We start from the raw sequence: 60,948 nt of genomic DNA, 5'->3' as shown, positions 1-60,948 counted from the left end.
CACTCGCTGTTTACAAGAACTTCCAACGGTTAACGTGAGTGATGTTAACAATATTGTGAGGCAGTTAGCTGTCACACCTAAGAGTAAGAAAGAGAAGGGCTTTAAATTATATATTTTGAGCTACATCGACAACTTTGAGGGTGAGTATTCTCTCATATCATGCAAAATCTGACTACCGAATCGGTTTCTAAAATCGTCGTCTCCGTTTCTGAGAAAAATGTATTTTAAGAAAGTTTTGGCCCTAGCACACTTCGCTATAGAACGCGGCGCGCTATGCGGAAGTAAAGACACTGGCTGAGATTCTACCGGAAATACGTCAGCAGCGTTCGTGCATATGCGTATTCTACGGGATTCTACCCAAGCCGTCAAACTGACGTCATCCGTGAAAGAACAGCATTCCAGAGCGGAAGCACATTTTTAGGTTTTGATTAAAGATAAAATGCTAAAACCAGGACAAAATTATAATTTTTTTCTGTGTATTAACCATGGTATTAACTTAATTATTTCTGTTTATTAACACGGATTAATTGTTCACCACAAGGCTAGTAATGTGAGCTAACAAAGTAAGGCCTAATCATTATTAGGATTATTATAAGGATTACAATGTGGCTTCTTGACCCCTTCAAATGTTTTATGGAATAAATCAAATGATCTCTAAGGCCATTTTAATAAAATTCAACAAATATACAAATTATTTTAAAAAAGCATATTTATATCTAAAACATAAATGATTTGTTAATTTAAATATTTAAATGTTAAAGCATGTTGTATTCTAATTTAAGGATTCTGTTCCTACTTAAACATCTGGCTTTTGCAAATGTGCCTTCCTAAGTAAAATCATCATGGCAATCAAAGTTTCTGTCAAAATACCATAATTACTTTAATGTTGGTTACCATGGTATTTTTTTTTTCAAACGTGTGTCATACTGACGTTACATGAATTCAACCGGAAGTGACGAGATTGTAGGAAGTGTTTAGGCAATGCGCGGGAGTTTATTGTTGCTATCTAGAGAGCTGGAGTTCTAATTAATTTGTACAGATTTTTTTTTTAATCGTACTAAAGCTAATAACAGCACAGGAATTTGCGTAGATGGCTCAGCTAAATGAAGTGGACTTACCGCCGAACCTGTCATGTCTCAAAGTACGTTCATATATTCAACTTTGCTTAACGTTAGCCCTGTTGTTAAAACAAGATTATCCGCTACGAATGTGTTATCTGCTGCTCACATGTGTATAAGATAACGTTACACACCGATGTGCTTATGTTCTTGTTTCATGCCAACTGCTTCCCTGAAATTTAACTAAATAAATAGCATTGCATGTGTTTGTACATCATTGAGAACATGTCACGAAGCTCAGTGTCATAGATGTCCAGTAGTCAGGAGGGATATGCAGGTTTGTTTGACATCAGATCTTGTATATTTTGTGTGTGTATCAGAGCATGGACAATCTCCTCCGATGTCCTATCTGCTTTGAGTTTCTCAACATCACCATGATGACCCAGTGTTCACACAACTGTACGTATTATATCACTTTTACAGTTCAGTTTATATCCATTTAATGTTTTAATTGACATAATATTTTCTCTAAGCAAGACACTAAATTATTGCTTCTTTTCTTTTTGGTATTCCAAACAGTTTGTTCTCTGTGCATACGGAAGTTTTTCTCCTTTAAATTGTTGTGTCCTGTTTGTAACTCGGTAAGTGTCAGCTCTATCTATCTATCTATCTATCTATCTATCTATCTATCTATCTATCTATCTATCTATCTATCTATCTATCTATCATGTAAAAAATAATATGAATGAGTATCTGTCTGTCTGTCTGTAATATTTTAATTAAGTTAATATTTTCAGTAAACAGTTTCCATTAATATTAGTTCAACTCTCCTTGCAGCCGTCAACAGAACAAGACCTGAGGAACAACAGATTATTAGACGACTTAGTTCAGAGCTTCCAATCAGCAAGGTAAAGTTTATTTATTTTTAAAATATAAGCATTTATTTCAGTAAGTGCTGCTTTTTTATTTAGAAGTCTGTGGGTATGTTCTGTTTTTTTTATTTTATTTCTTATTTTACACTGTTATGTGGGAAATCTGGAATTATGCCAAATGGATGTAAACTTGGTAAAATGTTAAAGGTCATATTGCAGGTTAGAGTAGTCTACCCAGTGTGTCAATGTATAGAAAAATAATAATGATGGAATAAAATTAATAAATAATAAATAGATAATAATGTTTAAAGGAACACTATGTAGCTTTTCAACCTTCATAATATATTTCCAAGACTCTTGTGATGGTACATCGACTTACAATAGGTTGAATGACACGTCTCCCATAGCCTGACGGGGTCTGTATCGCTTTTACTGGCACTACGTAACTTCGGGGTTCGGGTAGTAACCCAAGCACAAAAAGAACTACAAAATTCGACCGCTTTACGGCATACGTCACTTCCCCCACCACTTCCTCAAATTTGGACGTGAGCGTTTATATACTGCATGGACGTGAGAGGCCAACCAGCGTTTGTTTTCGGCTTTCGTGCGTATGTTTTTGTCATGGGGGCTGTTTACACCTGGCCACTAAATGCGTTTTCTCAGATTGGATAGCTATCTGATCGTGAAAAGAACAGGTGTAAATGTCCTCCGAAACGCATTCAAGACGGATTTGAATCCGATCGCTCAAACCACTTCAGGAGGAGGTCTGAGACGCATTCCAGACGAAACTGGACAAGTGTGCATTGTTCTTGAAACCACATATGTAAATTGTACTCCTCCCAAAACATTTTAAAAAATAAAAAAATAAAAAAACTTGAGCGTGTTATAGTCTATATGTTATTGCCAGATATGACGACGCTACTGGAACACGCATTACCGCAGCTGAGCATCGATTCATCAAGACAACGTGCAAACTATCGCAAATCAAAGTGAAAGTAAGTCGCAGACGCTTATCACACAACCATCATCATTAAAAGTAAAGAAACGAAATGATCTTAGCAGGGCTGTTACTGCTCTCTCTTATTGCTGTCTTTGATTTTGGAAATTTTAGCTGATGATCAATAAAATGAAGCTCATATCTGTTGCTTTCGGTGACGTGCACTCCATTAAATCTGCATATAGCGCGAGAATTGAAGATCGGATTTAAATCCGTTTCGCAAAAACACATTTATGTGACCAGGTGTAAATGGAATCGTTTTGATAAATCAGAAATCCGATCTGAGAAAACGCATTTAGTGGCCAGTAAATAAATCTCTTATTTGTAAACTTGTTTGCATTCTATGTTGTATGTTGTTGCGCTTGCTTGTAGTAGGCTATGTCATTTTTTTTTACGATGCTGTTCATTCATCCATTGCTGATAATTAGACCAGTCCAATAATTTCCACATATGTCTAGCTAGCTTTCGATTATCAGAGCTGTTAACAGACTTGCTAACAAACACTCGTTTCTCTTACGTGTTTTTTGCGTTATGTTTTATTGCCTAGCTTGCCTCACGAACTAGTTTGCCAGCTGAACTCCGGTGTTGTGAGGTGTCCTGAGGGATATCAGACGACGCTGTTGACGTTGATTCTTGCGATTATCATGAGAACAGTTTTCAATATCTCACATAAATATCCATACATAAATAAGTCTAACGTAGAGGTTGGGGGGGTGGAGGGGTATTTACGACAGTGCAAGTATTCCACAGCGACTCTAGGGGTCGCTGTTTGACAAACACAATTTCTCCACAGTGTGCTTTTAAATATAAATATATACTTATAAAACGCTATTAATGCTTCTGGAGTAGTTTTTGTGAGAATTTTACTTCCGCATCTGAAAACTGCCAAACCGGAAGTGACGTAACGGGAGGGAGTGCGGTTAAAGTAAATAATAGGAAAGCAATGGATCGCAATGACGTTCGGACGATGAGGAAATTGTAAATGTTTACTCGTGTGACGAACCTCAGCCATATAATTATTAGCCTGCTATGCGGCCAAGAGAGCAGGGACAGGCCAGGATTAGACAGAACAACAGTCAGAGGAGACAAATTGAGTTGTGGTGTGAGGAGACAAATTGAGTTGTGGTGTGAGGAGACAAATTGAGTTGTGGTGTGAGGAGAACAGGGCAGATGTCTTGGTGAGAGACCTGTGTTAGCTTATGGAGGCCCTATATCCACGTTAGCCGACGATATGTATAACACTCTGCTCAGATCACAATATTGTACAGATTATCATCATGTATCAGGCAATAGCAAAGCTGGTATTGGACCTAGTTACCTGTATGTGTTGTGTCAGCCATTAGGAGACAGTTTCCAGAGGAAGAGGGACTTTATAAAGGTTTTGAATGGCCCCATTTTGGTGACAATGAATAAAAAAATAATCACAACTGTCGTACTGTATAAAAACTTTATATGTAGAAACAGCCAACACAAACATTAAAGTGGTTTTGTACAGATTGAAAATGAATTATAGAACTATTTACAGACTAATAACAAACACATAAATGCATTACATTACAAGTTTATGTAGGATATGTTCATGAATTAAAGTAAGACAAGGCACATTTTGTAAAACAGAAGTACAATAAGTGATCTCTGACGGATCAGTGACCGATCATGTTGAATTCATTCTTGAATTCAGATATTATGAATTCAAGAAGGCTTGATCACTCTGTGAATGATTTGCAATTTAATTTCTGCAGAACTCTAGATCTGCTGCTGCAAAAAAATGTGTTGGCCTGAATATCAGTCTGATTGAAAGTCATTTGGGGGTTAATTAATGGGTTGAGAGAAAATTGAACAGGAAAAATTAATTGCTTTATATTCAACAGAAAATACTTTGATATTGGTCCATTTTTTATATATTGACAGAGTGTGAGGTCATATTCAGTCTTCATTTGCTCAAGGATTTAATCTCAGAAGGTAAAGTTTGAATCTGGTGCATATATAGAGACTTCTCTTATTGGAATATGTTGGTAGACATGACTATGAATAGAATCAAATGAGTGACTTATTAAAAAGAAATAAACTATTATTAATTATAAATACCTTTTAAAACTACATCAATTCCACATAAAACTACATAATCTGATGAATACCATTCTCTTTTTTTTTTGTCTTTGTAACATTGATTAAGATTCAGCTACAAAGTCCCAGACCTGCTGATTGACTGCCAAAATATGTTTGGTCACAGGAGTTTCTGTGAATTGGCACTACAAATGTTGTTCCTATGAATGACAGCCTGTATAAACTTATGCTTCTGTTCTGCCATCATGTGCATGAAACTACTATCCCTGACAGTGTAACTCTAAATCCATTAATGAAAGGATACTTTAAAGTTTAAGAACTTGCCTGAAGGTATCAGAAAATCAGCTAATTTATTAGAATTATGAGATTTACTTAAGAATTAATGTTAGTCCTTTATTGAATGCAGTGTCTTCCATCTCGTGACAAACTTGAAAAAGTAATTCATTTGACCTAATGTCCTAGTCTGCCATGGGATTCGGGATTTCCTTTAACAATCAAGTGGGTTTTTATTTTCAATATTCAGGTCTATATCTTTGGCATACTTCACCTGCTGCAGGACTCAAGGAAGCCATGTTTCGCTCCAAAGAGTCTTAAGTTCTCAGACTGTAGACATACAGACATACAAAGTCTTCAACTTACCTGAGGAAATTGAAAATAAATTGACAAGAAATGTGTGTGAGTGTATGCATGTATATATGCGATGTTGTTGGGTATTGCGATAACGATATTTCTTGCGATATTACAGATATGTAATGATCATACTAAAATAAACAGGTAGGCTAATAGATATTCTTCTGATCTTCTGATCTCAGTTTTTTCATAAAGAGTTAACGTTACACATGCAACACTTTGATTAATGGTTGTCTGTGAGACTCTGTTATTGTTACTTGGCATTTCGTTAGCAGTTTTGGTAGATTTGGGCTTACACTTTTTGAAGTCTTCATATAGCTCCCTCCCTGAGACTGCGTTCCAGATGACTGTGGAGATTAGTTTCCTCTCGATGTGGCCAACATTTTTCGGCACGACTTAGTGACACCGTCACTTATGTTCACATATCGCGTTTTTTGCGCGCAAAATGGAAGCACATTTTTCCAGGCCCGCCTATGCCGCGAAGAGATGAGAACATCTGAACTTTTTCGAATTCCGCAAGCTCACGCAGGTCATGGTTGCATAGCAACGACAGACGCAAGCGCTTGTGGAAAGGAGATAGCGGCACGGCCGCGCTTTCCATGCGTTTTTAGCAGGGGGGCAGTGTTTCGGAAAACATTGAAGCTTCCCCGGGCGCCGCCATTGATTAGCTGACCCCCACCTGCTGTTAGCATTCCATTGACTCCCATTCATTTTGGCGTCACTTTGACAGCGAATAACTTTACATCTGAGGCGTTTAAAGACTCCATTTGTCCATTATTTATTTCTAAAGAAACACGAAAATGTATAAAAGGCTCCATTACCTTGTATCTTACGTTATGGCCGTGTAGATGCAGTTTTTGTAAAATTAGGCTAACGATTGCGTCATAACCACGCGACTCTCTGGAAATTACCGTATAGACAGGAGCAGAAGCTCGTGGGCAATCGGGGGGACGTGGAGGCAAAATGACAAAATGATTAATCAGAATACTTAGCAAAAGTTGCTCCTGCTCCTAGCTCATGGACACCTCCTACTCACACAACCTGTCTCTGCAAGTTTCGGAAGGGAATGATTCAGATTTCTCTTGGCACAGCTACTAGAAGACAGACGGGTTGCTCACGTCACATCTACGTCGTCAAGCTCAGTTTGAGTCTGCGCAGTACGCTGAGCCATCAGGAAGTGAGAGCTTCTAATTGACTTCACTTTTCTCCGTTGAAACCTATGGGGTCGCTGTGTCCAGTTTATATACGGTCTATGGTTTTTAGACGCGATATGTGAACAGCCCCTTTCACAGTACCTGCATTTATGACACGTCTTCTCTATTGAAGCCAAAATATGGCCATATTTCAGACGAACAGTTCTCTTTAGGCACAGGCTCTTCGCTGTTGTCATTTTCCTCACTTGTCTCTACTCCCGTCATTAGTTTTTATTTTCCACTCTCTGCTCTGAGCCACTAGGTTCCCCTTTGGGCCCGATCTAGCCAATAGCATAATAGCACCTACTGGGGAGGCGGGTATGAAGATAGTAAGGCCACATTTGATTGGTCGAATTTGGATAAACAACCCATGCATGCATGCATCACACAAATGCTTGGCACATAAAATAAATGTAGTTTATCGCACCTCTCTGCGATACGGATATCGCATATACTATTATCGCGATAACGATAATTTTTCGATATATTGTGCAGCCCTATATACTGTGTATTGTAAACCTACTATCCTATAGTAAGACTTTTCCCACATGTACCTCAAATTAAGTGTAAAAGTGCAAGGTAGTGAATAGCCAGAGTGCACAGTATTTTTTTTTTTTTTTTTTGTGCGATATTAGTTTTTAAATCAGTCTCTCTAGGTGCCATCAATCTCCTCCGTGTTGTTTGCCCATGAATGTGCCTAATATAGTTGGATGGTGGAGTTTCAGATGGCCATCAGGATGAAGAGGAAGATGCCTTATGGGACAGTGTTTTAATTTCCTGTTTTCTCAGAGTGATGATGTCAAAGGCATGTGTCATCTTTTAGGACAGGGCATTGGGGACAGTTGTTAAGGCCTTTGGTTTAGACATAGCATTGTTTTTTTTGTGCCTTTCTTTGGGTAGTGTATCTTAGCTAGAATATCTTTTTGTGATTTATTACATTCATATATGTGTACATAGTATTGAATTTTAAAAGATCACAATCTCGATTCAAGCATCCACGGGATCTTATTCCTAAAGGAGAATGATTTGTCTGTCTATTAAACCTTTGACAAGTACGATCACAGCGGATCATTCATATCTGCGCAGATCCAGAGGGAGCAGCTGTCATGTATAGGTATGAAACAGCGTCACAAAGCGGTGGTCTTTTCAACCACACAGTTTCATTATTTAGTTTACAGTAATTCAAATTGTCACAAAAGTACTCTGATAAAAACACAGTACTATCAAAATGAAATGAAAAAACGGCTAAACAGAGGAGAGTCTACTAGCAAAGAGAGAGCACGACAGACTGAGCTTGTAATAAAACGAAAATCAACATTGGCTTGGCTTTTCTGATATGGCTAGAACTTAGGGATTTATGATGATGTAAAGGCGAGCGAAGTGAGTTAGGTATTTTATTGGACAGATAAATTGCCATATGTCGCTCTCTAACAAAGTTCATTGTAAAGCATTATATATTGTGAAGGCTCATTTCATAGCGCTTTGTAGCACTGTGTTGGAATTTATTTTCCTAGGAAGTACCGTGTTTATTAATGAAGAAAAGTCTTCAGCTAGTCAGCTTAAGATCTTCCCATTTAAAATCGCTATATCTCTTAAGCCTAGTAGTGAATGTTTTATGAGCAGTGGGTTAACCAGATATTCTCATAACCGCACAGTCACGCAGAGCCGAAGCACAACCAAACCAATTATCTTCCACAAAATGCATGCAGTTTTGTTTAACCAATAGAGGACCAACATTTTCATAGACTGCAGAAATTAGCATTTTGTCAGAACCTCTTGTAAATTACATGTTATTGAGTGTAGTTGTCTATTCAGAATCATGGGTGAATTGTGATCTCTATTTTAGAGATCTGTGATCTTCTAGTTTTTCCAGAATCGTGCAACTTTAGTTCATAATTTTTTTTTTTTAAAGAATTTGTGGAATAATCATGTTTTAGGTAGGCTGAGTGCCCATTAGCAAAGATGGCAGATTTTCGATCTCCTGCTGTCCTGTGCCAGGCATTGAGTTGAGTGGGAAGGCCAGTTTTCTCCCTATATTATAGACCTTCTTTGTCACAATGAGTGCAATTAGCCTTGTGTTTCCAGGTCTGAATATCGACCCGTCTGAGCTACTGCTGTTGCAAGCTCATTGTCCTTGACTCTTCCTTCTCTTGTTGTCAGAAGATCAAGGAGCTTCCAAAAGAGATCCAAGTTTTGAATGAATGAATTTTCACTTCTATACAAACTGGAAAAGCCTGTTTTTTCTGCCTTTTGTAGGCTTTTTGTTCTTAAATCCAGGATGTTATACTCTTCAGTCATGGCTATACTTATAAACCTGTTCAAAACTGCTGTTCCACTTTGTCCTGTTTTCTTAGCTGTAATGTGCTGGTGATTATGCAATGTATGTGGTTCACTACAGCAATACATTTTCTCTGTGGGTTCAGTTTGCCTTACTAGATTCACATCAGCGCTTTGGGGACTGAAAGTAGACAGGATTTTCTGAGGGGGTCCATGAGGGTTTTTTATGGTCCTGGCTGGGTGGGTAGTTATGCCTTTAGGTACAAGACTGCAATTGATTTTGAAAAGCATTACTGAAGAAAGGCCAAACAATTAGGACAGTTTGTTGTTTATAAGTTAAAGGGATCAAATCATAATTTTTTTTTTCAGTCCCTTTATTAGGTTAGTCAAGGTTATTTCTCCAAACAACCATTTTCCACCATCATGTTTTATTGTCTTTTTTTGCTGCTGTGTCTTTAAGACTTCTACAAAAACAGCCTGTTTACATGTAAAACGAGTAACGGTGTGTACCCAGTGGCATAATTACACATGATGATATTTCAGAAGCACATACACACATACTCTCAGATACTTTGAACACATTTTCCCAATTTTGCCTATAATCAGTGCATAAAATGTGCATCCTGAATCCTGTTATTTAGGCTGTTCGGCTCTTGTTTTGCAATCTTTCTTGACATTTTCATTTACTCTCAACTGACTGCAAAAAACCTACAAAAGCACATTTGTTAATTCGTTCAGGGGCCAGAGGTATTATTTTGGGATATACAGTAGATCCACATAGTGAGTTTTTAATAACCTCAGTCACGGTTCCATCCTGTAAATGGACCTTTCAGAACATGTATTAAATCTCATTTTTAGCTTAACAGGAAGATGGGGATTGAGGCTTTATATCTCCTTTTTTCCTTAGGGTAATGGGTGAAGATCGGATTTTATTTCCATTTTTAGCTTTAGTCTGTTTGTGGGTTTGATGAGATGTTAGGTCTTTTCTAATAGCATTGACATATAAGGAGGAAAACTGATGTCACTCTTCAGATGTTAATGTATACCAAAAATGGTCAGAACCACTTTAATACCAATTGGGACACCTTGTTTCTTTTTCTTAAACGTTTAATTTTGTGTGCATATATGTGGACTAACGGTCAAACAAAGAGAAATAAAAGGTTTCAATATGGAAAGTGGCGTTTGCACACCTCATTGACTCCACTTTATGGCTCTGTAATGGCCTCACAGCCACTCACTGTGTTTGTTGGCTTTCCACATTTCCACTGGAATTGCGAAACCGACAGGTGCTTGCCTGCATGCATTCACTCTCTCTCACACTTTCTTTTATGTACTCTTTTTCTCTTTCTCGCTCCTTCTGCCCTTCTGTCGTCCCCTCAAATTATTTTTCACTATTTCGTCTCTCACTCTCCCTCAGTGGGGAAGGGGATATATTCGAAGGCTTACACATTGTACAGTACAGAGAAGCACAGTATTGCTGTCAAAAACACTTTTACTGACAAATTGTCACCTTAGTGTCTCAGATGAAGGATGCTCAAACAGCTTTTTTTGTGTCCTTGGCCCAGTTTATCGTCTTAGAATGTGTTTTTATATTTTATTTTTATTTTTTATATTAGATATTGGATGTGCCTTGCATATACCTCATGACCCAAAGTACGTGGAAGATCCTTTTATCTCTGTAATTCTGGGATAGAGCACTTAGGCGTAAAATGTGGTTTATAATTGCTTTGAATACAAATACCGCTCAAAAGTTTGGGGTCAGTAAAGTGTGCATTAAATTCATCAAAAGTAACAGTAAAGACTTTTATTTTGTTTCCATTTCAAATACAAATGCTTTTCTTTTGAACTTTGTTCATCAAAGAGTCATGAAAAAATGTATCACAATTTGCACAAAACTATTAAGCAGCACAATCGTTTTCAGCGTCTGTAATTAGAAATGTTTCTTGAGCGCCAAATCATCATTAGAATTTCTGAAGGATCATGTGACACTGAGGACTGGAGTAATGATGCTGAAAATTCAGCTTTGCCATCACAGGAATAATTTACATTTTAAAATATATTAAAATAGAAAACTGTTATTTTAAATTGTAATATTTCACAATATTACTCTTTTGTACTATATTATTGATCAAATAAATAACCTTAGTGAGCATAAGAGACTTTTCAAAAACGTTTAAAAAGCTAGTGTATATGGCACAATTCCAGTTTATAGAATGCTAACTATTTTTGAATGGTCAAAGTATATATAATTTAAAGTGTCAATTTAATAAACTTATGTTAACATGACTAAATGTAATTTAAATATAGTAATGTTTCATATATGATTAAAACCCTGAGTTAACCAGAAACTCCAACACCATTGTCAGCATTCACACTTTTATGAACATGTTGTTTGTAACTCTCCATCTCCAGGCAAAAGTTGTGTCACTCAAATTTGGAATCACCCCCTATTTCACCTCAAACCCCAGCTATGATGATCAAAGGCAAAGCAGCAAGACAGAAGGGCATCAAAAAGGAAGCAAGCACCCTCAGTCATTTTTTCCAAAAGAAGACCACCATGACCCCAGTCAAATCAGAACCAGTGGAGGTGTGCTTACTACAGCCAGGCACCATCAAACTAGAAAGTGTGGAGGAAACAGCAATCGTAAAAGAGGAGAAGATGGATACATCAGCTTTTCCTTCCACATCACAAAGCACTAAGCCGGTGGCTAAAGGTAACTAATGCCACTTATGCCATTTTATTGCATTTATATTGTATGTTTGGTATAAACATGCGTATTAGTTAAATGTTAAAAATAAAGGACACTTGTAATTGTTTTTCTTGATTTGCTACTATATATTTAGTTCTTGAATGTGTAAATTGTGGTAATGTCATTTTGTGATTCTCTTGTGTGAAACTTTATGTGCTGCTGTCTTGACCAGGTCTCTCTGGAAGAAGAGATAGGAATATCTCAATGTGATTCTCCTGGTTAAATAAAGGAAGAAATAATAATTGGATTTAAAAAATATGTTTTTATTCAGTCTAATACACTGTAATTTTTGTCTATTGTCTAAGAAAAAAACGTTTAATCACATCTGATCTTTTTATATTTAAATGGCAATGGCTTTGTGTTTGTGCTTTGCCTAATTTTGCTTTTTCTAATAAGCAATAATCTTCAATAATTTGTTGCAGTGGAATGTCCTGTCTGTGAGGTGTGTGTGCCCGAACAGCACATTAATAAACATCTGGATATGTGTCTGAGCCGAGACGATAAGAAAGAGGGATTGAGAAGGTAAGGAGAATATTTGCCCTGTAATGCAATAGCACTATGTGAAGTTTGATGGAGAAAATGGTCTTATCTTTCTTTGACTGCAGGACACATTTTGTGATTTTCTAGAGAATCACTAGATGCTGCTAATTGACCTGCTGTTATTCAAATTCAGAATTGTCAGTTTTTGTTCAGTAGGTCAACAAAAAACAAATTAATTATGAATAACTGACATTTCAGACATAATAGAAAAAGATATTGTTCATTTTTGCCAACGAAAAAGAATCCAATCCAGGATGAAATGAGGACAAGGAGAGTGATGCAAATGGCAAAACATTTCAAATATCTTTAAACACCATTTATCCAATAAGTGGAGCAGAACTTATTTCTGTATTACATAATGTAATTCTCTTTTCTTCAAGTAAATTGTGCTTTTGTTGTACAAATTGTTTGTCTAGTTGTCCATCAAGCTCAATTTTCTTAAACCTGTTTATTTTTCTACCTAATCAGATACCCTATACAATTTTTCTCTTATGCATGTGTCTGAGTTAGTTGGATAAAGTTTAACAAATGAACTGATTGCTGAAAAAACTGTTCTTGAGTAGATGGTTAAATTTAAGATAACCTCGTTCTGTGGGGGGGAAATTATGGCCACTTAAAAAGTAGCTGAAGAGTACTTGTGGTTAAAGAATGGATTCAGTCCTTATAAAATAACATTCCCTATAGATTATAGCTTGTCTCCATCCCTCCCCCTCTACTTACCCACCCCTTTTCACCTGAGGGACATTCTGAAGGGCCGACATTTGGTGTGCATGTGTGATTGACAGAAAGAGTGATTTCATTTACTGGACACCTTGAGGGTAACGTGATGAATGAGGGTGTGTGTCAGCACTTCTGTGGCCTTAAGCCCATCCTGACATACTAATGCTACAGGGATGAATGAAATTTGCACCTTTTCATGCTTAACTGTCTGTATTTTTGTGTAATAGTGTTGGATCTGATACTTATATCTAATACTTAATATTAGGTTTAAGTAATAATTCAAACCTTAGTGATTTCCTTTCTTCTGTGGAACACAAAAGAAGATATTTTGAAGAACATTGGGGTCCAAACTACACTGGACCCCACTGACTTTCATCCCCCCAATATATTTTGTTTTCCACCAAAGAAAATCAGTCGTAAAGGTTTGGAATGAGAAAATGATTTTCATTTTTTGGTGGACTGTCCCAGAGTGTTTCAATTTTCAATTTTATAATTGAAAATGAAGAAATGTTACTGTGTTAGTCATATTCAAATTTATGCTACCTTGTAAATTAGCCTATCAGGTAAGGACGTATACTAAAAGCAATTTGATAAAAAGAAAAATGAAAGAAAGAAAAAGATAGAAAATAGCCTGAAAGAAAATGTTTCTATGTATTTCATGGACATTCTACTTGCCACTTCCTTTCATTGTAGATCTGACACATTTCCTCTGTCAGGGAAAGATAAAATAATGTATGACCCCTATAAAGATTAGAAAGACAAGTTAACAAGTAAATAGCAATACAGCCAACTACCATAGCCATGCCATGCTGACAAACTGAGCAACCAGACAATGACTTTTCAGAGAATTGACCAAAGGACCAGCAAAACAATGACAGAGTTGTAGAGCTATTTGGCTGACATCAGAGAAACTGTCCTGATAGCAACAGCCTCTTCACCACTTGAGATTCAGCTCTGGGACAGTGCCTAGGAGAAAGACATTTCTGAGAAAGACTGGCATTAAATCATGTAAAAGCCATGGGACATATCCTGAAATTTTTTGGTAGTAAATTTTGTGCTCTGACAAGAATTAAGTTCTTTGGCTTGAAAGCAAAGCACTATGTTTGGTGAAAAATACAACCCAGTACCAGTTAACACCTAATCTGCCTTGGTGGCAGTGTCATGTTTATGGGATTTCTTTTTCAGATGGTGGAACTGGAATGTTTGTTGGCATCAAGGCCCAAATGGATTAAGCCCAATGCATGCAAATCCTTGTTTCAGTCAGCCAGAAATTTGAGTTAGTTACTTTCTCACATGACAGTTGAACAAACTACACTTTAAAACTATAAAGTTATTGGTTTATAGTTATTCTAGACGCATACTTGAATCCAATTGAAAATTTATGCTATGACCTGAACAGTCCCTCTCCATCTAATTTGAATTGTTTTACATGTTGTAAAATCGATAAAAACAGCTGTAACACACACTTGAGGTTCATTTTATATTAATGTGACAAGTTTTTTGCTTTTCTCGAAAACTGTTAATAATAAATGCAATTTCACTTTGAATGGTTTCTAAAGAAATGGTTTCTTTTATCTTTTTAGGGGCCAAGCCCCAAAAGGGCTGTAGCCCCTATTGTATCTGTTAGTTTTCTTCACTATTCTTCTTCTTCTTCCCGAATGGAAGTCTATGGCTGCCCTATCAACGGAACATAGTAAAATGATGAAATCTGGCACACTTGTAGTGATAATCATGAATAGTAATCTGACCAATTTTGGAGTTTCTAAGACCAACTCTATAGCTCTTTTGAACCCTTTGTTCTAGAAAAATTACATTTAGTTCACCCGATTCTTCTCTTCATGCTGATCCCATTCAACATTTTACATTAAGACTCCATCCATTACAGTAGTGGCCATTTTGAAAAGCACAGTATTCAGTTTTTTTCGATGCTCCTTCTCCAAATTTTGCCCAAAATCTGACCAGATGATCTTTGAACTGAGCTGCACAGAAATGTCTGAACAGATGTTTCTATTATTAATAATCTTTGTTCAAAAGTTATGATGTCGTGAACTTAACAAGTCTACCCAAAATTGGTTCAGAGGCTGTATCTCGGTCAAACTTTAAACAATCAATATGAAAATGTTGTCCAAAATCGGCTCAGATGATCTTTCGACTGAGCTGCACAGAAATTGTTATATTCGCTACCGTCTCCGAATGTGACCTTGCCTGTGTTTGTTGTCTTATTCCAGTTAGCTTAGCATGCTAACCAGTTGCCATTCTTTCTATTTTGGCTCTTCAGCTATCAGGTCAACCATAAGTTACATTAGCATTAAATTAGCTTAGCATGCTAATCTGGTTAAAATATTAAGTAATGCTTTGATGTGCCCATTCTCACACTGGAAGCTCTCCTCAGCAGCCTGGTGAATCAGCGTCAGAGTGGTGTAACTTACTAAGCCACATGCCGCAAACCTTTCAGGTCGTGGGTTCTAATCCCATGTGGCACATGCCCAGACTGCAAGAAGTACTGTGGCCAGAATTGGTGTTAAAGTTGCTTTTGTTCCAGACATTTTCTGAGACATATCTTATTAAATATAACATATTTATATACAATATCTTCGTTTTGAGTCGATTCTCACTTGAAGTATGGAACTTTGGCATATCTGTGAACACGCATCTTCCTAGTGGCACAATGAGATGAGTGACAGGCACCTGAGGGTTTGAGTCCCATGTAGAACAACTTTATAAAATTGTGTGTAATTTGTCATTTAGATTCCTTTATTATCCAGGCAAGCGTTGTACTAATCTTTCTTCCTATTGGATTAGAAATAAATGTGTTTTTGTTCATTTTAAGTTTATTCTCACCTTGGAAGCTGTTCCTCAAAGAACTATAGAATTTTTTTTTTACTTTTACTCATGGATCCTTTGAAACGGGCTTGGCCCCGTGATGGCTGCTTGCTGCTATTTTTTCTAATTGTCTATGTAAATTTGTTTTGACAACTGTTTTTCTTTTTTTGTATAATTTTCATTCTATTTGACAAAAAAAAAAAAACTCTAAAAATGACTCTGGGACTTGTGTATGCTTTTATGTTTCAGTGGCAGGAGGCGTAAGGGGATGCCTAAGCTGTTGTACACTTTGATTGCTGTTCCAAAGCTCAAGAAGATGCTTAAAGAATGCCACCTGTCCACTCAAGGCAGCAGAGATCAGCTCGTTCGACGCCACCAGGAATTCACCCACATCTATAATGCACAGTGTGATGCACTCAACCCCAAATCAGGTATAAAATCAGAGATCAATAACCAAATGAGTGAATGGATGGTGAGGCATTGAAAAACATAGTCGGGATTCCATGTAACTGTTGTAATTTACATGTAATTCCATCAAACATGACAATGAATGACAACTATATGCTGTGGCCAAGCCTGTATTGCTGGTAAAAGAGAGTTTAGCTGGTACAGTTTCACTCTGTCCAGCGATTGTAGGCGGTAGAATATAATTTAAATGCTGGAGTTAGTCACCCTGTGGGGGACCCTGGGAGAAAGATGACAGGGCTGGTGGAAAAATACAGTAGTTTCATCCCTCAAGTTTTCTTTGAGTTACTGCTTCGCTTCTCACTGACCCTTTCAGAGCGGAATTTATCTCTTTTCATTGAGCTGTCAAAGGTTTCATTGGAAAGCTTCTATTTTTATTTTATTCACCTGATGTTACCATGGTTTCTGTTTAAAAGCTGGTCTTGTTTGAGTGCTTTTTTTTTACCTGGAGTTCTGTTTTGTCATATACAATAGCGGATTGAATTGATAAATTACACTACTCAAATTGCTTTGGATACCACCAGTTTGTGTGAAACCAGATGGTTATGTTATCAAGAATGATTTGTAAATGAGAATCCTCCTGTGTGCTTTAATAAATGCAAGAAAACCTAGAAGTAGATGCTGTATATGTATTAAAGGGAATCTTTTTTTTTTGTATTTGGATAGATTTATATGTTAGTCATTAAGTCTTCTTCAGAAAATGTGGTTGTAGTTTATAGTTAATGTTTGCTTTTTCATTTGACCACAGCTGAAGAAATTGCCAGAGAAGTTGAAAACAACGAGAGGTTAAAGAATCAATTGGACCGTAAACGAAAACCTGTATGTACTACTATGAATTGTAATTTTTGTTATATACATGTATATATACACACTGTCAAATCGAATATATAGCGTTTAGATTTTTTTTCTTCTCACAATGTTTTGTGTCTGACAGGTAATCGTCACTACGAAGAATCAGACAGCTGAAGAAATTGAGGAATTACACTCAATATACCGTAAGTCCTGACACTGAAACTGACACTAAATAACGAATGATACGGTTGCTCTTGTCAGTTTAGAGGATGCGCTGTCCTTGCACTGTTAAAAAATTACGTTTGAGTGATGTCACAACAGGGTCAGATTCATTCTCCTGCTTGTCCTCTGCATTATAAAATAAAAATGTCTGTTTGATATATGAACAGAATAACATGGACTACTTTCCCCTATCTCAAGGTTGACTGAGAATATGCACTTTGTATTTTTGCGGCTAATTATCAGCTAAGGATTTTTGCATATGTTTTTTGCTGTGGTTCCAGCACAATATTTTTTACAGTGTTTGAGCCATTCTTGATATTACATAATGTGTAAAGTGTACACTAAGTCTTTGTGATGAGGAGGCAGGCTGTCTGTGTAGTTGAGTTCTGCCATCAAGTTATTTTGGTCATAAAAAAATTCTTATTCTTGTTTTAATGCAAAAAATGCACAATTGCACATTTGAATCACTCATAGCACTTACATCAGCAATGGTTAGATTTTCATTTTTATTCTTTAACTGACCCAGAAAGTCAGGACTGAAAGAAATCAAAATCATTTGCAATATAAGAATATTGTTTAATTATGGTAAAGAAGTTTTAGTGTCTATGCTACAGTGAGTTTCTGGGGAGAAAATGGCTGTCAGATTGATGGAACAGCTACGATCATAATCAAATATTTATTTTCAGATTTGCTGCTTCAATGTAATGCCATGTATCATCGGTGTGCTCTGCAAGGGCATTTGCAATTTCCGTTTCCACCTCGTATATCAGATCTTGTTGTTCAAGTGCAGTTTTGGACTCTATGCAGAACTGTGCAGATTTATAAACTGAAATCAGATTTAGCTACATCTTGAATGGAGTTGCACACTTTCATTTTAAGTTTCTCTCCTGATAATTTCGATATGAATAATCTCACTTCAGTTACACTCAGTAGTTCTCAGCCAAAATGTTTTCCAGAAACCTTTGCCTTTTGTGACTTCACTAAGCAGCTTGAGTGTGTGTATGAGGGAGAGAGAGGGGAAGGTAGAAAGATCCCTTGAGGAGTTGGAGAAGGTGGTGATCAATACGACAATACCAACAGGGTCCCAAGATCGATCTTACCTCATTAAATGTTCCAATCTGCTTTAGAGACCTAGCTTAGAATGCTTACACCCAAAAAATCAGACAATGGGCTCCAAGCTTTAAAGATACTGTCCACTGTTTAATGAACTTTTGCTGAGAGGGCTTACTTTTATCCCGTCCATCATTTTGTGAATGAGTTTTATTTTAAGTCTAATCTTTTCATTCAATTGGTTTATCTGCTTCACAAAACTGATCTGAAAGATTCATTCACAATTAGGCTAAAAACTCGTTCCAGTTGTAGAAGTTAACAGCCTAATAATGGAGATGATTATCATTGAAAAACAATGTCTGTTCCTCACACAAAGCTATCGTATATGACTCCAGAAGACTTTAAACATAGTGCACAAGTCTTATTTGGACTGTTTTATGGCATTTTGGATGATTTTTTATTATTTTTATAATTTTTTTAGCTTGAAATCCTCCGTTTGTATGGGGACTAATGACAAAAGTGCCCAGTAAAAATCTTTTTTTGGGTTCCATGGAAGAAAGTACGACATACAGGTTTGCAACGAGTTAAGGGTCTGTCATTTTATTTTTATTTTTTTGGGAACTGTTCCTTTAATTGTTTCTGTTTATGGATGTTTATTCTCACATATGTCTTCACATTTCCTAATGTTGTGCCCTCTGTTAACTTCAACTCTTAAGGTTTAGTCTAGTGCTCAAACCCAACCCATGTTTCTATTTGACATGCACAGTTTACAGCTGTTAGTCCTAGTGGCGTCTCTGCCATAATGAAAAGCCACTTACCCTAGCAACCTTATCCCAGAGGTCAACATTAGAAACAAAGCCATTTAAGGTGGATTGGTGTAATTTCGCCAAGTGTGAAAACATTGTAATCGTGTAAAATTGACCTAGCAGGAAAAGACTAAAGCCACTGTGCGATTAGAGAAGCCAGACTGTGATGTCTGAGACAGGTTGTTGAAATATTGATGCGCAGCACAGATGGGTTCTATAAATAGAGCCATGCTGAGATAAACTCTTGATTAATCATCAAAAGGGCTTGATGATTCACCAGCCTCATGGAGTGTCCGATGACCGAGGAAATGATGCGGGGTGAATAAGACACACACCCAGAAATCTAGCTTTTCTATACAGTTTGATCTTAAATAATGAAACAAAAGTTCACCTTTAAGCAACAGCGTGAATATCTATGAAACATACATTTGCTTTTTGTTTCATTAATTCTTTCAATCATTAGTTTTTTTGTTTCATTCAATCATTAGTTTTTTGTTTCATTTATTCATTTTTTGTTTCATAGATGTTTGAAAAGTTTGATCATTTGCAGGATGAAAATTCAGTATCTGAAAAATTGAATGTGTAAACACTATGGGAATAGGGAAACCTATTTTAAATTTTGGAGAATAAATAATGTCTTTTCCCCTAGGATGTGTGTTTACGAGGACCCATATTCTTTTTTTCTCTTGAAACATACATATAGCATTATACCTTTTATTTACCCATATTCAATCCAACCATCTCCAGCATGTCTGTCAGAAAGGATCTGTTTTCTTGTACATGTGTTTAGAATTTTGGCACACGTGTTTGCATGGAGAGGTTTATTTTGTTGAATGATTTTGATGCAGATTCTCAGTTTAGTCTGTACAGTATAATATTGTTTATAGATGTGAGTTCTGCTAGTCATTACATTTGTAATCCTTTTAATTTATCTTTATGTGTTTGTTATAATATAGATACACAAAGATACTAAACTCAAGAGCTTGTCGGGTGACTGGCCACTATCAGATTTGATTCTGCTTTTTTCCATATAGTAAATAACTTAAGTCTTCCATGAAGAAGCCTCAGATTTCTTTTCTAAGTGTTCCGAGTATGATGCAATGTGACTTGAGTATGAAAAGGAATATTTAGACATTGCATGTCTTTAAACACCGTAACACTAAACCCACTTCTTAGTAATGGTTTCAAGATGTTCACAACATGTTCATACTTTAATGTAGACTATGACCAAATAGGAAAACTTGTTGAATTCAAGATCTGCTGTCAAGTGTTGTTTTTTTTTGCATCGAATGAGATCTGAAATAGCAGAAGAAAGCTATCCGTTACCATTCCCATTCCTCTGTTTTTCAGGTTGAAAGCATTGTAGAATTATGAAAGTAGACTTTGATAGCTATCCATAGGTCACTTCAGGTTTTTTTGTTTTGTTTTGTTTTTATTCTAGAAGCTCCATAGCCTTTATTGACTCTAGCAAAAATGAATAAATTCAAGAACTGTCTGTTTGATATGACTGTTTTCACTGTGTAAAGTGGTGTTGGCTCTGGAAGAAGGGTCTGATTTCCTTGTTTACTGAGTGTCTTCAGTGTAAGAAAGAATTGTGCAAGAAGAGACAATCAGATGCAGCTGGTTGGTGGCATGGCTTGGGTTAAAACTTTTTTTTTTTTTATTAAGGTCTGCATCCTGTGCAGCATGTTAGATGTTAGATACTTTTATTGATTCTGTGAAGGAAATTGCAGTGCAACAGCGAAATAGCAGTTAATCAACACAGTATGGTACAGCATACTACAAAGTTGTGCATGTGCACCTTATAGCCTATATAAAAAATACAGGATGCACAAATGCTCAAAACAATTTAAAACATGCAAGACAACAAAATTAGATTTGGGAATTGAGATTTTCTTGTTCCGTTTATCAATCTACTTAATGATTCCGGATCTGAAATTATAATTATAAAAAAAAAAAGTAAACAAATTTTTGAAGAATTAATAAATGGAGCTGTTTAGGCATGATATCAGTTTGTTGTTCCTAAAGTGTATCACCATGGGTTCTCTGGGGATTTTCAGAAGAAGAAAAAAATTCTATAATGGTTTTCGGTTTGAAAAGTTAATTTTTCTTAATTTCCTCACTGTAGTGTTTTGTTACTGAAGCTTTGCCAACATAAAAAGGTAGTAATTGCTCCAACAGTTGACTACAGTCAACAAATCATTCATGAGATAAAGTTCCCTATTTAGAAATTCTGTGATTACCCAGCAGTAGTTTGTGAAAAATTGCACTAAATAGGGTTTCTAATGGAACTGCCAAAATGGACTTTCAGCTTTTGCAGTAATTATTAGAACGGATGTCAGGCTACCTTGCCACAAAGCCCATGACTAATGCACACCATGTTCAATTGAGATTAGAGGCCATGCGTTCTAGTGTTTTCAGGGAAGTAACATCAGTGTGATTGAGGTAAAATTACTCAAGTAATAGATATCACTAAGTAGTTTTGCTAATTTTTCAGTTTTAATGTCTAAAAATTGAGCCTCGAGTCTAACAGGCCCCTGCTGGTCAAATTTGTTGTATGTAAAAATACATCCTTTCACATGCATTTTTGCTTAAAGGCGAAGACCCAACTTTATATATGTTTTTTTGCAAGACCCCCCTTTCCACTAAACATTTTATTGGACTGTCCCGCTTTTAATGCATGTAGAAGGCATTTTTATGAAGTAAACTCACTTAAGGACTTAGATTTTACCAGAAAAAGTTGTAGAACTTTTATGATATGTTAATGATAAAAATCTTGTATAATATGAATTTCTGTATTTTTTTCTGTTTGCTTGGTTTTTATTTTTATTGTATATATGTATCTCTTGTTTTTTTGTAATTCAGTTTTTGCCAAGATAGCCACAGATGCTGACCAGGCATTAAATAAAACTATACTGATACTTATCATTTGCATGTGTTTTTAAGCTTTGGCAGTTTAAATATTCAAGCGAAAGAGAACTCAGTTTTGTACTCGCGCTGTTTGAGAAGTTTTGTGCGCACACATCTGGGACGCGTGCCCAGCAAGTTGAATCTCAGACAGCCCACGAGTACTGAACGGAGTTCCCTTTTGCGTGTTGCATTTTGAATGGACAAATTCACACAAAATTGTAAAAATGACCATTTTGGCGAGTATCCTCGTAAACACAGTTGGTTATGTCTAAAGTGATCATAAACAGTCTAACACGCATTTGTAACACTATATTCGATCCGTGCATTCGCTCTTAAAGTGACAGCAGCCTAATATTCTTGCTGTTGTCTGTTTTTAATGTCAATCAAAAGACAAAGGACAAAGAAAAAAATCACTCACTGCCCTTGACTGAATAACTTTTGTAACTTTAAGGATTAATCTATATTTAATTTATACAGTAAAGACTATGCGGTGTTATTTTACATTTAATTACATACTGATTATTGATCATTTAATTTCTGTTGCCTATGTAACGGAGGCCAGCTAGTAGTTGCTGTGCGAGTAAACCTCACTCCTCTGATCTCAATAGACGCTCTAGCGACAGATGCTAGAGGCTGCAGTCTTTAGCCTCCTTGTTAGAGCGCCTGACTCTCATGCCGGAGACCCGGGTTCGAGACCCGCACGGAGCGGGGTGTGAAGGACCCGGTGAGAGGGGTTACACCTACCTGAAACCTACTATTAGACCTACCTGAAAAGCTCTGTTCATTTAAAGGAGGGTTGAAAAAGAGGTGAAAACTCCCAACTTTAGAAAAAATCCTTAGCGTTGAGCCGTGCAAATGGCAACCTTATACGTGTGTGTGTGTGTGTGCTGAGGATAGAATGCAAATATGATCAATTTAACCCTTAGACCTATTCAGTTATATCACATATACCAGGAATAGAAACAGGATTTATATGCTGTATTAAAATCAGACACAGATGCATGTCAGGGTCTGCTGTTGTTTGAAAGCAATTTGCTTCTGTGATAGTGAGCTGTGCTGGATATCTCTAGATCTTTTATCTTGCAGGTGTTCAGTCGTCATTATTTCAGCCGATCTCCTCTTGGGCCTTTTGGCCTATGTGATTTTAAAACCAGGCCACATGACATTTCATCTGCTTATGTTGGTTTTCACCACTACATTCATCATGGTCTGCCTTGTTATGCCAGCGCTTTCAAAGTTACTGTGTTTTTTTTCCATGGCAACATTATGTAATAATTTATTATTATTTAAAGGAATATTCCAGGTTAAATGTTAAATAAACAAGTCAGCATAAAATATTCACATTATTTACTTTAATACACGTTCCTGATCTTATTCACCAGTGCACATTATTGCAAAAAATGTAATAAAAAAATCTATTATGCTTTGCCTCCTGAAGTATTCATTAGGATATAGAATGCTTCTTTTTCAAGATTCAGAATTTGATACAAAATTTACTAATTCCTTAATTTCTTATACTTATTGATAAAGTACAGTTGAAATTAGTACTTAACACTGTACTTCTGCCTTTTAATTCTTTTTCTTAGGGAAGCAGCACAATAGCGATTTTTCCCGTTTGATTGCCCAGGTCAGAGGTCGTCTGGAGTCCAAGAGAACACAGATCAAACAAGAAGAGGGGAAGTCAAAAGAAGAGACCGACTCCAAAGGTCCCATCTCAGTTTCTTTTCAGATTGTGTTTAAAGATGTAACTTAAGCCTCTTTTTTTTTTGAGAATATGCTTATTTGCTTATCTTGAATGATTGATGATATAATGATCAGCAAATTAATTAGAAAATATGACATTTTGGCTACTTAAAACCCGGCTAAGGATATCGCATATAATCGCAATTTGAATACTCGATTGATATTTAATTGGTATTTAATTTATAATTAAATTAATGTTGACACTGTGTTGGAAAGGGTTGCTGCTACTATAGTGACCCAGGGAAATGTAACCTACTTTCAGAATCCAACTAAACAAAGAATACACCAATCTTTCTATTTATTTATTGGCCAAAATGATTCAGATGTCAATATCTTTGTTAGAGAAAGTATGTGAACCTCTAGTACTATCAGGTAATTTAAATAAGTAATTGGAGTAGGCTGTTTAAATGACACCAATATCAGATGTATTTATGAAGCTGTGAGTACGCCATAAAGGAAGAATAGTGTACATGGCAGGATAAAGAGGAGGAAGACAATATTGACCATCTAAAGCAGGGTTTCTCAAACTCGGTCCTGGAGGGCCACTGTCCTGCACAGTTTAGCTCCAACCCTGATCAAACACACCTAGCTGTGAGTTTCTGATCCTGAAGACATTGATTAGCTTGCTCAGGTGTGTTTGATCAGGGTTGGAGCTAAACTGTGCAGGACAGTGGCCCTCCAGGACCGAGTTTGAGAAACCCTGATCTAAAAGCTTCCAAAGACTACACGGAGGCAGCAGATAACTGTTGGATAAATGTTTTGTGTACTGTAAATGGGTCTTTTTGGTTTAAATGAGAAGTGTTACATTTGGCAAAACTTGCAGTCAATAAGGAGTTTTATGTCAGATGTGAAAGGTGGTGACAGTGTAATTAGCGGCTGCTTTGCAGTTTCTGGATCACAATGGCTTGCCAACATTGCTGGAACTATAAATTCTGCATTGTACCAAAAAGTTTTACAGGGACATGTTAAGGCATCAGTCTGTGAACTGACACAGGAATCACAACATCACTGAGAAGAAGCAGTGTTGTATTGAGGAATGGACCAAAATTGCTCCAATCTGATGTGCACGACCTATCCAAAGTTTATGGAATCATTTGCTTGCTTTATTGCTGCTCCCAAGGCGAAGGTTCACATACTTTTTCCAGCAAAGACATTGAATCTTGGACCATTTTACTTTATTAACAAGCGAAAATATGCAATTTTGTGTGTTATTTGTTTGATAAGACTATCTTTATCTAGTTTTAGAACATGAATTATGATTAAATGTATGCAGAAATAAAGAAAATGCATAAACATCTCAAATCTGCAACCACTGTACTGACAGTGTTACTATTTACAGACCATTTCATTCACACACACACACACACACACACACACACACACACACACACCCACACACACAAACACTGTTTGAAACTTTTGTGAGGCACCTTGGCAATTGCAGTAAACAAGAGCCTGTAGACCCCATCGCCTACTCTGATGATAAGGTGCCAGCCTCATGCTGTTATCACCAAAGCATTGATGGCTCTATAGATGGACTTCAGAGTCAATAAGCAGTTAGCAGTGTAGAAATATATGACTTGGCAGTCTGCAATGGTTATCTCTTTATCAGTCAGTTTCAGCACAATCGAATTAGTTTCAATGGATTTTGGAATTGTCAGTTCTCTAGTAAAGACTGTGTATAAAAATAGATTTCTTAGGTGTGTTGATTATTACAAAAACAATACGTTTTTCATAATTTTCCAAAAAGATGAAACTGTGTTTACCAAAAAAACACATTATATAGGGTGTGTATCGATACATCCACTGTCTTGTCTTTCTTTTTTTCTTTTTTTTGTTAGTGTGACTTTTGATGTGACTCAAATGACGAGTAACCAAGACCAATTTTTAATCACAATTGGCCCTTGAGGAATTTTGAACCCTGACTACATCTACTTGACAAATATTGATTTAATAAAAGTTAGCAAAAAACAAGCTTATGGTTGTCCCAATAAATTATTATCAAAGGGTTTCACAAAGTTTTTACACATAATTTTTTTCTAGTGGTGTGTACATAACTGATAAATATTTATATTTATTTCTTCCATGTCTTTGCAACAGGTGCACACAACAGCATCCAGAACACCCCCCAGCCTCTGGTTTCTGCACTGCTGAAGGTAAAGAGTGAAGAGATGGAGGGGGTAATTGAGCTTCCATCAAGATCGTCAAGCCCTTCAATCAGTGAAGTTTCAGTCAGCAGGTACTTCTGTTCGAAAGTGAACCATCTCGTTGCCATCACCATGTTTGCCATCGTTGCCAAGCGAACCATCACCCTCATGTCGTTTCAACCCTATGTGACTTACTTTCTCCTGTGGAACACAAAAGAAGATATTTTGTAGAATGTTAGTTACCAAAACATTTTGATCACCATTGCCTTCAATTGTATGAGCAAAAAATAACATTGAGACATTTCACAAAATATTTTTGTTTGTGTTCTTAAAATACTTTTTTTTATGTTTTGAATGACATGAGGGTTAGTAAATTATAATGAGAATTTTAATTTTGGGTGACCTATCCCTTTAAGCACAAGGTATGTGAGGCCATGCTAAATTGCTGAGCTTTTTTTCTACCAATGTATTTTAGCCATGAATATTTTCAGAATGCAGCATGCCCTTGAAAAATGATGACATTCAACAAACTTACTTAATGTGATCTAGTCAATGACATCTAAATCAGCATCCAGAACCAGCTGTTTTGTAAAAAAAAGTATGTGTGTGTGTATATTAATATGTCAAGCGAAATAATTACATGATGCTCTGCTTAATCTAATTATTCACAATTTAATCATACATCAAAACTGACTGAGAAATTACCCCCAAAACATCATTTAAAGTCACTATTGTGTTAAATGAGAAAAGCATCAAATAGACATTACAAATAGCTTTTGAAAGAAATATTTTATTTGATTCAACACATTTTTTACACAAACTTTTAAGCTACAATGGCCATGATTTTAAAGGTCATATTTACAATTGCAAGTATTGTATAAATGAATGCACTTTGAAATCATGCATTTTCTAATTAGTTTTCATGTGGAGAGATTTTGTGGGGAAGATCTGTCAGCATAGTCATTCATCATAGCTTAATATTTATTCAGTTCAAGTTCAGTCAGAGAAGCTTATTTTTTTTAATATATATATATATTTTTTTGCCTTTGTTTTTTAGTCAAGTCTTTAAATTTTCCTTTTTGGTAAATTTTTGGTGCTGATTTAGAATCAGTTAAGTATACCCCTAAATGTGGTCTTGATAACAAGTATGCTTTTCATTTAGCCACAAAAATTGAATAGATCCTTGGACTTGCTTTGATTTGTCTTGGATTATGTGATGAAATTAATACCATTCGACCACAACCTGAGGGCAGTTTCTCCCTGCCTTTCATAGTCTAGTCCACTTCAAATACGACATACGTCAACATCTCTAGTATTAAATATCACTGTTATTGGAATCCTGAGATTGAGAACACTTTCAGGTGTGGAAACATTCTAAATCATTTCCAGTGCCCTCTCTATGCTCTCTTCCTGACTGTTTTTAAAGCAATATTGACAGGTCTTTTGCTCTGTAATCATCATGTGAGCTGTTTAGGTCAAGGTGGGATGTTAACTTTGGCAGAAAAGAACCTGTCAGTCACTAAGGAAATGGATTCAGAGAATTACTATTATCTCACAAGCTTTCACATACTTTGATATTTTTTGTATTAGCTTTGCTTTTTGAAAACAGCTTCTTTTATTGATTTTCACAAAAATAATGGGGTTATGTCATCAATTACAAATACTTTAAGTATCAAATGCATTGAATATACAGTAGAGGAAATTATAAAGTATCGAACATAAGTATTTATCCTATGAGAGCTTCAGTGGCTGTTGGCCAGTTATAAATTGGTCGTGGTGATGCATTTTGGAGCCAAGCTGTGGCAGTGGCACATTTCAGATCTAAAAGAAACAGGCTTTTTTTTTAATAACACATCAGTCTGGCATTACTTTAAAAATGTTTTTTAGATGCTGTTAAGGCTTCCATTACCACTCTTTTTCCGGAATCTACTGATAAAAATAGTGTTACTACTAATAAAAGTAAACTTGGACATAAAGGAATATCAACCATTAGAGACAGTTTTCCAATTACATAGTTTCAAAGATCCATGATGACGTGATCAATGATGGACCATCATCATTGCTCCCAACTAGAGTTGTCACTAACACCTTTTCGGTAGTTGATACAAATACCAGACATATTTAATTTATTAATTATTGCATCTTGTTAATACTGTTAAAAATGATTTAACATTTATTAATGATCTGTATTAATGAATTCATAAACAGTGGCAACTCTGTTAGACATTAGTTACATTAGGCTACAGATGTAACTAATGTAATTTATGTGTCCCACTTTTTACATTTACTTACAAAACCGACTGTTTACTTGAATAACTCACCTAGTTCCTTCAGTGTTTTCAATGTGCATTAAAGATGCATTTTGGACTGCATTGTCCTTTGTGGCACTCAAAATGCTCTTTATACTTTGAATGTGAGCAGCTGCTGCACGTTGCAAAACAATGCCCTGGCCGTAATAGTCATTTTACAGTCGTTGTATTTGGTGCACCATTATATATTTTGGTGCAGTGCTGTAATTTGTTACAGTGCCAATGTTAAAAGTCTCCTGAGAAACTTTAGACTGGAATTTAGTTTTGTGGAAGATGTAAAATTTGTGATGAAGTTCAATCAGATGGGGTTGATTCATTATCTGTGTGGTTTTGTTGACTGAAATGTAGCCTATGTGCTAATCACTTTTAACCAGATTTCATAAGAATATTCATGCCCAGGTCATGCTATTCTTAAGATTGAAGTTTGCCATTGAGGGAATTACAGGAATGTAACCTTTGTATAGAGTTTACGACTGAGCTTTAATAATCTTTGCCATTTTAAACTAAAAATGAATACTCGCATGTTTACTCTAAAGTGTCTCTCGTTGTTTGATTGTGCATGTCGCCTTTTGTAGGACACACAGCATTTATTAAACTCATACATGGAGATTAATTAATGTAATAAGGTGTTCTGTGTGTGTGTTGTGCATAAGGGCACTATAATTTGATTTATTTGTTTTATTAATTTGTAAAAGGCCTTTAGTAACAGATGTTCATCATTGTGTTTTTAGGAAGTGGGTTGATTGTTTTACCAAGGTGATCGTGAATGATAATGAGGAAAGCATTTTCATTTTCCTGTTTTAGCTGGCTTGCCAGACGAATCAACACATTATGGATATTTAATGTAATGTATGATCTTTCACATCTTGCTGTTTTTCACATCAGCCAGTGCCTGATTTAATTGATTTTTTTTAGAATATGTAGCTTTGGCACATTCTTACATCTGAATGTTTGGTTTGCTGTCAAAAGAGTACATTTTAGAGATGCATCAATTCACCAACGTTGGCAGCTCCACTTGTCACAAATTCTATCTATTAGAGGCTCAGAACTGCAGCTCCTACTGGAGTCATGGGATTGATGGTGTTCTGCTTATGCACTCTGGGTAATTAACTGATACTAGGATTCTATTCGCATGGATGGTTCCTGTATTCTAGGGATTAGTTTGTATATGCTTATTAAAATATTGTAGACCATGAACTGCATTTTTTTTTTTTAATACACTGTCCTTTTCGTTAGCACTTTGCTTTTTGTACTACATTTCAACTTGTCTCTCAGTTTGTAAAAGCACATAGTTCTTAAAATTGAAGTCTTTAGCCCTATTCGCACGGGATTAGTATTACCCCTGGACCTCTGTAATTAAGAAATTACCCCCTGACGTCTGTGTTTTTGGTGGCTCATTCACACAGGCAAATAAATGTTCGTAATTCCCTCGAGTTTACGGACTTTACAGCGTGCGCCCACCCATTCACACTTCACTAGCTGAACGTGCTGAAACGAAGATCGCGCTGCAGTATTGCAATTCAAAAAAAGAACTTATTTAAAACCAATTTATTAGAGAAATATATGATATATATTATAGAATATGATATTATTGTATAAAAATATATAATATATCATCTTTTTCTTTTATTCTTTGTCCATATTTACAACAAGCCTGCCTGAAAAAGGTATTATAAATACCGAAACGTCGCGATAGGCTTGTTTTTCTATTCATTTTATTTGGTTTATTTCATTTTATATAATTTTTACTCTTTCACACTTTGATTTCTTGAGATACTTACAGGATGGACGTCTTTAGAGGCTGTGTGAGACAAATAAATGCTCCACGATACAGACTACTAAATTACACTACCACAAAAAGCGTCCAAACTTTCCAAAAGAGCTTCCATGTTGCGCCAAAATACTTAATTTGACGTTTCCATGACAACGGTCCGAGTTGAGCTTCTGGATCACGTCTTTACTGTAGTTTGTTTTCTCTTTTGCAGCACTTCATAGTTTTTATTGGAGTTTTTATTCTCTGGTATTATCAGAGGACCCCTGTGTTGGCCGAAATACGGTAGGTAATTTTCGGGGGAATTTTTACAGACATGGCAGATTCGCACGGGATAAAAATCATAGACGACCTCTGCGATTATTACAAATTACCGGAGGTCCCTAGGTAATACTAATCCCGTGCGAATAGGGCTTTAGTCAGCCTTTAAGTTTTTATTGTTTTGTTTCTGATTGTTGTTAAAGAAAAGCCCTATTCGCACGGGATAAGTATTACCTGGTGACGTCTAGTGATTTGTAATAATTGCGGAGGTTGTCTGTGATGTTAATCCTGTGCGAATTGGCCATGTCTGTCATTTGTAAAGTAAAAATTCCCCCGCAAATAACCTACCATATTTCGCCGAACACCGATCCTGTGATAATACTAATCCAGTGCGAATAGGGCTAAAGTCTGAAATTCCAGCTTGAGTTGGATGAGTTGATCTGCTTTGTGGCGTTTATTCACCCTGAAGTTATGTATTTGAGTGCTTTTGTTGAACTGTGACATTGAGGTGATTGATCCAATCAAAATTCTGCAGGTAGAAATAGGTTTTGAAGTTTTTCTCCTTTGAAGTTTCAGTGGTACCATGACCTCTGAATGTGATTCAGCAGGAAAATGCCACTTAACCGTTTTTGTGGTCTTTAGGTAATGAAGTATGTGGCTGCATGTGTGTAAAATTAACAACAACAACAAAAAAAGATATTATTAGCATATACATTTAAGTGAAAAAAATAAAATAAAATAATAATCAGTGTTTGTTAATTTGATCTGGCTCCTTTTTTGCTTTAATAACCCCAATTTAGTATTAAGGGGTTTGTATTTGATCAGTTGAAATATAGAAAGTATTTGTCCTGTAGATGTTTATTAAATTGTACATTTGGTGAACATCAAACTTAGCTCTTCTGGGTCTACTTGATCCCTGAATCTAAAACAAACTTTGGTTTAAACTGTGACAGAATGTATTACATCCCATTCTTATTCAGGGCAGAAACAGATGTGTGTGTTTGCCTTGTTGTGGTTTTGTAAATGCCTTGTTGTGGTTTTGTAAATGCCTTTGGTACATGTGGCTCCCTCTCTTTTTCTTGGTTCTCTCTTCCACTAAATCATCTTGGTCCTTCTGTTTTATTAAATTCAACTAATGTCAGACCTTGAATGTGTACAGCTTAAAGCTGCATTAGGCTGCACTTAAACCATCATATACACTACCAATTAAAAGTTTAAATTAAAACACACCTACTTGTTTTTTAGTATTATTATTTTTTGGTTTTCTTTAAAGATGTTCATATGTAGGCACAAATTGTGTCTACAACTGATTTTAAGCATTTAAGAATACACCTTTTAAAAATTATAAAGTCTAATATGTCCAAACTTTGAGGTTAAAGTTCACCAAAGTTCAATCTTAAAATGCTTGCCTACCTCCTCTACCTACTTGTATAAGAATAAAAGTAAATGGAGCACTACATTTAGGTTAGCCACAGGTTAGCTTATTCAGCATATGCCGCTTTAGCTTTTGATTACTAATACTTTCAGTTCCTGGTATGTTTTTATATATTTTTTATATCATCAAAATTAAAGTCAGGGATGACTGGGGACTTTTTATAATAATGCTTTTTTCTTTCTCTCATTTCCCACTTCCTCCTTTGCAACCAATTCCCCCCATGTCACAGCTCTCCTCTTTCCATCACTGCCTCCAGCTTCACAATTTCCGCTGTTTCTACATGACAGATTACTGGTTTGATGTGTCCCCCTGCTTTTCATCTATAGAGACCACTTCTGTAATCATTTCTCAAGCAGAGTTGGACCAAAGCACCTATGTGGCAGAGACAGGGCCTTGTGTCTTGACTTAAGCTATCATCACTACTAGTGTCTCACAATTATGCCCATGCCTACAGAATCACAATATTTTTGAGTGAGAAGCATGTGCCTTCAGAAGACACCTCATTGTCAACTGTCTACACCTTGTCAAGACGTTGATTTTGACAGCGTCCTCAATCGCTGTGCAGAATGCAGATATCATGGAACATCATGCTTGTGTCTAAGAACTGTTTTTGGCATGTTTCTCCAGTGGAAGCTATGTAGAATTTTGAAATATGACCATTTTCCAGTCTGAGTCAAAATGCTAAAAAATTCTGCCATATTATGAATGAATATGGATGTAGATATCTCCCAGTTGAGGGGAACCAGAGAATGTATTGATTTATTCCTAATTGGTTTCTCCGATTTCCTACAACATCTACAATACAATAAAACCTCTGAGGTTTTAGAGTAGAATACCATTAAAACAAACATATTATAAACACATTATGCCTTGGAAAGCTTTTTAACATAAACTCAAATGTTTCACACCAAGTAGGCGAGTTTATATTAATGTATTTGACAGTGCAAGTCATTCATTATATAGTTTGTAATGGAATTCCCCCAACTCACAATGTTTTGTAATAGACCTGGTTAGACACTCGTACTGATAAACAGGCCCATGCTGAATCTTTACAGATTTTTTTTAATATTACATAATATATTAACAGTTTTTTTTCTTCTGTCTTTTATTCCAGCTCCATCTCAGATATTTTCTGCTGAAGACTCTAGTAAGTAGCTCTTTACATAACAACAAAATGACATGTGAAAATGACATTTCACACTTCGCATACACAAATACAAATAGTTCAATCATAATGTGTGCACATCATAAACAATTATTTTGCTTTGTTTCTTATTGTGCACGATTCATTATAACATGTTATCTCCCAATATTTCCATGAATTCTTCTTCATGATATAATTATTTTGCTTTGTTTCTTATTGTGCACGATTCATTATAACATGTTATCTCCCAATATTTCCATGAATTCTTCTTCATGATATAAATTGTAATGTAAAATAATCCCCCCATGTATATTTTTGGACATGTGCCACCATTCAAAAGTTTGCGGTCAGGTTTATTTTTGGGGGGGGGGGTTTGTCATCAAAAGTTACAGTGAAACCATATAATGTTACAAAATATTTTTATTTTTATTAAATGCAGTTTTTTTTTCTTCTTTCTATTCATTAAAGAATCCTGGGAAATAATTAAGAAGCACAACTATTTTCAACATTGATGTGACACTGAAGACTGGAGTAATTGCTGTTGAAAGTTCAGCCTTGCCATCACATTAATAAGTTACATTAAAATTGTAATATTTCACAATACAACTGTTTATACTGTAATTTTTGTTAAATAAATGCAGCGTTGATGAACATAGGAGACTTCTTTCAAAAACATAGAAATCATACCAACCCTGAACTTTTGTTAATGATGGAGAATTTCATGTTTCATTTTCTTGTTGAATGTTCTGCACTGACTGTAGTCTCAGACACTTAATTTCAGTAATGCATTGCTGATTTTCCCATGTTCATTTTTTACTACTTTCTGCAATAAACATGTGGTCTACTCTTTGAAAGGATGTTGTCCCGCAAAAATCCCTGAATCTAACGAAGACCTAGATTCTAGCTAGATTTTGTTGGCTTGGGTTGTATCTCTCTAGTTCCAGCACATCTGGAGTGTGTAAGTTGTTCTTTCAACGAGGGATTGCTCTTCTTTGATTGAGTAGTGCCCCCCACTATGAGCCACTTACTGGGGGATAAGAGTTCCAAGCAGTAGCTGCTCAGTTCTGTCTAGAGACAACACACACCCACCCATTACCCATAAGCCTGCCTTGAGGATCCACCTCAAGACTTTTTATAAATGTGCTATGGAAAATTGTATTTGTGGGGTAGTGTTATGTCAGACATGATATTAAGGCTAGCTGGTGTGCCAGGGCGTCTGTTGTCTTGACGAGATAAAAAAAAAGTATCTGTTGCGTTTCACTGTTTACAGAAATTCTTCAGGCTCTAAATATTGAAGCCAGTGCCCTTGGATTTAAAGAATCTCTATCAGCATTAATCCATGAAGATGTCATCTGATGGAATGTCAATAAATCATAGTTTGTTCTTAAATACAGTTTTCTTATGACTATCATTTACAAAGGCTTAGCAGACTTTTGTGCTGGCACTTAAACACCATCTGACTACATGAATTGGTTATGGGGAGAGATGCTATCAGAACTTAATGTGAAACTTTCTCTTTAGAATCCATGTATACATAATAAAGTCCGTTTTTTTTCTTTTTCTTTTTTTTCTTTCTTTCGCACATAACAGAAGTTTTGGCCAGAGCTGACCAGATGGTGATATTGCACTTTTTACAGCTTTTGTATGTTCTTGGATAGTGGAGATCACTGATGCTGGTAGTGCAGCTCATCAACATGCATGTCCGACCCGCTTGCTTACAATAACCCAACCGCATTTAGCCACGTAAAATGCTTGACATAAGCAATATCACAAATGGTGCATGATTAATGTTCCAGATTTTTTCAGAAACTTTTCTGTCTTAGCCAGAACAGAACTGTCATCTTACTAATGAAGTGAATTCTCACCACTCTGTCATCTAAGGTAGGCCAGGGCTGAATCCCAATACTTCTAAGTACTGAGATTTGGGACATTGTAATCCTAATAAGTAGTTGACCTAAATAGATCTGTTCTGTAAATATTGAAGGCAGTTATCCAGACAGTATGGTTTATTTTACATGCTATTCACCAAACAATAAAAAATAAAATAAAAAAAGTTTTAAGGTACATTTTGAAACTGATACAAGAGGGAATGTCAGAATGGCTGATTTATTGGCTATTATATCAATATGTTACTCGATGATCCTTAGCCATAATTTATAAATTATAACTTGTAGCATATTGTCGTTACAAGGGCCTACTTTTCTTCAGTCAGAATTTAAGAATCTAGCTTGAACTTTGAAGCTAAGATGAAAGATTTGTGCATTAAATTCTCAGCTGTTTCAATTTTCTCTCAGAAGTGAAATGTTATCTCATAGCTGTTTCTTTCAGCCTGTTCCCGAACACATGAATGGTGAAAGATGTAATGTGTTTCCAGAATAGATCGTCCTTTTAACGCCCTCGTCACTGTTTATGAAACGCAAAAAAATCCCTCTACTCAAACTGTTTGGTTAAACCTTCATCAAGACGTACGGCTGCCTTTGTGTCCCAGGCGATGTCATTCGTTCTCCTTTTGAACTGGCTGTTTTGGGAGCCGTAAGCAAGCGCTCAGTGTCGCTCACTGTTTCCCGAGCTCTTTGTGTGATTCATGAACCAAGAGACTGAAAGGACCTGATTTGTTTGTGTTTTCTCATTAAGCATATGGATCAAATATTTCTTATGAATAATTTTTTTTTGTCTATGGCTCTCAGAAGGCTTATCTGCAGACCCAGCTCCTGCTTAATTGATATACAATAAATCTCTGTGCAAAGGCATAAAGAAGGGAGGAAGCTGGTTTATTTGTGTAGCATCAAATCCCACACACATTCTGCTCCCAGCATACATCTGAGCCAATTTCCATAGCTCAGGGGGTCTCAAGGAGTCGGACCCCCCTTGGTGGTTAGAGAGTTTGAAGCAGAAACCTGTTACATATTGTTACTTATACTTAAGACTGATCATACCCAGACGCTCTGAGTCCGAGACGGTTGTGTTCAGTTCAGTCTTGAAATGTTTCAGCTAGTTGTTAAGTGTGTCCCCTGCTAAAGCTTTAGTTGAAATGAACCTAATATTATGTTTTTGTTTAAAAACATTTCCAGCTCTCCTGGAGTACTTGCATGGACTGTTGGAGACCCCTGTCATAACTAAAATTACATTTTCTTTAAAGTTTGTTTAATCTAAGACAAGTGCCACAGTTTTTATATTTGACTTCTGAGTGAAAACATTCAATGCAGCCTCTTCATGTGGAAGTGTCTCCATATGGACAGCTGTGGGGTGTTTAAAGGGCTGTCTCTTTCGCAATCACACACTATTTCTTATAAACTTGTCTGCATCTCAGGATATAACAAGCTTGTTCAACATGCAACCCTTGGCTTGTACCATCACTTTTCGCCATCATTCACTTACAAAAAACAATGTTTAACTTTGTGGACACATGCAACATTCACCCTCATATATTTCTTTGCATCATATGGACTGTTTCTGTCCCTTACTGAATAACACTTCCCAGAAAAGCAACGGCTGAGATGTTTACGTATGCACATCTTCTAAACTTGCAGTACCCTTTTGACAGTGAAGGTCCTTGACACGCATTGGCTTGTTCAAGCTATGAAGCCATCTTAAAGCTCCTCCATTTCAGATGAGGCGAATCAATTAGTTCCGTTTGCTGATCTGGAAGATATCAGGATCATTGGATGTTTGGATAAGTCGTTGCAAATGTCATGCTAGTAATCCAGAATCATAAACCAGAACCTACGAAGAAATCATTGCATTTTTCTCATTCTTTGCTGGTTTGTTAAGCTTATCCTGAGGGTTGCCTTTTGGCATCTATAGCTTGAGTATATTAAAAACATCTGCTTTAATCCTCTCAGCCCCTTACGAAATCCCTTGGTTGTGACATGTTTGATGCATCTGTCATTAAGCACTGGATCTTTTTACCAGTTTGAATTCAGTCTGTAGTCATCATCTCTGGATGATTGCTTCACCTTTGGACCTATTCATATTTATCATTCAGATTTTGTATTTGAGTACATAGAGTAGTAGGGGAACTGGATCGGAAAGGGCCGCAAGCCGAAATTCGGGTTCAAATTCAGGGCACCCTTTTTTAATCTTTAAAATGCAGGATGCATTTGTTATTGTCTAAGGCAGGTCTTCCGTCATCTTAAGGCCAATGACACCTTGATGTCATAATTAAAGGGATACTTCACCTCTGGAAAGATGAATGTGTATTTAAAAAAGGTCATTTATGTAGAAGAAATGTGAAATTATTTTTGAATTTGGAGCTTTCTAGACTGAGAAAAGCCAGAAAATGTATTTTTGTCTTATGTGGATGAAAGACAACAACTCCCAGAATGCACTTGCCTCGCTGCCCTTGGAGGCCACTCCCAAGCCGCGCCTACCGGTAAGAGAGTGCAGTTGAAAACAACAAGGCTAGGCTACTAGTGAGACTCCGTGACGAGTTTGCCCGGGATTTCGAGATCGCCCAAAATGTCCGGGATTCGGCTTTTGCGTTCTATAGTCGCCATTCATTATGTTTACTGTGGCGAGCAGGACGAGACTGAGGACCGCGGGAGAACGGCGCGAGGCCGGTGGCGTGATTACTGAGACGCACCGGTCTCGTATCTCTCACGGAGGAGCGGGAATTTTCTAAGCAATGTTAAAACGCACATCAACCGATCACTTGTTTAGCGTTCATGTAAACACTACATTCAGATTCACCAATCGGAATGAATTCAGTTAGATTGAAACAAAAGGTGTGCATGTAAACAATGAATGGCGACTGCAGAAAGCAAAAGCCGAATCCCGGACATTTTGGACGATCTCGATGGCCGGACATGTCCGGGAAAAAGAGGATGGTAACTCCTACTACTCAGCTTTCTCCTACTTCTCAGCTTTCTCCTACTACTCAGCTTTCTCCTACTACTCAGCTTTCTCCACAGAACAAGAGCCTGCTAGCTTAGCTTCCAAAGAAAGACGATTTTTCCAAAGAAAGACGATCTCGACGGCCGGACATGTCCGGGAAAAAGAGGATGGTAACTCCTACTACTCAGCTTTCTCCTACTACTCAGCTTTCTCCACAGAACAAGAGCCTGCTAGCTTAGCTTCCAAAATGACGATTTTTGCGTCATCAGAGGATTTTTTTCAGACAAAAAATACATAAATCTTCTAAGTTTTCTACTAATACAAAGCTTAATGCTAAATCCTGAAGTATCCCTTTAATTTGTATGTTATTTTAGTACTTTGATTACATGAAACTAATTGCCATTAAAATAAATTTATATATAAATAGATATTTATAAATTGTATAACAACCATTAAAATAATAAAGTATATATAGATTTATATTTATATTTTTGTGATTTTAATTTGGGAGGACACATTTAGCTGAACTTTAGCTGAACTTTGCTTTTGGTTAAATGTAATATTTTTAGTTAGTTAAAATTAACAAATGGATGGCCCTCTGCAGTATCGCTGCAGACCCACTTTTGGATTTCACTTTTTAAGTGCCCCTCAAAAATCCCTATGTTCTGTTGTAGGATGAAAAAAAGAAAGAACATCAATGTTTCAGAATTTTCAAAGAATTTATTATCTAAGAAGATCTGGTTTTGTGGAAAAGAATAGGATATTGTACAAGACATGATCTTAACCAGAGTGGACAAAGAGAAATTGGCATAGAAACTTGATTTCCAATAACTGAGACACTGTACATACTGACTTGAAAGCGAATCCAGACCAGTCCTTCTAAATGATAAAAGCATGTCCTTGAGAAGCCGTGGCATTACTCGTCCTTACAAATAGTGGTCGCACTGTGAAATTGGACTTCATCCATGATTTTCTTTGTGAAAAGGCATTTGTCTGCAGACTCAGAAGGAGCTTTCTGACTATTAGGCCTTACAGCAACTGCAGTCAGTGATGTACAGGATCCAAAACACTTGCCCAGCCAATCAGTGCATGTGAACTAGAACATTCTTGGAGTTGTTTTTTCCTCTTTGGTGACAGGCATGAGCTTTAATGAATGCAGTCATCACCACGGTTTGTTCAAAAATTGAAGATTTTATGATATTAACTTGTCTTCCAGCCATGCTGTAGGTCTAAAATGATGTTACTTCATGAGTATCACAATTTTAGGGAATTGTATGCTTTTTCATTGTTAACTTGATTGCCTGCAAAATGGATTATAATGCTAATTTATTTAGACATCTTATTGAACTGCAAACAGCTTACTCTGTTCATTTTCTTAGCAGAATCATGATTTTTAGCACCCTATGCAAAAAGCAGTCAAGCAGATCAGAGGAAACGGAGAGACAGAAGTCCCATCTGGCTGATTTAGAAAAATTACAAAAAAAGTTGTACTGTGGTGTGCATTACGGGGGGGGCACTGAACACAAATTGAAGATAAACTGTCTAAATGAACAAGGGCTTAGTGAATGATTGTCTTAGTGTGAGCTCTAGAGAGGAAATAGCTTCAGTTGCAGGTTTCTATTGCAGTTTGTTTCTCCTCTCTTTCTCTCTAGGCTCTGCCATCCCTGTGGACACCATGCTGCTGCTCTAATGCCTTTAGTTATTTAATCATCATTAGTCTTTGAACTGTATTTTCGCCCCACGTGTATATTTTAAAAATGGAATTAAAAACACTACTATGGAGATAAATTGGATGCAGTTTGAATAATGTTGTGACATGCAACTGAACGCGTAAAGGAGAATTTTTACAGTCTGCAATAATGATTATGCAATAAACGTCTTTTCAGTAGGGAGATCTGTGCCTCAGCTGTTTTGTAACGCTAGTTTTTGTTCAGTTATCTCTTTCTGCACAGTTTAACCTGTGCTAGTGCCAAACGAGCCCATTTCAACCATGTGAATTTCTCTCTCTAGACACGGTCCAGAGCAGCCGGTTACTATGTGAAGTCTCCATTCCCATAGGGAACACGCTTGAAGACCCAGTGAAGAAACATCCCAAGTTCATTATGTAACGGAGTATCCGTTTCTAATTTTTTTTAATTTTTTTTGGACTGAATGTGTGGTCTAAATATCTGAACTGAATGAATTCCATTGCCAACATGTTATGTACAATAGATTAGCATTTCTTCATATTCCAATAAAACAAACAACAAAAAATGAGTTAAGTATGTATGTAATTCATTCATCATTCATATGAAACTGTCTGTCTGTAGAAATACCTGAAGAAATCGATCTGTTAGAATTCTCATTCATCTTAATTGCAGTTGCTCAACTGATGCAGGACTCCCCAGAAGCATGCGGTTTGAAATTGACATCTTTTCTTCTTAGTGGATAATTACTTTTGAGCTGGAGGAAAGGGATGTCAGGAGCAACAGATCTGTGATGCAGATAGGATGCAGACAGGTCAAATTTCTCTTTTTTTTTTTTTAAAGAAAACGACTGTAAAAAAACTATATAAAAATAACATTATTAAATATTTGCTTTTTTCCCAGAATACCCAGAACTTTTAACCTGCAGGGGCTAAGAGGGCCATGCTAATCTGTAAAACCTCGACCCTTTAGTTCTATGTGACCAGATATTTAAAGGTACACTCTGTAACTTTGACCCCTCTAGAGGTTAAAAAACAAAACCGCATGAATTTTGCGAAATAACTTTGTTTTGGTTGTGCTTCAGCTATGCGTGACGAATTGCAGATGAATATGGTTCTTTCTCATAACAAAAAAAAAACTAGAGAAATTATCCTGCTGCTCATAAAACATTCATAAAACGCACGGGCGAGTGACATATGTACGCAATTTCCAGCGAAAAAAATCCCGACTGGTCTTAAATATAAACCCTTATAATAGGCTTACCATAGTGAATCATGATATGACAAAAACATGTTTTGGAAAAAGGATCGTGTCGATTCAATCGTTTTTTGAATGTTGTTCATTTTGAACTGAAAAATGACATAGTGTCCCTTTAAGAAATTATTTTACCACTCGCTTTTGAACTGTTCCCAATCGCGCTGTCAAGTGTAATCAATAGTGAAGGTTTCCTGAGCTCAAGGTTTTTGATGTTCATCCAGGCAGATAAACAAACTCACAAGCACTGTAAACTATCTTTGCATGCAAGTCGTATCGCTTCTTTCTTGTATCAGAGCTCCAGTCTACACAATTCTCTTAATGACTACACGACTAAAAACATTCTTTCGAAATTATTACACTTATTTACAATGATTGCGATCCACAGAACAATCAGCTGTAAGCTCGAGGCTAGACTGTAGTACATTAAAAGATATAAAAATTTGCATAAAATATATAACAAAATGTATTCACTTTTCTAAAACAGTTGTTATATCAATGTATTTGTTGAAAATTTGTGTTTTTTTTTTTTTGCATGGGTTATTTTAGAATAATAAATGTAATGTCGGTGTTGCATATACTGTACATATACAGTGATTAAAATAATGTTCACGTCCTATAAGAATTGCTGTAATTAGAAGATTGCAACTGAGCTTCTCTTAAAAGCTGTCCACATCCTTCACAAACATAATTTTTTTTGGGCAAGAACAAAGAAAGCTCCCCACTGGCTATAATAGCATTTAAATAAATGCTAGTATATTACATTTTAAATGGTGTACATGTGACAGGCTTAGGAAACTTGCAGAAAAACACTTGGCACCATTTGTAACCCTTTAATGGAATTAGCTCAAATTATTTGCATTGGACACATTTCTCAATGGGAAAAAGTCGCTCACTGCAGTCAAATTGTAGCAGTTCTGCTTCAAGGCCTATATTTGTTGATTCTGCTAGTTTATTTCTCATATATTTTTGAGTTTACCCTTTAGCCCTTGAAGTTTTTTCTCCCCCATTTTTCTACCTATGTAATATACAGTATTGCATCCCCTCTCCTTGTCTAGGGGACAGCAGAATTTGCCTGTCATTTGTAATTATTGGTCAAGTGTTCACCATAAGCTCCTTTTAAATTGATTTTGTGTTTGTTTGAATGTGCACTGTAGGGGCAAGATAATTCAATCTACTCAAGGTCTAAGGAAAAACAACACAGAAGAGATGGGAATGTAGGTTCAAAAAGGGGGTTGTGTGCAATCAGTATGGTAATTGAAAACAGAATGCAAATACAGATTAAAAAAAAGTGACAAAGTGAAATACAGCAGCTTTACTGCTTCACAATTGCCTGATTATTGTTGTCCACAAATGCACACATGTATTGCTGCAAGTTTTCTGAGTAGGCAAGCCTCTAAAATAGATAGACAGATTTCACACACATTAAATGTGGCATTTCCCCACAGCATTGTGGTATAAAAATGTGCTAGCCTCCATTTTCTGCATTTTCTATTTCATATCTAATATTATTCCTTTACTGTTTTTTCTTTAAAATGCTATTCTTCCAGCTTTCACCTCCTACATTGCTCCTCTATAGGCCTATCTTTTTTTTTGTCTTCTCTGACTTGCACCATCTTTCACTTTTCCATGTGTGTTGTATCTCTTTACCCTCTATTATCTATGTCCCCTTCTGTCTCCGGCTGGAAAGCTCCTGTGCTTGTCATCCATAGTCATAACACCCTGACTTTGGGTTGGGAAATGCGCTCAAGCAAGCAGGGGGCTTATCATCAGAGCCAAGAATCAAAAGGGATGTGCACACACTGACACTCCCACAAATCCTTCTGAAAACTCTCTCTCTCTCTCTCTCTCTCTCTCTCTCTCTCTCTCTCTCTCTCTCTCTCTCTCTCTCTCTCTCTCTCTCTCTCTCTCTCTCTCTCTCTCTCTCTCTCTCTCTCTCTCTCTCTCTCTCTCTCTCTCTCTCTCTCTCTCTCTCTCTCTCTCACGCACACAGCTTTCCATAGCAACAGAATTCACATACAGCATTGCATATGAACTTGCTTTATTACCAAAATCAGAAGGAAGTCTTGTTGATTGTTTTGAAATCCTTTTTGTCAATCAGTTTTACACATTTTTAAAAGTCAGTTTTCCGCTCTACTTAATGTGCTTTTGTTTGTTCTTGATGCACTGTGCAAAAGAAACAATTCCACAAATCACAGTCTTTTAAAACTCGTTTTTCTCTTTTCTTTGAATGCTGAAATTTTTTCAGCTGATTCAGAAAAGTGGTCATATTAAATGTCCTTTTTTTTGCATCTAAGAAAGCAAGGGCCATTTAGCATTTAAAAAAAAAAAAAAACATAGTTAACATTAGTTTGCATCAGTATGATACTTAAGAAGTTTTCATAAACTTACAAGACCTGATCATGATGATTATTTATCTATTAATTTCTCATTTCATTTCTCCATCCATCCATTCTCAAAACAGCTAGTCCTGTAGGGTTGCAGGGATGCTGGAGCCTTTTATTTATGTATTCAATTAGTTATGCATTTATTTTCTGCAACATGTTTTTGCTGGAGTCAGACTGACTCCAAACAAAAACATAATTAAAATGAATTCATTCCGGTCATATTTCAGAAATGTGCATAAGTAGTAGTGGTAAAATAGAGAGATAAACCTGCAAATAATATTTGACTGGATTTTAAATGGGTTAGATTAACTTTATATGAAATTATGAAACTTTTGATTTATGAAGGTTTTGGGGGGTTAAATAAGAGTTAATTTTTTAATTAATATTATTTTTACATATGGAAAAAACAAATATAAATAAAAGTCTTAAAATAAAATAAAAATAAATACTGATGTTCAGATTATGAGCTCAACCCAAGAATGCAGATGCAGAAATATTGTGACACTGTGATGTAGGCAGTACTGCTGTGTTCATCGCTTGTTTATGATATTTTCTATGCCATGCTAGTCTCCAGTGCAGGTTGATATTTAGGGAGCATGAGCAACATGACCAATCGATAGCAAAACAACACCGACCAATTTGCTGTGATCCCTGAGGTGCTCCACTGCAGTACATTGCTTCGTGTTTCTCTGTCTTCTCCAGATTTTACACATATGCCCATCCCTTCCCCTATTTTACCCGTCTTCTAGCGGCTTCCTCACCCACACGAACTCCCCCAAATGTGAAAGCTCATTGATCTTGGCCCCACTGGAATTAAAACCCTTAAGCCTGAGCAGAACACTGACTGGGCAGTTTGTTGCCCGAAAATGCTACCAAAAATTCGGCTTTGAGCACGGAAACATGTCCCAGGACAGCTCTGCTCCACTAACAATGTCTGTCCAATCTCGGTTCACTTCTGCTTCCAATACATTCCCACCAAGGGACACAAACAAACCAGTCATGACCTCTTCGTAATTCCCTGGAACATTGCCAAGAACTCTTGGGTTTTGAAACTTCCTTATTTTCAGAGAACAGCATAGCATAGAATATGAGATGTAAAATGGAAACTTAGCTTAGAAATTATAGCGAGAGATAGGATAATTAAGTTGCACTCTACATCACAATACCGCTTGCCAGCTGTGGTGAATAACATTTATTCCATGACTCACATCATTACATCTGCTGCACACAGTTGGTGTCAGTCCGCACGCATATGTGTTTTCTTTCTTGCAGCCAAGAACTTTTGTGTCCACAAAGGTAAGTTATCATTCAAAATGGAAACAAATTTTCAGTGTTGATATTTTGTATTTGCCATGACTATTGTTTAAAGTCAACATAAAATGGCTTTCACAAAGCCATTACACCTCCATAATGTGATGTATTTCCATCAGGAATTGATTGGATTGTGAATGGAGCCAGACCTGTCGAGTCTGTGTGACTCTTCTGTGAATCTGAGGGAACCACTCAGGATGACCTTCAGGTACCAGTAGTTAAAATTAATCTTTAGTTTTGTACATTGCAAAATGGAAAGCACACTTCCTCAGGGAACTCTACCATTATAATTAAAAACTTGTTCAGGAGAAAATAATCTGAAGTTAGCAGACATCTTGGGAAGAAAATTCCATGTCAGGATGTGCTGTCACCATGAGTATCCCAAACCCATTGGGGGCCCTATTTTAACGATCTGAAACGCAAGTATCAAGCGCGAAACGCAAGTAACTTTGTGGGCGGGTCTTGGGCGCTGTTGCTACAGTATTATACCGGCGGGATAAATGACTCTTGCGCCCGACGCAAATCTAAAATGGGTTGGTCTGAAGTAGCTTCATTATTCATAGGTGTGGTTTGGGCATAACGTGAAATAAACCAATCAGCCATGGCGGATTGCTATTATAACGGCGGATTTGCCAGGCGCACGCCAGGAGCGCTTCACAGCCGAGGAGACCGACGTTCTCGCCAGGGCCGTAAAACACAGAGAAGTGACATTGTATGGGGATGGGAGAAACCCACCCAAATTAGCTTCGGTAAAACAGGCATATAAAAACTTGGGTAAATGTGTAAGCTAGATTTATGCCTATTTTTTCACATCTTCATGGACACAACAATGATTTCCCTCGTGTGTTAATATTTTTCCTTGTAATAATGTATGGTTTTCTAAAAATGAGAACTGCTGCGTCTGTGTGTAGATGAGATAAGCAAAGTGTATGCGCTTTGTGCAGACGCTACATTGATTATGGCCAAGCATGCGCCCTTAAAATAGCATATGAATAACATGCGCAAGGCACCACTGACTTTAGACTAGGTTTTTTCTGGTCAGTGGCGGAATTGTTTTCTAAACCTGCAAAATAGCATCAGGGAACGTTTGCTCCTCTTTGCGCTGAACCGCCCCCGGGAGCGCAAGTTCATTTCCTAATTTACCGACGTGCATCTGTGGAGGGAAAAGTCTGCTGTGCGCGGGTGCAAAATAGGAATGATACATGCGTCGGTGTACAAAGTCAATTGCGCTGGGTGCAAGATAGGGCCCATAGTGTGTATATGTATAGTGTGGTAAGATCATCTTGAGAGGCAGGCCAGACTTTCAGAACACCCAACACCCACTTTTTAGGATACTTTTTGTCCAAGATTTAAAGGTTTCGATAACTTAGTCAAGTTCGTCATCGATCATCCCAATGATAACACCACATATAAAAAAATATAAAAAAATTGGTTATATTTTTATATATCCACACATATTTTCAGGTTTGTGTTCGGTTTAGTTTGTGTCCCCAGTTCCCTGTTTATTTCCTGTCTTTTCCTTAGTTGACAGAGGCTTTGTCTGAAATTGCCCCCTATACCCTTAAATAGAGCACTATTTAAGGGGACAGACATTTGCAGTGGTGTCCGAAACCATAGTGGACGTTATTGAGTGCACTTATTCAATCCCACAAATGCACCACAATAGCGAGTGTACAACCCATGTTCGCTCAACGGCTAAAGAGTACCCATAATGCACTACGAGAATATTTTGCTGAATGAATTCCAGCGTCTGACCAGAAGGCGGCGTCTGAGCTGAATCATCCATCCATTTACCAAACCACTTGTCCAATGTGGCTACAGCATAATATTATATAGGTATAACTTCCTTTTTAATTGATTGTTAAATAGTTTAATTAAGGTTTATACATAGTTTCCATGACAGAGTTTAAGATCAATCTTTTCATTACTACTGGAGCTGCCAGTTTGCTAAGTTTCAAATTATGATTAAACCGCAAGCACAAACTATGCAAAAGCGGCAGCCCTTCCGGCGCACTCAGTATCCGAATTCTCTCACTCGTTTTCATTCACTCCCTCAAGTGATTAATTGATTAACATTGATTAATCATACACCCAGGGATGTGTGTTAAGAAACTACATTTTGATTTCATATCGATTTTAAAGTTTTCTTCACATTCTACCATGCAAATTAGGATCCATGTGACCTTTCGATCAAACGACCAGTGCATCTCACAAATGATTCCCTTCTGCGAATGACAAAACCAAACTATTGAAAATGTTAGATCTGAAGATGGTGTAATCCTTTCAAAGCAGTGTCTGAATTAGTTCTTTGCTGAAGGTGCTTAATTATTAAAAGGTGTCGCTATGGTGCCGGAGATAATACTGCTGTATTTGTTGTGTTTCTAAGTCTTGTTTGGTCTACCAGGCCCTGATGGAGAAAGGTCACAGTCATTAGATGAGGCTGACTCCTGTCCTGTGTAGAGAAGGACTGCAGAATCTCTCCAGCTTACGCAAGTATGTCTCTTTTGTGTGCTTGAGGAGAAAGATTGAGGATGAGTATTCTGCAGATTCATTATCAGTGTGGATGTCTGGGAATTTAGGATCTAAGAATGATTTATCGTTAGGCACAGCCCCTGTGCATGATGCAATTTTCAAAGTTAAACTACTTTTAAATTGACATGGTGTCTTTTAAATGGTGGGATGAGGGAGATTGACAAACTCAGTTATAAAATGCATTTGCTGTGAACTGTAGGCCAGTGGCAGAGGTAAGTAGAGGAGAAAGTGTAAACTGCGTGTCTCCAACATATAATAAAGCACAGTATTGACTGAAACGCTTATTCTGAAACCAGTGCATAGAATCTATTACAGGGGAAACAAGGGTTTTTAAGTAGGTTCAAGTGTGGACAAACCATAATAAGCTCTTAAATGAGCTTGTTAGGATCGTAATCACGTGGAGATTTGAATGATGAGTATAAATTAAAGGATTTGATTCGGTCAGTATGAGTGTGTTGAAGGAATCCGAGAAGGAATGGACCGGAATGAAGAGTAGCAGAGACTTTTTGTAAATTATTCTTACATTGGCGACTCATGAATAATGCATTGCGGGTGAAGGAGAATCAGTCAGGTATAAATATAGTCTTTTGTGTTGTGTAGTTTGATGATAACGGAAGTGCTTCCTCTGCTAGCGTGTGCAATTGAATTCATTTGTATCGATTTATTGCAATAACATTTTTTATTTTGAGTAGAATTTCAGAACAGAATAGTGGATGGATGATGTAAATAATATTATTGATTAATTTACCACATTAATGCTTTCAGTTTCAGACAAAATAATAGGCTTTTGGCAGTTGAAATTGCTATCCCTAGTGAAAAAGGCCGGGAAACTGCTATATATCATCATTAGTGGCCTTTGCCATAGCTAAGCACAATCAAGCTAGTGTAATCTGAATTATGCACATTTTCTAGTTGACTATATGGTTGAATTTTATATATTTGATGCCTGTTTTAGTGCAGCCTGTATAGTTGAATTTTTTTGGGGGAATAAGTGACCTATTCTCTCGGTAATGTCAAGCCTATGATGCAAATTTTTCATATACAGCACAGTAAATGTCAGTTTTATTTAAGAAATATGATTTCATTTAAGAAATATGCCTGTTATAATCCTCAAGGTACAACTAGTAGCATTGTGAGTATTAAAAAAGCTTATGAATTACAGCAGCAGTTCCAACCACTGACTGTACGTGGGACAGGTTAAAATAAAGTTCAGTGGATTCAGTTGTTTTTCTCAGTTTTGTTACCATGAGGAGGAGAGAATGTGATCAATGTAAATTATAGAGATATTAACAGCAATCATGAGCACAAAAGAGTTAATTAACCCATAAAATAAGCTTATTATCTGAAAGACATTCTACTTTATTGTGGGCTTTTGTGAATAGAGCTTAAATATGAAATTGGGGCATTTAATGATCACATGATCAGTAATGGTCACCAGCATTTAAAACGACACTGAAGTTGGGTGGTTTTTTTTCTATTGTCATGTTCACAGTTTATATTATAGTTTACTTTTTCAACAGTCTAACTGTAACTAGTACAGTATGTCTTCATCAGCTCACGATAAATACACTGGTTGGGTCTGAACATTATCATACTTTTCAAATGATTTTCAAAATGGAAAATGTGAACAAAAACCCATAAATAAATATTTTGAATGTCTGTTTCATTGAATATAAAATATTACCAAACAGAAAAAAATCACACAAACCTTATGGATGTAAGTCATTGCCACAAATAATTAATAATAAAAACAAAAAGTACAGTACAAAACAAACAGTCTTTGTTGTTAAACTCTTATAAACTGACAAGAAAAATTGATATTAACAATATTTTAATAATATTATAGGTATACCAGGGGACCATGGGAAGAAAAAACTAAATTTAGGGAAGAAATTTAGCTTCTTAGTTTTAGCAGAGATACTTAAAATTGTATCCTTGTTTTGGTTTTGTTTTCAAAAACATTAGTTTGAGATGAAACAATAACCGGTGGATCAGCAGTTGATAATATTGATATATCAGTTGATAATAAGCCTGTAATATAATTGAAAATAAAGAAGATATGAGGTCTTATTGTCTCTTAAAGTAGATGTGCATGCGCGCCACTCACTGAGAGTTTCAAGTTATTTTTGTTCAAGCTCTGTTTTGATGTTGAACTTTCTGAAATGAAACCTTCCTTGTGTTGTTTCACGCTTCATTTAAAACGGAATGTTATGCAAAGATTCCGTTTCCTGCACTTGGGCTTCGGAAATTGGGCTTCCCTTTTCGTCTATGATTATTGAACACAAATCGTTTGTTGGCAAGTTTCACTTGAGTAAAAGCAACTCAGAAATGACTTTTCCCACTGCTTTTAGTTATTGTCCAGCCATGCAGTGGACCATGTATAGTGAAGGGCCTGCACCAGAAGAGAACCAGATTGATTGCTCTGATTTTCTCCCACTGCAATCTCACGGGCGGAAAGGTGAGTCTGCTCCCATGATGCATTGCCTCTCAGGCGTATGTGACTCCCACAGAGCTCTGTTCCCTCTTCACTTCTTGACCCCTTCTTTGAAGGGGTGGCATTTTCAAATAAAAAGGAGACAGAAGTAAGTAAACACTGCTCTGAGCAAACTCTGTAGCCAAACATATATTTCAGAAATATTAGTATTGCTGCATGAGGCATATAATTATGATTTTATGACCATATCATACTATAATGATTAATAAATGCTAAAGTAACAGGATCTTCATGTTACTGTCCTGAATGTAAACATGATATTATTTAAAAAAAGAAACAGCACTTGACATTTTCCTATAATCTAGTGTCAATAACTGATGGCGATAACACTCCTTCCTTGTTTTTACAGCTGATTCCTTATTGAAGAGCCTTCTATTATCAAATTTGCTTTTCATTTTTACACCTGAATGGTGCTGATAAATGTAACACCAAAGCCTTGTTACGGCAGATGGCTGTATGTCTGAAGCTCTTGATTAGCTCATAAAGGCATAGAAGCAAACATCAGCAGCCGATGAGCGAGAGGACCAGGATGAACCATGAAACTGATGTGATTCGCCCATTCACAAGAACACACAGCTGATGAAAATATTACAATCAGAAGACATTAAATGAGGTATCATAATGTTTCCTAATGTATTGAATAATTAAATAGTTCAATATTCTTCTTTTTTATTTTTATACTCTTAGCTTTAAAGGTTCTTTTTTGGCATCCCTGGTTCCATGAAGAGCCTTTCCATTACATAAAAAGTTTTTTATATTTTTTTTTGGAAAAGGTTCTCTAGATTATTAAAATGTTCTGCACTAAGAAAAAAAAGGTCTGGGGGACCCAAAAATGGTTCTATGGCATTGCTGTGAAAACCCCCTTTGGAACCTTTATTTTGGAACCTTTTTTTTTTTTTTTTTGCCTTTTGTTGACTTTGGCTTTTGGCTTGCTTAGTTGGACACATTTAACATTCAATATAGTTGATCTGCCTGCAGTGACACCATTATATGAGAACTGAACTGAATTGTGAAAATGATTGTTTCTAATATGACTGCAGGAGAAAGTATTGTAAGAAAGAAATGTATTATGTAGCCAAACAGAAATACTTCAGAAATAGTATTATAGTTGTAAGTCATTTTGGACAATCTGTTTGGTTTTAAGTGACATTTTTATGTAGCTGGAATGAAAAATGGGAATATACCAGTAACATCATACACAGAGCGCACAGATAGGCAAAAATATGTACATACTGTTGCTCCACAATAGAATTTTCCTTATTTGTCAATTGGAAGAAAAGCCTTAGGGAGTAAAATAACCTTCATGCACCAACATTCACATCTAATTTGTGTTCAGTATGGGTTCTATCATCTCTTTTGTGATGCTATGGGAGATATCTCCAATCCCACAAGTCACATTAAGGTAGAGAAGATATGGAGTAGGCTACTGTAGAATCTGTAACATCCAGCTTGATCCCAATCTCTTCTGCTGCCTCCAAGATGGCCTTGAGAAATTGAAAACAAACCATCCTGCTGAGGATTCACAACAATGCCTGATGAGCCGCTGAAGCAAGACATTTTCAGGTTATCTTGCCTCGTTTCTCCTCCTTGCAGGTCCTTCGCTCTGCTTGTGTATGTGAAAGTGTCTGTGCTTTCAAGAGAGAGATATGTTGTGTTTTTGTGCAAATGTAGCATGCGCTGTCCTTTTCTTTATTATAATTTACAAAGATCAAGATTCTTGTTGTAAAACTAGATTTGTATAAAAACCCACACATAAGTCTCTGTGATGTTCTGGGGCCTGATGTATAAACATTATTTATTCGTTTGTTTATTCATTTACAATTCTGATTTTCTTTTCAGGTTTTGTCCTTCATATGATGTAGCCAATAATCAGTGAACTTGCAGTTCATGTGATTTATGAGGGTGGAATGCATCTCAGGTACCCCCGGATCTTTTTTTATCATCAATATACAGACTTCAAAATAACCTGAATTGCTTTTCACAGATGATGGTTGAACTTCAGACTTACCTAAGCTATTATAACCGCTCCATCAAACCAACAGAGTTCCTGGGCAAATTAAACGTGATTTTATGCAGTGCAACACACTGAGGGCTAGTGCAGAAAAGCACACACATTTACACTGCTTAATACCACGGGAGTAGTGGGTTGCGACTTCTATTTAACACATGAAAAAAGCTCTAATTTAATTTAGAGGGAAAGAGTGCAGGAAAAATTGAAAGTGAGCGAGAAAGCGCATTTTACATTCAGAGAAATCCTTCAAAGCGTAATGGATAAACCTCTGACTTCTACCTCTCCACTGTATGACAGTCTCTGAACACACTGTGTTCTGAGTTGTTTTCCTTTACTCTATGTAATTCCAAATCCATTCAGGAGGAGAGGTGCGCAGCTGGCTTTCGCAGATCTTGATTCTTTCTTGTACTCTACGTGCTTTACAGTCCCATGGGGGAATTTCTGGGAGCTGTTCCATTTGTGAGAGCCCTTTGATCAATGAGATTTCATTCATCTTAATTTTTACATTAATTTCAGATTAGTACTCTATTTAATTATAAATAATACAAATATTAGAAGTGAGCAGCTGCAGTGGAGTTGGATGACATTTTTAACACTGCCTGCAGAGAGTTTACTTCCTTCTAAATAAATTAATTTGGATTTTAATGAATTTTTTTAATGCATCATTGCTTGTGTATTGAGACCATTGAAACTGATTCTTTAGCTTATAACGATGTTGAACATCAACCATCATGTTTACTGCACAATTCTGCACTTGTACGGTAATCCTCAAGTTCAGAGCGTACGGCTCATTTATGAATCAACTATTTTTATAACATTCGCTTTCATAGGTCTTCCACACACATATGCTTGACGTTGATTAATCAAGTTGAGCGTGTAGTCTTGATCATGTATTCATATTAATCATGCTCATCTGGAGAAGCTCTTTTACTCCATGTTTAATTACAGGCAATTGTTTTGACAGGTTTTTTTTTTTTTTTTTTTGCCTAATGTCTTATGTTTATTTGCATATTTGCAAAAAAGTTTAAGATTACCAATCAGTAAAAAAAGGCTTACCAATCAGTCAAACTTTTATCAACTTTACTAGGAATTTTCCTTCATTTATTCCTTTCCTCAGTGCTTTGGAGCAGTAGGGAGGAGTGGGGTAAGCTGTGCCACTTCTTACCTACTCATAGTTTTCACGTTACATCACACCCTTGAACGCTCACCTTTTATCAAAAATAATGTTGTTGCTGTTTTGTTTTGTTTTTTTATTAATATTATTAGATTAAATTAGATTATAATAACATTATTATTACCTGAATTCTTGTCAATTTGCATGAATTGACAACATGCAGGTCAATTTTTTGCATAGGGAATTAAATGAGATTTAGTTTCAATAAAATGTCTTGTATTGATGCAAAATTGCCCTGCAGTCATATCTGCCTGGAGGGCAAAACAAGGCTTTTCTCCATTGATCGCAAGTCATTTTCAGCAGCTTTGTGCTAATATAGTAAGACAGTGATATTTAAAGACCAAATTCAATATGCACCTTATTGATGATGCATATTGCGCAGGCAAGCAGATGAACCCAGAATATAAACGCAACATGCAGTTTCTCGATAAGTGCTTTAAACCATTATAAAGAAAGTGCTTAACCATTTAGCGCACTGCGTTCATATTTTGGGCACATCTGCTCACTTGTATATAATATGCATAATCAATAACATGTATACTGAATTTGATATTTTAGGCTGCATCACTGTACATTAAGGCACTTAAAGTGTTTTTCATGTTAAGCATTTTAGAATGTCCTGCTGTTATACTGCAGTCCAGTGCTGTTGTATATGGGTCACAAGAGGCCAAGACTTACTATATATCAAATTATATTTCAGAGAGTGCAAAACAGACTTCCTGTGACGCAGCTCACCCCATGTTATGGGTATGAATTAGGTGAATATGTGTTTACAAGAGCAAATACTGTGGTGTAGGATCTATAGATTCTTGTTCTGTTTATACATTTAAATGAGTTCCACTGGCTTGGACTGGATGTCTCAGTACAAACTGAATTAAAATCAATGCGGATACATGAAGTATGCAACTGTTCTCCTTCCTCATCCTGCATCCTTCGACCTGTCTGGTAGACAATATGGTAGCTAACAGAATAACAGCTGAATGTGCTGCATCTGGCTGAGAACACGTCTGCCAAATGACACCATGATTTACAGTAATATTAGTAGAATTTATAGAGAATCATTATGTCTTCATGTGTGTGGTGCAATAGAAGGTTGAGAGTGTTGAATCCCGAGATGAAAATGACAAATTAGTGTTGGGGCGAATGAGGGAAGCCAATTTGATGGCTTTGAATTTGTCCTCTGAACGCTGCTATCCAGCGTCACTGTGACGCCATTATCAGGTCGACATTTGAACAGCTTTAGTAAGCATCATTTGCATTCACTGCCTGCACTTGCCATGATTGCAGCATGGAATACTTTCTTAGAAACTCAAATTGAGAGTCTTGCTTCATGTTGATGAAAGCCACACTTGCTTCAAATGTCAGATGATCAGGGCAAGAAATTAGCTAAGTTTGTGATTTATCTATAATTTAACGTGATATGCTCCATAATATTCCACTTGGTATCTAATTATCTAGGCACAGATTTGTTTGAATTTGAAGAAAACACTCTTGACTATGGACAGTAGGGGTTAGTTACAACATTTTAGTTGTAGTTTCAGTAATATTTACTTCATAAAAATGACTCCCCGGAGATTTGATATTTATTTTAAAGTGTATAAAATTCCATTTCATCAAATCATAGCCCCAAATGCGTCCTCAGAGGTCTGAGCAACGCCCTGAATATTCACTGACCCCTGTTTCAGATGAAACAGAAATCTATATACATCAAAAGCAGTGTTGGGGAGTAACTAGTTACATGTAACTGCGTTATGTAATTTAATTTTATTAATTTAATGCTTTACAGTTACTAAGACAAAATCTGTAATGAAATTACAGCTACTTGCGTAACATTACACAAATGTTAACGATTACAAAGGGGCAGGGGCGTAGCCATCATTTCAAAAGTGAGGGGGACAGAATGTCAAGTGTAATACCATTTTTTTTCAGACTTTTGTTGACAGGTTTTTGCTTAATTGGCTTAATATGCTATTTATTTTTAAAGCAATAAAACAGAAAGAAAGAAAGATGTTCATTACTTTATATTGCACATGCAGGGTTTTTCCTGGCTCAAAACAGGTGGAAGTGGTAAAATTCTGATCATGTATTTTAATAATAAGATAATTAAATTTGTATTTTTCATAGACCATCACATAGCCTACTGTGTTTGTGGGTGGAGCTCGGTACCCCTATGGGGGTCCGGGGGCATGCCCCCCTGGAAGAAAATTTGTACATTTTAAAGATAAATTCATTAATCTGGTGCACTTTGAGTCACCCATATCTGCTGTTAAAAATAAATAATCCACCCGCCAACCGCCCAAACCTATGATATTTGATCATCACATTACAATTATTCAAACTACAATTATTACATCAATGTTGGAAAACACTCTTATCAGAATACGTTTTTTACGTTTATAAAGGGCATTTTTTCCTTAATTATATTAAATGTAGCCTATGCTCCATCTTTCATTTCAAATTGAAACTTTGTTACCGTCAGTGTATTATTATCAACTATAGGCTATCAATCGCCACTCAACATTAAATTAAATTAAATCAGAATCATCCTTGCATTATCTGTGATTCCCTATTTATTATTAATATAATACTATTTATTATCTATCTATCTATCTATCTATCTATCTATCTATCTATCTATCTATCTATCTATCTATCTATCTATCTATCTATCTATCTATCTATCTATCTATCTATCTATCTATCTGTCTATCTGTCTGTCTGTCTGTCTGTCTGTCTGCCTGCCTGCCTGTCTGCCTGTCTTACTAAACTAAAACTTTCCAATTGAAATCCTTCAAACTTCAAGCTTTTAAAACTACTTCAAACTTTCTGGTTAGGCTTTTTCAAGAGAACGTACTCGGTTACTAACGTAACCTCGGTTCTCTCTAGAAGAGGGAACGAGTACTTGCGTAAGTATCTTACGCTAGGGGAAAACCTCTTTTCCTCGAGATATTGAAGCCAAAAATTATCCTTAATTTTGCAATAATGTAAAACGCATTGCAGCAGCATGCAGACATGGGCGAGACAGCTCGCGCGCCCATTGGCTCCCCTGCGGCAACTGCACCAGCCTATCGATAGAGGCCCCTCATGACGTCATAACCAATGAGGGTGCTTCGCGCCCATTACGTCATGTCCCGCCGAAAGCGGGTCGGGCTAGGGCTATAAATACGGCCCAGAGAGGCTGGTTTGGTCAGTTTTTTCATCGCTGAAGCGAATCAGAACGTGACGCATGCACGGCAAGATACGCAAGTACTCGTTCCCTCTTCTAGAGAGAACCGAGGTTACTTTAGTAACCGAGTACGTTCTCTTACGAGAGGTTCTCTCGTACTTGCGTAAGTATCTTACGCTAGGGGAACACAGTGTAAAACGCCGTGCGTGCTTGAGACATAACACTAAAGTCCCAAGGGCAGGTGCCCGGGGCTCATACAGTGCCTAATCACAAGGGACTCACAGAGAATCCGGGAAGAGGGGCTAGAATAGCATCTTTCTTGTAATATAGAGCTCTGATAAGAGCATATTATATCAAGTGTTCCACACAGCCAGGGCGAACTCGGCCTGGACTGATAAATATGGGGGACTTACGCACTGCCCACAGAAGTATACAGATGATCAGTGATCGACGCTCTAGCAGTTTCAGCATCCTGAGCCGATAGCATCGGGCGGGCAATACTGAAAAATTAAAGAGCAACCTAGCTTGTAAAGCAGGAACCTCGAGGTTATAAAACCTTATAAATGTAGACGGGGAGGCCCAGCCTGCCGCCATACAGATATCTTGCAAGGCAATCCCACTGGACCAAGCCCACGACGAGGCCATGCCTCTTGTGGAGTGCGCTTTGACACCTATCGGGCATTGCAGGCCCTTGGATGTGTAAGCTAGCACTATAGCATCAACTATCCATCTGGTAGCTAGTCCCTTAGAACGTCCGCTGAACAAAAACAAAGAGCTGCTCCGTCTGTCTGAAAACAGATGAGCGAGACACATAGGCTCTTAACGCCCTAACCGGGCAAAGGAAGCCTGCGTCCCCCTCCTCTTCAGATACCGGCAGGGCCTACAGGGAGATAACCTGTGCCCTAAATGGTGTATTGAGGGATTTAGGAACATATCCGTGCTTTGGTTTGAGTATGACTCTCGAGTCATTAGGCCCAAACTTCATACACGTCGCGTGGGCGTAAACTTTGAGCGTGGATGGGGTTCTGCCCTTATCCAGAAGCTCTTGTAAAAAAGGAGAGAACCTCCGGCACCCCACAGCGTGAGGGTGAAGTGCCACTCGCTGTACACCAGCTAGTGAACACAGACCATTTTGAGGAATAGAGCCGCCTCGTAGATGGAGCTCTAGCCTGTGTGATCGTGTTTAACACTCCCGCTGGGAGGTCAACGGGTACCCGTTGATGGCCCACACATGTAGGGACCAAAGCTCCGGGTAAGGATGCCAGATCGAGCCGTTTGCCTGCGAGAGGAGATCCTCACCGGTATCGGCCACAGGGCGGTACTCGTCAGCTGCATCAGGACTGGAAACCAGACTTGGTTTGTCCAAAAATGGGGCGACGAGTAGCACCGGGCATCCGCTCTCCCTGATTCGCTCTAACACCTGGGGTAGGAGCGTGACAGGGGGAAACGCATAGAGCGGGCAGCGGGGCCACGTGAGCCAACGCATTCCTGCTCTTGGAGAAAAATTCCTGACAACGAGCGTTCTCTTGAGACGCAAATAGGTCTATTTACGCTCTGCCAAATGTCCTCCATAGCAGTTTGACTGTCTGTGGGTGTAAAGACCATTCTCCTGCCGGAAGATAGTTTCTGGACAGTCTGTCTGGTCCCACATTCAGATGGCCGGGCACATGCGCTGCCCTGAGCGAGCGCAGATTGTGCTGAGCCCAGACCAGGAGGTTTTCCGTCAGCCTGTGAAGGATTCTGGATCTGATACCTCCTTGGTGATTTATATAAGCCACCACTGACATGTTGTCCGAACGGACCAAGACGTGGTGTCTTTTATCTGGGGACAAAAAGCGCCTCTGCGCGTTGTCGACTGCCATCATTTCCAGGCAGTTTATATGCAGAAGCTTCTCCCGTTCCGACCACAGGCCGAATAACGGTCTGCCCTCGAGCAGCGCTCCCCATCCCGAGGTTGAGGCGTCCGTAGACACCACCTTCACACTCGAGGAAGTCCCCAGGCTTACTCCTCACCGGTACCAGTCGGTCACTGTCCAAGGTTTCAGAGCTGCGACGCATTTCTGATCGACCTTGAGGCGCGCGAGACCGGAGGTCCAAGCTCTGCGCGGCGTGCGCTTTCAACCAATACTGCAGCGGGCGCATGCGAAGCAGACCCAGCTGAAGCACTGAGGATGCTGAAGCCATGAGACCCAGCATCCTTTGAAACTTTTTGAGCGGGACTAAGGCGCTGTGGCGAAAAATCTCTGTCATGCGCTGAATACTTAGTCTGCGCTGCGGCGACAGCTGTGCTGTCATAGACAGCGAGTCCAGATCTGTGCCCAGAAAAGATATTGTTTGACTGGGAGACAGCGAACTCTTCGCCCAATTGACTGTGAGACCTAAATTCTCGAGGTGATCGAGTAATATGGTCCTGTGTTCTATGAGCTCCGACTGTGATCGAGCTAGAACCAGCCAATCGTCCAAATAATTCAGCACTCGTATGCCTCGGAGCCTGAGGGGTGCGAGCGCTGCATCCATTCACATCGTGAATGCGCGAGGTGCCAGGGATAGGCCAAATGGCAGGACTGTGTACTGATATGCCTGACCCTCGAAGGCGAATCTCAAAAAATCGCCTGTGACGTGACGCTATTTGTATTTGAAAATAAGCGTCTTTCAGGTCTATCGACATGAACCAGTCCCCTTGGCAAATTTGCGAGAGGATTTTCTTGGTCGTGAGCATTCTGAACCGTCGTTTCAGAAGTGCTTTGTTTAGTCGTCTTAGATCTAGAATGGGTCTGAGACCCCCGTCTTTTTGGGTACCAGAAAATATCTGCTGTACATGCCCCCTTCGCTCTGAGCTTGTGATAAGGGTTCTATAGCCCCTTTGCTCAGTAACTTCGCTATTTCGGCTCGAAGTAGGTGTGCTACTCCCTTTTTCACCGTAGTATCGATTCGCGCCGCTTTGCGTTGCGGGCGTCGACCGAACTGTAACGAATAGCCTCTTTCTATAATGTCTAGCACCCACTTCGAAACCCCGGGTAGCCTTGCCCATGCATTTGCACGAATGGCTAGGGGTTGAATGCGAAGCGCGCTCTGGTCGCTCAGCGACAGAGGGGCTTCAGTGTGCTGCAACATAAGCATCGCGCTTATGACATTTGAGGCAGGGGGCGCGCTGATAACAGCGGGCAGATTGCCCGCGCTCGACGACTCTGCGGTGGTCAACCGAGGGGGAGGGCTGGGCGAGTCCCGTAAGACCTGTCATGTCTATGTGAATGTGGGCGTGGGATAGCGGGCACATTTACAACACTGAGAGCATTGTCTGCCTGAGCAGAGCGAATGCATGTTGGTTTCGTTTTACAGAAACCTTGAGACATGCAGAACGTAGTCTTTGTGGGCAGTGGGCACATTTACCACATTTAATGCGCAATCGATCTGGGTCGATTTCATGTGCGCGAGCCCTGTGTGACGGGCTGTGTTTCTGTGTAGGAATGAGCACTGGGCACCAGAAAATACACTCTTATGTGATTTATCTGGGTAGCCATAAAAGCGGCGTTTGTGTGCAGGCAAGCGGGCTGTGTTGCCGACTTGTTTACTGCAGAATACACTGGAACAGTCGCATTTACTGGAACTGAACGAGCGAGAAGTTGCCATAGAAACAGAGAGCGTCAACATGCTGGCGTTTGTTTGCAGGCGTGCGTGTATTACAATAGGCTCGTCCACTGCAATATTGACATTTCCAGAGAAATGTGTGAGATTGGAGGTAGATCCAGCCGCAGCTGGACTAGGAACACACTCTTTTCTCCTTTCGCCAGTGACGCACGGAAACCATAGAAACGGTGCTTGGGTGCAGGTGAGCGGGTTGTACAACGCGCTCGTTGGCTGCAAAAATACACATCTGCAGTCGCCTTTTCAGGGAACTGACAGAGCGAGCATTGACGGCAGGTATCATCCTCCAAGCAGGCAAGGCAAGCGGGCGCACCGGCGAGTTTGATTTCTAACATTATTCTCTCAACGGACATTTGCATCGATAGTCTAGTGTTATAATTGATTTGCGTTTGGTGCACTGTGGAGTGGGTAATATAAGGACTGGATAATAAAATAAAATAAATGTCTCCACTGATGAATAACAACCAGGCTGACTTAAAAATGAGGTCCGATGTCAAAAATCCCGAACCACCCCTTTAAATGACAGTAAAGACTAGAGTTGTGAGGACATCGCTGTGTCATGTGCGGCCGGTCTTAAAGGGACAGCAGCCTAATAAACCCTCTGCTATGATGTCTGTCATTAATGTTAATCAAAGAACAAAATACAAAGAGAAAATCATTCACTGCTCTTGACTGAACTTTTGTAGCTTTAATAAGGATTCATCTATATTTAATTTATAATTTTAACAGTGAAAACTGTGAAGTGTTTGATACATTTATTCAGTTTCTGTGTATTTCCTACCTAGATTGAATGTTTAAAATATGCTGTCTTTATGTTGTTTCTTCATTAATTTGGAGATTAAATGTGAAATTATTACAGTATAAAAATATATTAAACTTTATTGTTAGATGTGATTAATTACAGAATTTTTTTTTGCTATTAATTTGTTAATACATTTTTTTATCGATTGACAGCATTAGTTGAATACTATTAATTTGTTGCATGCCGGGTAACTTGTAATCTGTATCCTATTACATTTTCCAAAGTAACCTTCCCAACACTGATTCAGCCATTGTGATACCTATACAATATTTACAGCTGCTTTTGCTTTTATAGGTAACAGCCATAATTGTCCAAACTGTGAATTTGGAGGATTCAGTTCAAGTTTTAGAGGTAAGTAAATGTCATACTTTGTTTCCAAATGTTTGGAAAATAATTGGCTGTCAAAAAATGCTGGGCACAATTATCAAAAATAATGTTAATATTCTTAGATTAAATTAGATTATAATCCCTTTTTATACTTTTTTAGATTATCATTTAGCATTCTTGAACCAGTGTACTTTAGAGTCACGTTATACTACTGTACGTTTCTCATGTAAATAATAATTATTATTATTACCTGATTTCTTCCTATGTTTCTTCTAATGTTAATGTGTTTCGCTTTAATGTTAATGAATACATGCATAATTTTTTATATAGGGAATTAAATTATAT

General features: G+C 37.4%; 1 protein-coding gene across 3 annotated transcripts; it reads left to right on the top strand.

Moving 5' to 3' along the window:
- The first annotated feature begins 962 nt into the window (after positions 1-962).
- rad18 (RAD18 E3 ubiquitin protein ligase) lies at positions 963-40,071 on the top strand. 3 transcript variants are annotated; one of them, XM_082137362.1, is made up of 13 exons: positions 963-1,141; positions 1,439-1,517; positions 1,638-1,699; positions 1,896-1,966; positions 11,507-11,808; positions 12,267-12,366; positions 16,177-16,358; positions 17,141-17,211; positions 17,327-17,387; positions 23,759-23,878; positions 26,016-26,154; positions 32,953-32,985; positions 39,826-40,071. In XM_082137362.1, exons 1-12 carry the CDS (start codon positions 1,091-1,093, stop codon positions 32,975-32,977), a joined length of 1,263 nt encoding a protein of 420 aa, XP_081993488.1. In that variant the 5' UTR covers positions 963-1,090; the 3' UTR covers positions 32,978-32,985; positions 39,826-40,071. The 3 variants fall into 3 exon arrangements, with proteins under 3 accessions (XP_081993488.1, XP_081993487.1, XP_081993486.1); XM_082137361.1 differs by lacking the exon at positions 39,826-40,071 and adding an exon at positions 33,451-33,836; XM_082137360.1 differs by lacking the exons at positions 32,953-32,985; positions 39,826-40,071 and having other exon boundaries at positions 26,016-29,606.
- Positions 40,072-60,948: the final 20,877 nt, after the last annotated feature.

This window comes from Leuciscus leuciscus, assembly GCF_965113295.1.
Source record: "Leuciscus leuciscus genome assembly, chromosome: 14".
NCBI classification, from domain to species: Eukaryota; Metazoa; Chordata; class Actinopteri; order Cypriniformes; family Leuciscidae; genus Leuciscus; species Leuciscus leuciscus.
The sequence above is the reverse complement of the archived record's forward strand: the minus strand, read 5'-3'. Positions and strand labels throughout refer to the sequence as shown.

Bases quoted from the DNA above. Each gene is read 5' to 3' on its own strand.
- rad18 (XM_082137360.1), top strand. From the start codon at position 1,091: ATGGCTCAGCTAAATGAAGTGGACTTACCGCCGAACCTGTCATGTCTC. The intron at 1,700-1,895 runs GTAAGTGTCAGC...CTCTCCTTGCAG, and splicing joins TGTGTCCTGTTTGTAACTCG to CCGTCAACAGAACAAGACCT. The intron at 12,367-16,176 runs GTAAGGAGAATA...TTTATGTTTCAG, and splicing joins AAGAAAGAGGGATTGAGAAG to TGGCAGGAGGCGTAAGGGGA.